Raw genomic sequence first — 72,089 nt, 5'->3', positions numbered from 1 at the left:
ATGTGTGTCATACTCAGATCCTATGTGAAGATTGTGTGACTTGAGTCAGCACATGAGAATTTGGATTGAGTTTACAGTGAAGCAGTGCAAAACAGCATCAGCTGAACCATGGAGCTGACCCACAGTCAAGGACACAGACTGAAGTGGTACATTAGTAGGAACAATGACAAATACTGTATTTGAGGCAAATTCTCTAGGAAGCGGAACTGTCATTATGAATTCTGAAATGACAAAATTTAAAGATGTTGTTGTCATCTTAGGGATTTTTGATACTTTGATCTTTCAGATGGCCATTCCATTCTTTGCAGTGTAGACTGCAAGAAATAAATAACAGCCAAAATTGATAATCCTTGGTATTGATCCCTCCATTGCTTTTGCCCTTCAACCAACTGATTAGTCCTGATGACTTTTGCAGGTATGGAGCACAAAATTTGTGAATTTCCCCTTGGGATTAATAAAGTATCTATCTATCTATCTATCTATCTATCTATCTATCTATCTATCTATCTATCTATCTATCTATCTATCTATCTATCTATCTATCTATCTATCTATCTATCTATCTATCTATCTATCTATCTATCTATCAAAATGTAAAATAACACGATGTAAATTAAAGGAAAGCAATCTTTATATATAATACGCTACCGTGGCTGTCCGTTTGTCTGTCCAGGATTTTAAATCACCTGTTGCTCGCAAACCGTTTGACCTATTGACCAGAAATTCAGTACACATATACTACGTGACGTCTATGATCCACTTTCGGGGTGATGATTGACCTCCAAGGTTATTCCTCTTTTTATTTTTATTTAATTTGATTGTACAATCAACTCTCGGCAGCAGCCAGCAAGGTGGCTGCGTGGTGCATATGTACGGGCGCCATTCTCATTCCCCTACCTCTTCATATCTTAAATCATTCTTGAGGCAGATTGAAGACTTAACTGCCAGCTTAAGTGAAAAATTAAAGAAAACGTACTAAGTAATTGCAACACAAAAACTACCTTAATCAGTATTAGCACGAAAAGAAATGAAAGAAGAGAAGAAGTGGGCCGCTAGGGTGGAGAAAAGTAAAGCTGCTCAGGAAGCAGCAAGAACATCAACCTCTGAGCAAACGAATGATAAACGTACAGAGAAAGAATATGAAAACTATGAAGTCAAGTCAAGTGTATTCACTGCACGTTATCGTGCAGTGCGCCGTTACTGGTTTAAAAATAATAACTGTGGTGATATAACATGAGACATTGTAAATCATTTATCTTAAGTGAAAATAAAGCTATTAGTCATCAATAAGCAAAACTAATTTTACGTCTTTTTAAGTATTGTTAAGCAAGGCACAAAAAAGTAAAATTAAGACTCAAGTCATCTGATATTTCAGTCAAGTCATTTGGAGCAGCTGCCCTAGGTGCATTAGTTCAAGTATGCTGGGGTCTTGTTGATGAGCGAAGAAAGAGATGATCATGGGAATGATCAACAAATCGGTGCACTGACAGCAGTTTTGTGGACATTGTACCAGACTGTAGTGATGATAGTGATGAAGTATGAAATTCCTCTAATGAAGTCTGTCTATATCCAAATCAACAACTTTGGTCAGAACCTCTGAACAGTGACCCAAAGTTTCATGAATTTTAGTTTTGAATTTCTGAATTTATCTTTGAAATGTTTTGCACATTCATTTATTTTTGTATTTATTATACTGTTGTTTTGGTAATACCATTTTGAATTCTGTTATTCAAATAGTCTCTGCTATTTCGGGACCATTTTGTACAGCCACAAGCATATTGTTTATGGTCACTATACATGTTGCCAGTGTCTCACACACACTCACTTGGGAGGCAGTCTAAGGGCTTAACTGAGTGTAAGACACAGAGTCAGGGTTTGCTGAGCTGCACTAATGCCTTGACTTCCTGTTTCACAGACCACCAGAAGGAAAGTCCAACTAAAGCTCCACCCACTTCCACTGCCAGACCACACCCTTGTACTGACCTCCCTTCCACCAAAGACCCACATCTTCCTGCCCACCACCTATAAAGATCCAGTTACTTCACCTTCTGACCCAGTCTTAGTTTGACTCAGTCTCATATGATTACTTGGCAAATTGCTTATCTTCTTGTTGTGTTTCAATGTACAGGGTGGTATCCCTCAAACCTTTTTCTTTTCTGTTTTGTCTCTTTTACACTAGTCACTTAATACTTTGTACCTTCATGTACTGCTTATAAAAGATACCAGTTTTTGGTCCTTTGCTAAACCAAATTTTGTGGAAATGATAATTAGCAAAAAGAAAGCCAAGATAGTGGTAGGACTGAAATATTCTTTGTTTTTGAGTTTGTTCTTTTTTTCCTTGTATTTCGAATCAAATTGCTATAACAGAAAATACTTTAAACCAAAACAAAAGCCAAACCAAGAGAGTTAAAAAGAAACTACAATAATATGTGCCATAAAGTGTATTGATTCAGTTTTGACCCTTCTAGCTTCTCCATTGACTAGGAATTGCCCTGTCATTACTGATGCTTTCTATCTCCCAGTTTTCAGCAAGCTCAAAAAATATTTCTGAAAATCTTCACCTTTCTAGGTGTTCACAACAGAAAGTAGATCACAAGCACAAACAGGCAAAATTATGTTCCACTGTGGAGTTGCTGGGCTTAATCTCTGTTGAGAGAAGCAATTTGAGGTGGTTTGAGCATGTAGATAGGATGACTAAGTGCCTCCACCAGAAGGTGCAACAGGCATTTTCCACTGAGAGAAAACCTACAAGCAGACTCAGAACACACACGAGGGATTATATTTCTCAGCTGGCTTTGGAGCATCTGGGAATTCCCCAGGAGTATCTAGAAGAAGTTGTGGTGCAGGTCTCATCAGCCCATCTTGGGTTATTCTTCACCACAGAATGAAAATGAGTCAGGGGGGCAGTGGTAAAAAAAACTGAGTGCTCAGAACAAATATAATTGAATCAAGAAAGATGTAGATTCCTGGGTGCAAATCTCAGAGATGTGAACAGATTTATTTACTGCTCTGCTATTAGAAGATGTCACACTCTGTTTCTCTCACTCTGTCTACCTCCTGATGTCCACAACAGGCCTGATGTTTGACTGTTCAGAAAACATGACCCACAGAGGTTCTCCTTGGATCAAAGTAAATGGTAGCCTGTGTTTTCCATAAGCTTAAACAAGGATTGGTGACTATAGACAATGTCCATAAGACTGAGAGATTCCCAAATATTTTACTTATCGGAAAATAGACCGCAAAAAACATGTCAAAAGAAAATGAACAAGACTGAAAACATAATATGACACCATGGTCTTCTTATAGGTCAGGTTCCTGACTCATTCTGTGTGTGTGTTTGAACTATTGTGACTACTCTGACTATCCACTGACTTGATGTGAACATCAGTCTTGTCCATTACAGGTAATGTTTGTCTTCCAAGGATGGCTATTTAAATCTTTATTAATCCACACTTCAGTCTGCTTTCATCATTCATTGTGTGTGGCAGAAGGCCAGATGAGCACTACTGTTTGTCTAATCAAAGGTATGTGGTGGGCACTTTGGTAAACCCCCATACTGTCTTGTGAACTGCACGAATATGGCTTTCACAGTCATTAGAGCCTGTGTGATTTGAGTAAATTCTGAACCATTTTATTATGTCTTTACTGATGACAAAGTAAAAAGTAAGGCAAAAGACTTGAGTTGGAAAGCCTGATGGTCTTTGATTTCCCCAAATGGTAATGTTGTCAGTGAGCAGCAGAAAAAAAAATGCATGCATGCTTGCATATTTCTTATCATTGTTGGTAAAATGTATTTTGCGATTTTGCCCATTTATCTATGCTTTAAAAAGTATTCTAAAGAAATGCTGAAACCAGAGTTCACAACCACAGACGTCAGCTATTTAAAATTTACTGAAAATGCATCAAGCTAAAGGGTCCCAAATGGTAATTTTACATCAATAACACAGGGCTGTTTATACAGTGCTATAATTCATTTTATGTCACTTTTAACTAAAACAAATGATTTACCTCTTAAATGATCTACAAAAAAGATTCTTGGTGTGTGTTGCCCTACGCTAGTAATTAACGCTACTCACATTTAGGGTCCTTTATTTCTTCTTCTTATACACTATGGAATAAACATTTAGAGAGGGAGACGTTTGCAGGACTTTCTTTGTCTTTATTAAATTCCAAAAGGAGCCAAAACACAACCAGGCATCCTTGCACGGAATGCCACCGCTCACTCACTCTCTCTGCATCCCTGACCTTTCTGAATGTGACAAAAAGTGGTGGTTGTTTACCCAGAAAGATATTTGAATAATTATACTTTGCAAACCCATATTGAGACATTTAACCGTACATTGCAATTCCTCAGCTAATTTAAATTGACTTTACTCAAAATGAAAAGGCTTTAAGGCTTTACATATCCATTTCTAGTGCAGCTGACTCACATTAAGAAGTATGATAAACATACAAACAATATGAATGGATTTAACCATTTTAATTAAGAACACCATTTACAGAGATCATTTAGGGTACAGTATATTGTCATTACCAAATTCTCTTAGGCTGACTTTACTCAAAATTAATATGTTTGTAAGGTTTAAAAAGTTTTTTTTTTAATAAAAAAATGCGTCACTGTGCATCTACTTTAAGCTGATTGAAATGAAAATGAGTGTGCTTGTAGAGATTACATAGCTATTTGTAGTACAACTGATATCATTTGTTTGATAATCATAAGAACGCGATTAATTTATGTTTATAAAAACCAAATAAATGTATTTAGCAATCATGTTAGTATGTAGTGTTGTCAAATCAGGTAATTCTCTTTTGCTACTTTTTCCAGTAGGTGAAAAAGAGGATTTCACATAGAGCTATTTTTGAGAAGTTTCCAGAAAATGTTTGAGCAGTTTTGGGTTATTTTTGGTAAAAAAAAGCCTTATTAGCATAAGCTGAGTTAATTTTCATTGAGTGGCCATCCTTTTTGTAAATATAGTGCAGAGTTTTAACAGCCTTCACACATCTGTCTAATGCGAGAGAAAGGTGACGACTGGACATAACAGTTATTTAACTCTTTGAGGGCTGAATATTTTTTTCCAAAAAACTCAGTTTTCTGAAAAGCACACAATGCACTGGTTTCATACATAAATCAACATGAAATGTCTGTCGCTATGTGCTGTGGCTGCTGTTGGCACCTGTTCGGCATCTCTGACAGCAGTGGCTGTGCAGGGGCAGCTCGATGGCTACCTCTTTGTCTTCGCACAGCAGGTGTGCGATGGTGAAACTGCAGTGTGACGCAATATGGTTTGTACCTCTTGTCATCGTAAGTGGTGGTCCGCCTAGGCAAACGCTGCTGTAGGTGTATAAGCTACACGAACGTGTTCCGCACCACGATCAGCTGGGGACTGATAGGCTGATGCTGGCATCTCACTTTCATTTTCGATAACCATCTCCAGATCACTTGCATCAAACTCAGAGTCCAAACAGTAACAGTCCAATTCAGCGATAATACGTAAAACGTCCATGGAGTATTTTGCTTTGCATGTTTGCTTTAGTCTCACCAGATGTCGATGCCATTTTAGAGGCTGTTTGCTCTTCACTACTCATGCATGAGCAGGGAATCAAGGTCAAATCAACAAAGCAACTTAACTTTCCTTCAACCAAAGAGAGTCGAACTAAAAGTAAGGGCAAGTTTTTTTGCAGTTTACAGCCGATTACCATCCTCTACCCCTAAATTTTGACAAAAGTCAACATCAGCCCTGAAAGAGTTAAGTGCCAAAGATTTGTGTGGTTATAAAGGTGGCTTTGAGCGCATTTTATCTTCGACAGTCTGGCAAATCGATTGCACACACTACAACACATGAACAGGGTTTTCTCGTTGTGGCAACAGAAGGAGATTTAATATGATAATTATCTAGGTATCATTGGCTACTTGACAATGCCACTTAGCAATGATGTGGTTGTGGTTAGTGATTAGTGACTTTCCAGTTTAATTAAAACCTAAAAATAAAACTTAAAAAAAATTACTATTAAATTACTAATTAATTGATTGGAAATTATGATGTTAAGAATGAGTTTGAAACCATCATATTTAAATTTTGTTAACATTCATTAATTTGATTTAACAAAACTGTTTTACATCCAATGCTGTCAGTTTAGATAGATAGATAGATAGATAGATAGATAGATAGATAGATAGATAGATAGATAGATAGATAGATAGATAGATAGATAGATAGATAGATAGATAGATAGATAGATAGATAGATAGATACTTTATTAATCCCAATGGGAAATTCACATAATAAGTTGGAGTAACTCAAATAAGTTATTAGAACATTAGAACAATCTAGACGACAACAGGCCATTCAGCCCAAAAAGGCTAGCCAGTCCTATCCACCTAATTCTTCTAAAAAAATAAGTCTAGTTTTGAAAATCCCGAAAGTCTTCCTGTCTATCATGCTACTTGCAAGCTAATTCCAAGTGTCTATGACTCTCTGTGTGAAGAAAAACTTCCTAATGTTTGTACGAAATTTACTCTTAACAAGTTTCTAACTATGTCCCTGTGTTCTTGATGAACATATTTTAAAATAACAGTCTCAATCCATTGTACTAATTTCCTTAATAATTTTAAACCCTTCAGTTATGTCTCCTCTTAATCTTCTTTTGTTTAAACTGAAAAGGCTCACATCTTTTAATCTTTCCTTATAATTCATCCCCTGTAGTACTGGAATCAGCCTAGTCACTCTTCTCTGGACCTTTTCTGGTGCTGCTATGTTCTTTTTGTAGCTTGGAGACCAAAACTGTACACAGTACCCCAGATGAGGCCTCACCAGTGCATTATAAAGCTTTAGCAGAACCCCCTTTGACTTATTCTCTCCACATTGTGCTATATAAACTAACATTCTGTTATCCTTCTTAATGGCTTCTGAACACTATCTGGAAGTTGATAGCGCAGAGTCCACTATGACTCCTAAATCTTTCTCATAAGATATACTTTTGATTTTCAGACCTCCCATTGTGTATTCAAACTTACCATTTTTACTTCCTAGGTGTAATACTTTACATTTACTGATTACTGACATTAAATTTAACTTGCCACAAATATACCCAAGCCTGTTTGCTGTCCAAGTCTCTCTGTAATGATTCAATGTTTTCCAGATTATCTGCCAATCCACCTATCTTGGTATCACCTGCAAACTCAACCAACTTGTTATTTATATTACTATCCAAATCATTTATGCATACTGTATATTAAAAATAGCCCTAGCACTGATCCTTGTGGAACACCACTGTTAACATGTGGTGCAGTGGTAGTGCTGCTGCTTTGCAGTAAGGAGACTGTGGAAGATTGTGGGTTCGCTTCCCGGTTCCTCCCTGTGTGGATAGCACTTTGAGTACTGAGAAAAACGCTATATAAATGTAATGAATTATTATTATTTAACATCAGGCATTTCTGATAAGGTTCCTTGCACCATCACCTTCTGCTTCCTGTGTCTGAGACAGTTTTGCATCCATCTACAATCATCACACTGAACTCAACTTTCTTTTGTTTGATGCCCAGCCTCTCATGTGGCACCTTAATGCTTTCTGAAAGTCAAGATAAATAATATATGCTCCACTTTGATCTTATCCTTTTTTTGCTTCCTCATAGAATTCCAGAATGTTAGTCAAACATGACTTCCCTTTTCTCAACCCATGCTGACTGTTCAGTAAAACTCCTGTACTTGCCAGGTGTTGCTTAATCTTATCCTTAATAATTCCTTCTATTAATTTACCTGTGATGCATGTTAAGCTTACTGGCCTATAGTCGCTTGGATCTGCCAGTCACCCTTTTTATATAACGCAATAATATTTGCTATTTTCCAGTCCTTCGGAATTTCCCCAGTGCACAGTGACATCCTAAAACTATGCATCAAGGATTTATATATGTACTTGGTAACCTCCTTAAGAGCTTGAGGGTAAATATTATTGGGTCCTGGTGATTTGTTTGATTTTAGGCTATTTAATCTAAGCAGCACTTCTCCCTCTATAATTTCTAAATCGCTCAGTACCTCCTTAGTAGTCCTTTTTACCAGTGGGAGGTCATCTACTTCCTTACTTGTGAAGACCTCAGAAAAATGTGAGTTTAGAGCATCCGCTCTTTCACTGTCTGTATTTTTTAATTCCACTTTACTATTCCTGTTGCACTTCACCTGCTCGTTGACTATTCTTTTACTACTAAAATACTGAAAGAATCTCTTTGGGTCGTCTTTCACCTTATCGGCTACATCCCTTATGAACTCTCTTTTAGCCTCCCTAATATCCTTCTTAATGGTTGCCCCCATGTTCTAATAATATTCCCCACAATTCACATTGGAGTTATCAGTCTTATACTCTGTTTTTTCTTTTGCAGCTTCTTTTTTAGCCCTTTAGTAACCCATTGCAGAGTTTTTTTTTTATTTCCTAATACCAAATTTAGGTATGTACCTTCCCTGCATTATATGTAAAGTGTTTTTAAACCTGTTCCACTGCTCCTCAACTGTCTCCACACTCCTTGCTAAGGTATGGCACCCACCGTGGCTGACGTATTTGCTTTGCTCTCCCGACTTCAGCGTGTTTTTGTTTTTGTGATATCGTGCCTTTTAAACTTACAACTAGCTTGTGCAGTATTGCGATACAATCGTGAGGAACTTTTGGACATTCACAGAGCCCACATTGTGCCAAAAATCAGCTTGCTGGATTTAGATTCCTTCCCACAGCTGGACTTAACTAACATCAGCCAGGAAGAGACAGTAGCCTCGACCTTGCATAAGCGGCATAGCCAACACTCGGTACGCCGAAGCAGAGGCGAGGAAAGAGAGGTGGGCTACACACCAGGCTAAAGGCAAGGGCTACAAAACCACCGCTGCCTAGACTGTTACTAGCTAATGTCCGCTCGCTTGTAAGCAAGATGGATGAGCTGAGAACCAGAGTAACCACCCACCGTGAGATAAGGGATTGTTGTGCTGTTATGTTCATGGAAACCTGACTCTCGGACTGTACACCGGACTCGGCACTGCAGCTGCACACATATTCCTTGCACTGCAGAGACCGTAAATCAGACTCGGGGAAGAACAGAGGAGGAGGAGGTGTTTGCTTGTTCGTGAACAGCAGATGGTGTGTGAATGTACAGGTATTCTAAAAATTATGTTTCGCCGATATTGAACTGTTAATGGCGAAATGCAGACCTTTATACCTACCGAGGAAGTTCAATGCTGTGTATTTGCTGTCTGTTTACATTTCACTGCTGGTGGACTGCGTAACTGCACTTGAGACGCTGCATGATGTCATCAGCAGACATGAGTCGCTCCACCCTGATGCTGTTTTCATTGTGGCCGATGATTTCAATCACTGCAACCTGAGGAACATCCTACCCAAATATCACCAGTATGTATCTTTTCCAACAAGGGAGCGTAACATTCTTGACCAAGTTTACAGCAACGTGAAGGATGCCTACAGAGCAGTGCCACGGCCCCATTTCGGTCAGTCAGACCATCTGTCAGTGTTCCTGTATCCAGCCTACAGAAAACTCCTTAAGAGAGCTCCACCAGCAAATAAAACAATCAGGATATGGAATGAAGATATTGAGCAAACTCTTCAGGACTGCTTTGAGAGTACTAACTGGGATGTTTTTAGAACTGCCTCTCTAAGGGGAGACTCCACAGTTGACCTGGAGGAGTATGCTGGTGCTGTAACTGGGTGTATCAGCAAATGTATTGACATCATCGTTCCCACAAAACGCTGCAGGCTCTATCCTAATAATAAGCCGTGGATTAATGGGGAGGTGCGGTCTATGCTGCGTGCCCGCTCTGCTGCATTTGCCTCTGGTAATGAAGATAACTTTAAAAGGACCAGATATGACTTGAATAAATCTATCAAACAAGCCAAGAGACAGTACAGACTGAAGCTGGAGGATTATTACATCACCTCGGATTCCCGGCACATGTGGCAAGGATTGCAGAATATTACTGACTATAAACAGAGGACACTGCGGGCTATAGAAAGCCAGGCCACACTGCCAGATGAGCTTAACGAGTTCTATGCTCATTTCGAGGAGCTTAACACCCATTGCCATGGGGGGCCGCTAGTCACTGGAGGCACGTATGATGCACCGTTGTTAGTAACACCAGCAGAGGTGCGTCAGACCCTGAGTCGAATCAACCCCCATACACTCAGGGCCTGCTCATCGGAGTTGACCGGGGTCCTCACTGACATATTCAGTCTGTCCCTGGCACAGGCATCCGTGCCCTCCTGCTTCAAGACCACTACCATCGTGCCCCTTCCAAAGAAATCCCGGGTGAGCTGTCTAAATGACTATCGTCCCATTGCACTCACCCCTATTGTGATGAAATGCTTTGAGAGACTAGTCATGGCACATATTCAGAAGTCAATTCCAGCAACCCTCGACCCCCTACAGTATGCTTACCACTGATGATGCAGTCAATGCTGCCACCCACACAATCCTCACACACCTGGAGAAAGGGACACATATGTACGAATGCTGTTTATTGACTATAGCTCAGCGTTCAATACAGCTGTCCCATGGAAACTGTGCATTTAACTGACATCATCCCTCTGCAGCTGGGAGATGAATTCCCTTACAGACAGACCCCAGTCAGTCAGAGTGGGAAACCAAACATCAGGTATAAGAACAATCAGCACCAGCTGCCCCCAAGGCTGTGTGCTAAGTCTGCTGCTCTACACCCTGTTTACCTATGACTGTGTGGCCTCTCAGAACAACACCAGCATCATTAAATTTGCTGATGACACTACAGTCATAGGGTTGATAACTGGGGGGGGTGAAGGCAGAATATAGGACAGAGGTGGCAGGACTCGTGACCTGGTGTCAGGAAAACAACCTCTCCCTGAATACAGATAAAACCAAGGAGATGATTATTGACCCAAGGAAGAGGAAGCTGCAGCACACTCCCATTTACATCGCTGAGGCTGAGGTGGAGAAGTGAAAATCTTCAAATTCCTTGGAACCCACATAAGCGAGGACCTGACTTGGTTTTACAATACACAACAACTCATTAACCGAGCACACAAAAGACTGTTCTTTCTGAGGAAGTTGAAGAAATTTGGCATGCCAACCAAAATTCTCACCAATTTCTACAGGGGTACAATAGAGAGTGTTATCACCTGCTCTGTTATTGTATGGCATGGTAACTGCTCCTTGCAGGAAAAGGCGGCACTCCAGCGTGTAATTAAAACTGCACAGCACATCTCTCGAGCAACCTTCTCCTTCCTACAGGACATCTACACTAGTAGGGTCATCAGGAGGGCGTGCAACATAATTAAAGACAATACTCATCCTCAACACACACTTTTCACGCTGCTTCCTGCAGTGAGGCATTACAGGAGTGTGAAATCACGCACCACAAGACTTTCACTTAGTTTTTTTCCACAAGCAATCAGACTCCTCAACAATGTTAAAAGTTAAAGTCAATCCAAACCACAACTCATAGCCTCATAAATGGTACTGACTGCTGTGGTATGTCATCAGGCACTGTGCACCTTATTTTGTAATTTTATAATTGTAATTGCTATTTGTTTTTATACTTCTTTTGTCTTTCTGTCTTTGTATATGAAGGTGAACAAGCAAAGTAAGAATTTCATTACATGGTTTTAACATGTGTTTTTACTGTTATATGACAATAAAATTCTTGTATCTTGTATCTTAAAAACTTATCCCAGACTATACTCCATAGATTTTGCCACATCTGCTGAAAATTTGCCCTGTCAAAGTTCAATTCAACAGTTTTTGTCTTAGCATCTGCACTCTTCCAAAACACTAAGAATGGTCACCTGACCCAAGTGGTTCAATCACCTCTACACCCTCAATTCTAGCATGATATTCGTTACTTAAAAGCTCTCCACTTGCACCATTTGTACTCCTTCGTATTAATGAATCCTTATGCTGTCACCCTCTTTTCTACTTTGCTGACCGCTAAGAATTGTTCAATCTTCAAAAACTCACTTAATGCTTGTGAATTTCGTACTGTCTTGTCTGCTCCACTTAGCCACAAAACGTTTGCACCACTGAGCCCTACTCTTTACTTTTCTCAGCTGCTGCCTTTCTTTTTTCCCCATTAAGTAATTGTTGTTTCCGTTACTTATAGCTATTCGTTCGCTACGCTATTTACTTGTAGTGATGCTGGTGTCAGCTAATGCTACTTACTGCCTTGCCTTGAAAACACTAGTCTGAATACACATAACACGAAGTAAGTACATGCATCAAGTAACTTTTCCAAATGCAACTCCAAACACCCAGTTGCTTTTGTTCTTATGTGGGCAAGAAAAAGCAAAAAAATTCCCGCAGGTCTTCTTAGCAGCAACCAAAATGCAAGTTTTTAGGAGCAAATGTATTTTTTAAATTAACTCTCATACTAGAGAAAATAACAACTCTCAGCCGCTTCTCTCTCGTTTGCGAAGATGATGTCAGCAAGTCGGTATGTCTCCTTAGCACCTCCAAAAAACTCCAAATTATGTTCATCTAATTCCTTTCACTCTGATTGGAGTAACTAAACTGAGTTTAAAAAGCTTAATACTTATACATGGAAAATGTACACACAAAATAATTACATCAGTTATCACTATTTTTAGTGGTTTGACTGAAAAAAAGTCCTAGAGCATATTGCAATGTTCTTATCCAACTGCACAGTCTTGTCGTAATACGAAAGACTGTTGTCAACGGATTACCAGTGTAACAAGAACAATAGGGGCCTCATGCATAAACAGTGCATACATACAAAAATGTTACGTACACCCATTTCCACGCTTACTTTGAGATGTATAAAAACTAAACTTGCCGTAAAGTCACACACATTTTCATAGCAGCCTCACACCATATGTACGCAGTTTTCTACTTGGCTCAAAGCAGTGCTACTTTTTCTGTGCGGTTTTTCTTTCTTTTTTAGATTCACATCCATGACACGGGCTTTATCAAATACACCACAATAAATTGCATATCATTTACAGATTTAAGGCGCTTGATTGTCATCATTCTGTAAAAATACAATGGTGCACAGAATAGCCAAACTATTCCAACTACCATAGCTGCTTTAGCGCTGTTAGAAGACTTCGCAAATAGAAGAATTACAAGAAAGTGCATATTTACAGATGATGATTGGCTTCTAATTCAATTTCGATTTTTCTTGAGCTATCCTCTTGGAGCTGTGCGCTGGACTGGTGCTAGCTTTACAAAGGCAGACTTTAAGGAATTGCGCTCTACCTGTTCCTTTGCAAGGTACCCCACCTGGGAAAAATAGCATAAAGGATGGATCACCTGAGACTGTAAAAAAAAGCTCATCCTTTTGGATTTCAAGGGTGCATAGAGACAGGGAGAACATGCAAACTCCACATATAGAAGAACCCAGGACACAAAAAAACCCTGGTCTCCTTACTGCACCACCCTGCAACAACTTGTTGAAAGTATTACTTTTTTATTGAACTAGTGTGACGCTTTTTTACTTTTAGAGAAGGGTGTGTGTTTATAAGGGTTTTATATCCAAACTTATTCATTTATAATGTGCCTCTATTGTCCTATTTTAATGAATACTGCATTTCAATAAACCTGTTTGTCGGCACACGTAATAATGTAATACAGGGTGCGCCCTGATTATGGAAGGACTGGGGGAGAGAGTATTTTCAAGACCGTTTCTCCCTCAGACTGAAAGAGGGCAGCCCACTTGGTTTTCAGTGGGGCCATGGGTCGTTAGCATAGAAGGTCAACACTGTTGGGTCCTGTGACCACCTCTAGGGGGTGCATGGACATTTTCAGGGCCCTATTTGCCAGTACTTCTTCCAAAATTAAAAAGTGCTGCTGGAAGAAGCTTGTTGGGAACCTGGAGCCCTTCCGGGGCAACAGTTAATAAACCGTGCGCTGCCTGCCTGTCTGTACTGGGGTTAGGGTGGTTGTACGCGCCTGAGCTTCTATCTATCTATCTATCTATCTCAAATCTAAAAAGACAGAATTCTAAATACAAAAACAAAAAACAAGTAATTTGGAATTGTGCTTGCTATAGACATATGTGATACAAAATAAAAGCTGTTTCATTTGTGACTGTTGCCAAATGTCTTAGTTACACACATAGCATCTGAGGAATGACATGAAAGGTACACCAGGAAAAAAATTTTAGTGTCATGTGGTCACTCACCTGTTTCTCTTCCTTCTAACAGTTCACACATCCAGGAGACAGAAAGGAAGGACCCCAGCCCACCCCTTCAGGGCGAGCTACTATAAATGTGGAGTTGACCAGAACTAAGCAACCTGATCTGATGGAGAAAACACGAGAGTGGAAGAGAAGAGGGAGTCTTGAGAGACTGCTCTAATTAATTATTCTGTTGTTGCAAAATAAAAAGGGGGTGAGGTGAAACAGAAAAAGCCTCGATAATTGTTAACTGACTCACGCTGTCTAGTGTCTCGCACGTGCGAGTAGGAGGATGTTGTATGGACCAAGTGAAGGTAATCCCATGCCAGGCCAGGGGATGGTGGGGTGCACTAAACCTTCTCCTGTTGTCTCTACAGACCAGCCGCGGGAAAACCTATCTGACTCAACATTGAAGACATCACCAGAAAGATGTCACCTCCAGTCCCAGCACCCAGAAAGACATCACTTCCGGTTCTGGCCCCTAAGATGACGTCAGAAGAAGGTCACTTCTGGTCCCCATACATCACTTCTGGGTTAATCATTTAAAACCGCCATCTTTCCAAACCTTAGTCAGTTCATGTCTAGACTCCAAACTAACCTAACCCATTGCAGCCAGGGATATTATACGGGTGGCTGTGGCTTTTTAAGTGTGTCGGGTCTGATCTTTTTACACTAGCAACTAATGTTCTGACAGGCTGGCAAGAATAATACAGGATAGAAGAAAGAGAGGTGCCCACAATGACCAGGAGAAAGCATGTTGGCCCTTCATGTGTATAAATTGTAGCCTAGGTGCAAACGAGCAATAATTGTCCACTCTGCTGGGCCAAAGGCCACAAAACAGGTGTTATAGATGACAAATTCTCCCCAAACAGAAAGCAGTTGAAAGTACAGTAGATGGCACACAATCCCAGGTAAGGACAAAGTAAAAAAATTGCCTTTTTAAAGATATAGAAAACTCTGGACTGTTGGGTGGTGACACATGTCTCCTAGTTGGAGTGGGTGGGAGTAAGGCTCACATTTATGTTGCATTGCAGGGGAGAAGGCAGAGAAGACGCTTTTACTTTTTGGATGGATTACATTTAACAGCTTGAAACAATAAGTGAGAAAAGAAGGCCATAAATATAAGAATGAGAACAGAAAATGATCAAAATGTACATTGAAGGATTAATAAATATTTATTTGTACAAACGATGCCATTGTGGAGCACAGTTATGGTCAGTGTCATATCAGGACATTATGTTGCCTCAGAAATTATTTTAGTTTCTCTGTTCTATAGCAGTTCACCCTTATCATGGTTGAGTCACAAATTTTATTTCTCAGCTATGAAGTATATTCTAAACTAAATATATTCTATTTTACATGCACAATGTGAATTGTATAAGATATGTGAAGATGCAAAATCAAACATGAAGATTACATAAGTGTAATTAGCAAAGAAGGAAGTCTGCTTAGGCCTGATGCTTATTACTCCACCGATCAGATGGTATCTTTGAAAGCTTACTGTGTTTATATCAATCAAACTTGACGTCTCTTCAACTAAATGGCTTATCACTGAGCACATCTTTTTTGCCAGAGTATAAAATAGTGATGCTGACACATCATAGTGCACATCAGACCTGAATCATGATGCTCCTGACCTTAATCACCATTTCTGCTCTTCCTCTCCTCTTACTCAGTCGTGGAGGTAAGTAGCACTTAAGTAGGCTATTTTTGTAGAATTCAAATTTTAAAAATGTGTGTTTGCAGTAAAAAAAAAATCTTTTTTTTTTTTTTTTACTTTTTTGCTTAGGGATGTGTGAGGAGATAATTGGAGGTAGAGAGGTTGCTCCACATTCAAGGCCTTATATGGTCTATCTTAGTGCCGACTGTGGAGGAGCTCTTATTAAGGAGAATTGGGTCCTGACAGCAGCACATTGTCACAGGTATCACTTATAATTAAGTAATGGCTTTCATATAGTATGATCGTTGAATGTTTGATATGAGTGAGCCTATGCATTCTTTCCTGGTGAGACTGTAGTTTTTCTTAACTAGAAAAATATAGTTTTAAATTAGAGGGAAGAAACATTAATGCAGTATGAATTTATGTGAATTTCCCCTTGGGATTAATAAAGTATCTATCTATCTATCTATCTAGTGAGGGTGCACTGAAAAATAAGAAATATATATATAAATTTGTAGTACCTTTCATTTTTTGTAATAGTACTCCTGAGAATGCATCAATGGTGATTCTACATGTTAATTAAGAACTAATGGATAATAAATATCCATCCAACCATTTTCCAGTTTAGGATTTCACGAGAACAAAGCTCAGAAGCAATTCATGAACAGACACTAGTCCACTGTAGAAAACGCTCATCTACTCTTACTTTTATTATCACCAGTCCAGTTTTAGTGCTGCACGGCTGTGAAAATGAAGGAGGAAACTCAAGCCTCCTTAGAAAACACAAGTCCATCATAAGGCTCACTAACACCCCTCACTCACACAAGTCAATGCAGAGTTTTTAATTAATCCAGCATGCATGTCTTCAGGAAGTGGAAGGAAAATTGCAGTCAGAGAAAACCCACATCGACTCAGGGAGACTGTGCAAATTGCACACAAACACGGCACAAACAGTTGTAAAATGTGCATTAAAACAATTTTATTGTGAATAAACCATTCTAGCAAATACCCTATTTGTCTAATTTCTCTAAATTAACATCAAGTTAAGTCTTCAAAGTCCCCAAATGATGTCTTCTGTCTACTACATACTAGGATACTTATTCCATGAATCTATGATTGTTCATATGAAGAAAAACTGTTTTAATGTTAGTACAGAATTTACTCTTAAGTTTCCATCTGTGTCCTCATGTTCCCGTAAAGAAGTCATGTATGTAAAGGTTGGCATCCACTGCATTAATTCTGTTATATCACCTCTTGTTCTCTATTTGTTTAAACTTAAAAAGTTCAACTCATTATATTATATTATATTATATTATATTATATTATATTATATTATATTATATTATATTATATTATATTATATTATATTATTAGGGGTGCACGGTGGTGCTTCACAATATGGAGACCAGGGTTTGAGTCCCAGGTTCTCCTTGAATGGAGTTTGCATGGCTTCAATGTGTCTGTGTGAGCTTTCTCCCACTGTCCAAAGAAAAAAAGGTTAGGTGAATTGGTGACGCTAAACTGGCTCTAGTGTGTTTGGCATGTGTGTGTGATTGAGCAATGGAATGGCGCCCTGTCCAGGGTTTGTTTCTGCCTTGCACCCTGGGATAGGCTCCAGCACCCCTTGTGACCTTTGTCTGGATTGAGTGGGTTAGAAAATGACATGACATAATATAATATAGGGGTTCTTGAAGTTATCATGGTGGCCTCACATCTCCAAGACCCTCAATGTAACTGCTGGCCTGACTTGCACATTCCCTCTGTGTCTGTGTGGGCGTTCTATAGTGGCTCCAGTTTCCTTTCACATCTTAGAAGCATGCATGTTAGGTTAATGGTCAGTTCTTTCTAGGCATGATGTGAGCGAGTGTGCCAGTGTGGGGTGTTTGCCTACCTTGCACTCTGTGTTGTCAAACAGATTCATGGCATGCAGACTATATATCACCTAAGGTGATTTTCTCCTGTTTCCTCCTTTTGCATAGACATGTGTGTTTGCGTAACTAACAGCACTTGAAGAGTAGATGTTTAAATGTGGCCTTGATAAAGAAGTGCTGCAATGACTGAAGGTTTTGTTACAACTGGTTTATTAATTAAAATCCAACTTTTATTGTTTAAAGAACTGTGTCATGTAAATGGTCACACATTTCCGATGTTCTGCCAAGAGACGTTCCTAGCTGTGCGTAATCACACATTCTTAAAATATTTACCTCTCAAACATTTAATTTTGTTTTGTTATTTAAACAAAACTGCAGATAAAAATAGAAACTGGTTAACTGGTTAGTTAAGTCAGTGTTTGAGATGTATTTTAGTAATGAAAAAAGAACAGTCTCACATTTTTGGTTTTGAATTATCAAGTATCTGAACAGTACCCAATTATTCATCATTCCTTTCTGTTATGATAACCACAGAAACCTTTAATCATCCTTCTGTGATTATTGCTGATTTAATTTAAAGTGACCAGGGTGGTCAATCCAGTTTACTTTGTGCAAAGAAAATAAGACAGAATAACCTAAGAGCACATTTAATAAATTGTCAAGTTCCAGGTTATGTCACTGAAACAATGCTAAACACTGCTGTATATGCAAACAACTAGCAATTATAGGAACAGTGCTTATATACATCTTTCTTTCTTCTGCTTGCCATTGTGATGGCTAAAATTGTAATCCTAAAATGTATCTCTTCTTTCTGATTAATATTAATTACAACAGAAAAAGTCCATTCACGTTTTAAGTAAAACAAGGCCAGTTGAAAGTAGAAAAAAAAAAACCAAAAAAAACAAAAAAACAAAATAAAAATCTCCAGTCAACAGAATTCTTATAGATAATAAATCTCTGGAAGTCCACCTCTTAACAGACAAAGTCAAACCTCTGGATACCAAATGGCAGTTCACAACTCTACAAGGCACTGTACATACAAGTACATTCTATATGAAGGCTCACATGAAGATTAAATACTTGAATCATTGAATTTCAGAGCTCCTGTTGTCTCTGTGTTGTTTTGCATGGATAGGAATAGTATTATGGCAGGTAGAAGACAAATAGAATAAAGGAGGGTCAGTAAAAGGTCAGAATTAATGTTACAATTTTATTTGTGTTCAAAAGACTAATAAAAAGGGATGCAATATGAACAGCTAGTCCACAGCTCTAGTCAGGGTATACTAGACCAAAGTAGCAAGTCTTTAGTCTGGATTTAAATGTTCACACTGGTGGGACTTCCCTTACAGAAGCAGGCAGACTATTCTACACCTTTGGGACCTGTAGCTACTCCCAAAGGTATTTTATTAACCCTTTGAATATATAGTAAATGATCTTCTTGAGATTATAACATATGCTCTAGAATGCATGTATTGATAAGTAAGCCTAGGCAATGTAAAGAGTTATATATAAGAACACATCACATTTCACCACTTGCATATTCCACTCATCTATACCAAGCTGGAGAAGTTGCTAATGAAAACTGACTTACCGACTTAGAGATGTATCTACTGTTGACTACAATGTTTAAAAAGATTTTTGTTTTGCTTCTTATTTTTGGTGTTTTGCATACAGAAATGGGTTTGTGCAGGCAATACTTGGAGCTCATTCCATTAATGGAAATGAAAAGGAACAGCAAATAATCGAAGTAGAAGAGCAAGTGGTCCATAAACACTATGACAACTCAAACTATGCTAATGACATCATGCTGGTAAAGGTAAGTTGTTCCTTACATTTATACTTTCCACCCAATGTTTATATAAGGGATATTCAATTCTCCATTATCGAAACCTGTTTGTTTCATTGGAGGGTTGCTGGAAGGTAGGATTTATCCAGGCACCATCAAAGTACCACCTCTGCTTTGGATGGTACTCCACTGGATGGCACACACTCACACCAGACCAGTTCATAGACACCAAAAACATAACTCACATCTTCAGGATGATACATACCTGGCAGTCGACAGAAACCCTACATGGATGTGATGAAAATCTGCAAAATCCATGTAAACTGCAACAGAACCAGGAATTTATCATAAGATAGCAGCATTATCTATAATTTTAACATGTCACTAATAATAATAATATTACTTAAAAATACTGAATGTTAAAGCAGATGGCAGCAATTATGCTTTTCTCATTTTGTAAGTTACAAACAGTATATTGTGTAAAAATAAAACAGGTGAATTACACCTTCAGTTCTGTTAGGGTTACAGCTCTGGTTTTCTTTTCATTTTTTCACCCTAGCCCCTCAAGTCATACCTTTATCTGCATTTTTTTCTTTGCACTTTTCCCTGTGTCAACAGGGTCAGGGCCTTATAGTGACTCTTAGGTGCTGCAGTCATTAAGGTCACAGTTACCTGAAAGGACTATTTAAGACACCCACCTGCTACCTTCTCTTCACTGTGGCATTAGCTTGCTTAGGAAGCTCTGTTTTACAGGCCCTCCTTGAGCACTATATGAGGGGGGACCCAAAAATAATGAGAATTGTTTTTCAAAAAATTGTATATTTCTCAGAACATTTCCAAAATTTAATCACCCTCAAAATACTCTCCTTGAGACGCAATACATGTGTCCCACCGCTTTTCCATTATTCAAAACTGTTCTGAAACTCTTGCAAAGTGATAGCCTTCAGTGCCTCCGTCATTTGCTTCTTGACCTCCTCTATAGCCTGAAAACGCTTTCCTTTAAGGTCCCTCTTCATTCTTGAAAATAAGAAAATGTTGCAGGGTGCAAGGTCCAGGGAGTAGGGTGGGGGGAGGGACCACTGTCATCCTGTTTTTCGTGAGAAACTGCCACCCGCTCAGTGCTATGTGAGCGGGAGGGTTGTCGTGATCGCCAGTATTCAAGTCACTTTCTCTGTACTGCATCACGCAATCGCTTGAGCACTTCAAGGACGCTGCTTGGCCAAATGATGCAGACGGCAGTCTAGCACACGCACCTAGTACCAAACGTTGGAACTAACACCCCACCAGCCTCCAGAAAAAAATCCTCATTATTTTTGGGTCCCCCCTTGTATTTTCCATTTAAACATTAAGCATGCATCTTTGAGACATTTATTTAGGATATTTTTAACTTGTTTTTGATATTTTTTTACCCTCCAGGATTGACATTTTGTTTTTTGGTAACTGTTGGCATTACTGTTACTAGTTCTTTTCTTATTTGTTTAAGTATTGATCTTTTTATGATTACTTTCTTGCTTGTTGTATTATTTAAATTACTGATTTATTTCTTTACTCCCATTATGCTATTTTTTGTTTAAGCAAGTTGCTACTATCTGGTTCTTAATTATTAATTTTTTTAAATTTATTTAATTATTAAATGAATTACCTTAATTATGTGTTGCATTTTCTATGAAATTTTAATATTTTCCTATTTGAGAAAAATCATAACAAGTTTATGCTTAACATTTACTTTACTGAGTTATTATACTGGGAAGATGCTCAATACCTCAAGTTTCCTGGTACTGGACCATCCTGTTTTTTTGGAGTCATGCAGTTCTCCTGATATTTTTATGTTCTTGCATGCGCTCTCATTTTCTTCCATAATGTACATTAGTGATGAGTGAACCCTGCAGAATTCGTTTGGCTGTGAGTTTGGCAAAATCACAAAAATGTGTGGGGACTTCAACAAACTATGCAAAATACACTGAAGTTAATAAAGAAGGAGAAACTAAACTAGTTTGGGTCATAATGGTGCAATGGTCTTTTAAATGTTCCTAAGGACTAAGAAGACATCTGCCAACTGTGCTTGACTGATTATTGTGGCCAAAAATGTGATCTGTGATTTGAGGCAGCTATGCTAACCACTGTACCTCCATGCCTCACAAACAAAAGACAGAAAAAACAAATACCACAAACAAAATACAACAAATGGTCACAAACTAGCAGAAAATAAATAAAATATAGATCACTGCACTCACAAAGTTCCAAACTTGGATCACACATTGCCATGTTTTCCATGTAATTGTGCAGATGCTTAACACCTTTTTCTTCCTTCAAGGAAAAAGAAACACATTTGAAATAGTAATACATTTTTAGTTATTATTATTTCAAAGGGCTCATTCTGACTAAGGAGGGAGAGGGCTCCTGTATGTTTTGAGCTGCACATGGCTAATTATGCATGCAAATTAGCCACGCTGTTAAATATCAAGACAGTATTCATGATATTCTCATTATGGTTGGCTAATATAACCTTCAAATTATTTTTTAAAGCATTGTGGCCAATACCCACAAAATAATATGCTTCAGAAAATTGTGGTGTATTGACATATTAATAAAAAATTGCATAAAATCAATCAGGACACTGACCAGCTACCATGATTTTGTCAGGTGTACTGCCACAAAATACTGACAGTGATTTTATTTATTAAGGACCACATGAAGAAACCTGAGCCAAAAAACAAGCAAAGATTTATTATTGGAAAGTCAAATACACACTGACATCAAATCAAAAATCAAACATAAAATCATTGTTGAATTTTGGTGCACAACAATAATTTTGTGCAAATAAATCTTTGTTCATTTCTCCATAAGCTCAGAGGATCACTAACTTAAATTGTTTTGTTAATTTTGTTTTTTGAAAGTGAGATTAATACTTTTATTTGTGCAATTACCTTCTATTAAGTTTTCTAGTTTTGAGGTACCTGTTCATAATAGTAGAACATTAGAATTTTTTTTTTCCAAGAACAGGCCATATACCAGAACAACGCTCCCCAGTGCTACACAATTAATTCCTCCAAAACAATATCAAGTCAAGTCAAAGGTCCCTAAAGTCCCACTGTCTACTACACTACTTATTAACTTATTCCTTGTGTCTAAGTCTGAAGAAAAACTTTGTAACATTTTTGCAAAATTTACAATTAACAAGTCTTCAACTTTTCTTGTTGAACTCATTTTAAAGTAACAGTCCCAATCAACCTGTGCTAATTCCCTTCATAATTTAAACATTTCAATAATGTCTCCTCTTAATCACATTTTAATCTATTTTTATCATTCTTCATAACTCATCCCTTGCCATTCTGGAATCAGCCTTGTTTCTCTTCTCTGGACTTTCTCCAACACGGTAGACCAACTGTAGACCATAACTGCATGCAGAATTCCATATGAAGTCTTACTAGTGTGCTATTAAATTTAACCATAATCTTCTTATATTTATACTCTACACATTGTGCTAAATAACGTAACATTCTGTGAGCCTTCTTAATGGATTCTGAACGCTGTCTGGATGTTGATAGTGATGAGTCTACAATGACTTCTAAATCCTTCTCATAAGGAGTACATTCAAGTTTCAGACCTCCCATTGTGTATTCAGATAATATTTTTACTTCTTACATGTCATGCTTTACATTTACTTACATTAAATTTCATCTGCCACAATATCTTATATGCTGTTCAAATACCTCTGTAATGACTGAACAAGTTCAAGATTATCTGTCAATCCACCTATCTTAGTATCATCTGCAGACGTAACCACCTTGTTGTTTATATTCTTATCCTCATGATTTATATATATTAACAACAGCAGCACTCCCAGCACTGGCCCCTGAGGGACGTCACTCTTGACATCACACACATCTAATAAGGTTCCTCACACCATAACATGTCTGCTTCCTGTGTTTTATCCAATTCTGCACTCATCTACATGCCACGCCTTGAATTATCACTTCTTTTAGATTGATGGCAACCCTGGTAATTTGTTAGATTTCGGCCATTTTAATCTAAGCAGTACTTCTCCCTCTACAATATTCAAACCACTAAGCAACTTCTTAGTAGTCATTGTTACTGCTGGAAGGTTATCCACTTTTCTTAGCTGCCATAAATATCCTTTTTTCTTGTATTTTTCATTTTATATTCCTTTTTGTGTTGGGGAGGGCAGGATCCCCGGATGCTGCAAGTTAGCAGTACGTGGCGGCTACTGGAACCATTATTTAAGGGCATAACAGCTCCCAAGCAAGCTGAGGAATTTGTTGTACCATGCTTTTGCTTTATGGCTTCTTTTATATGTTCTTCTGTTTCATAAGATTTTTGGGTTTCTGACCATTTGTGTGTGCTTTTCTGGTTTTGAGTTTTGGATTTGTTTCTCTGTTTTGATTTTTGGCACTTGGATTTTGGCGTTGCAATAACTGTGTAATGTAGCTTAATTATTCATCACCTCTTGTTCTTTCCATACATCTGGAATTTTCATACTTCCACATTTTATGATTTTGAATTAATATTCTTGAAATTCTAGCCATTATTTAAATTTCACAGCTTTTGAATCATTTAGTTATAATTTATTTAATTTATGAAGCTTTAATTCCCTTAATAAAATTTTAGGCTTTATATATTTGAAGTATTCAGGCCCGTTTTAAAGCATTCAGTCAGCATTGAGAGCATCTGCATCTCCATGGGGAGCTCAGCTCACCCATACATGTGAACACCGGCATCCAGGTAAAGAAGTCAGGAGATGAATAAAACAAAATAAAACAAATCAGAAAAAGAAAAATTAGAGGATAACACGCCAGAAAAGATATTAAGTAAGGAAACGCGATCATAGAACAGTAGCTGCTAGGATATACTAACACATAAAAACAAAATTGAAACATAAATTAACAAGACAAGCAGAAGGCCAGCCACACCAGTCAGCACCATCTTGATGATCAGGGATTTGAAAGTGTTTGCATCTAATGAACAATTATGCTTCAAATTTAACTGATCAGCACCACAATTTTTCCACTATTTTCAAATTAGAAGTTTTGTTGAAAGAAACCTACCCAATTTTCCACACTTCCCATCTATCTCTATTCCAGAGGAAATACTGATCAGTCTTGAAAACTCATCTCAACAACATATAAAACATCTCAAAAAATCTTCCTTTCAGTGATCCTAGGGTACAGTGGGAAAAGGACCTTTCAATTAACATCTCAGAAAAGGAGTGGAAGTCAGCCATGCATTGCTCTATATATGCAAAGCACTCAATAATTCAACTTAAAATCTTAAATTGATCACATATATCTTGCATGAAATTGTTCAAATTGTATTGAAGGCAACATCTAACTTGCAAGCTGTGCAGTCCAGCTCTAGCTAAATGTTTTGATAGTGCACCAAATTTACATCATTTTGGACAAGAATATTTTAATGTTTATCACACAGCATTGGTGTCACAATCACTCCTAACCCATTAACAGCTGTGTTTGGTAAACTCCCAGATAGGCCTAAAATGGAGAAAGACAAACGTATTGTAATTTCCTACTACACTACTAGCACATTGATTTATCTGCCTTAACTGGGACAATCCCATTCCACCTCTTATAACTCAATGGGTGACTGATGTTTTACAGCATATAATGTGAAAACTGGAAGAAATCAAATTCTCACTTAGATGATCTGTCCAAAACTTTTTTTTTTAAATAAATGGCAGGACTTAATAAAAAAAGTTAGAATAAACATTAATTTACAGGGGAAAAGAGGTTTTCCCTTTTTGCATTATTTTTTTCCTTTGCTCTTGGCTGTCCAATCTGTCTCTGAGGTATGGTTTGAATTCTTGCTTTGTTACGGTTTGAAATTATGTTTTATGAGTTCTGCAAATTTTATTTGCTTGATTGCATACCAAGTTACTTTCATGGAAAATAAAATTATTAAAAACAAAAAAGAAATCACTGATGAAATTTATTGTACACATCGCATGCATGCAGACATCATATAAATCAAATATGTCCACTAAATTGAACCAATATTATGTTTGCATTGCTTTGAATTTATTATTTCCTTCTGTTCCTCTTTCTAAAAGCTGAGCAAGAAAGCCACCATCAATCAGTACGTACAGATGCTTCCACTGCCTACCAGTGAGGTGGACCCCCCAGCAGGTACCACCTGCAGCATCGCAGGATGGGGGAGAACTGAATATCATGGGAAACCAGCCGATGCACTTCAAGAAGTTACTGTCAAGGTTATAAGTAGACAAGAATGTAATAGAAGAGATTCTTACAATGGGAAAGTAACACCAAGCATGATGTGTGCAGGAGAACGCAATGGAAGAAAGGATGTCTGTACTGTAAGTTTTGCTATCTATCCTGAGTTGATAACAACAGCCTCACAAATACTAATTCATAAAAAAAAAGTTTTTTGGGGGAAAAGAAGACTTTTTGGTTATTTTTTTAAATATTAAAGACAAGACCTTTTATTTGACTTATATTTGTCTTTTATTTGAAATGTTTGCTATAGCTAGAGCTCTGTCAAAAAAGTTGTAAATGTGACAGAACTCCATAATAGTTACTAAACAGTTGTCTTTTTTTTTTTTTTTTCTTTTTTTTTAATGAGAACCATCTTAGGTCCACAGGACTGATTTGACCTTACTAGATAAGTAAAATCCTTAAATGTTTATGTCAGAGTTAGCAGCCTGGATCACAAGTATGCAAAGGAGAGAAGGTAAAACTAGGCCCCATCCACACCAGTGCGATTCCATTTAAAAACGCAGATATTTTCTCCATTGTCACGTTTCATTCACCACCCTTAACTGATTAAAATGAATACTTCTGAAAATGCTCTCCAGAGCCTTGGAGGTGCTTCAGTGTGGATGGTTGTCAATGAAGATTTTTGAAAATGCTGACTCCATCGCACTCTGGTTGGTTTGCGTGTATTATGTAGACCTTCCCTGATGGAATTCTGTTCATTGCAACATCTCATTCCCTGACTGGCCTCACTTCACTGAAGAAAATCATATAGTAAATTTGCTTACCATGATGCTTGTTGAGTTGCTTACCAGTATGCACCAAAATTCAATTTTCTAGTTGAGATGACAGATAATTTGCTGCTCGCTACACTTTGTGCCATTGGCGTCATTGTCGTAAAGATTTCAGAACTCTTTAAAAATCACATTGTAAATAACTTGGTTATCAATGTCAATTACTTAAACTTGATCCATTCAATAAGGAGGTGCACTTTTGGCAGCAAAATTAAAAACAAGGTGCTGAATGAAGTGGATTGGTATACAATGCAGTCAAGCTCACAAGACATACAGGTCAGAGATACACAATGCAGTAAAGTGAAGATAGAGAAACACATGCACATTTAGTTTCTTGTTTACTATTGGGCTAGTTTTACAAATTTGTTACAAAATGCGCTCCAATCACTGTGGACTGCTAATCTTCTCATGAATGAACATAGAGCTGATCAGTTTTTTTAAGTGTCACTTTAACATTTGCATTGTTCTGCTTTAATGACAAGACTGCCGTCTCCAGTTCTGAAGACAATTACTTTCAACTGTGATCAGTGCATTAACGTGACACGGGGGTAATGCACTGCCGCTCATTAAACAATTTCTTTTTCTACACTGTACAAAAAAAAAAAAAAAACACCTTTGTAAATGTTGTGAAAACATTAGTGTGAACATAGATCATTGACATTTAAAAACACCATTTGTAAATTAAAACGTAGTAGTGTGGATGTAGCCTAAATCAAGTATCCACAAAGGAATTAGATTAGATAACAAGATAATTAGGCAATTAGATAACCCATACAAGTATTCACAATGGCATCTGTTCATTGGTACTACAGGTTAGGAACAATCAATATTATAGGAAAAATCACCACAAAGGGGTTTTCAGAATCATGTTAAACAGGACTTAGAAGGCATAACATTGAGTTATCGCTTGAAGACATTGTGAAGGTTAAACATCTTGACGATATTAGCTACTGTTATTGTGTGTTGTTACTACCTGCCACAACCCACTTTTTTTCTAAATTGAAAACTAATCCATCCATCCATCCATCCCAAGATGCCAAAACGTAAGTGTAAATTTCGTGATGAATATTCCAGCGAATGGACATTTATCAAACGAGTGTACACAATAACATGACGCTCTTTGGAGATGGTCTTGTAGCTTTTACCTTGACTTTGCTTGACTATTACCTTCTTCCTTTCCTCCTCGGAACAACACTCTGCTTTTCTTCTCAGGTCCATGTTCAATGTGATGCACACAATGACACAACACACCTTAGTGATGGAGTTTACTCCATTCAAATAGACAGCGACTGATTATTGAAGACACCTGTGATACCAATCAGTGTAATTAGTCTACTGGAGATGTCACCACAATCCAGTTTTGTCTTTTAACTTCGAAGGGATCCTGATAATTTTCACCATGTTATTTTAATTTGTTTTGTTTTCTGAAAATAAATCAAAAGTAAAGTGTTTGCTCCATGGAATCTTGAAAAAAGAGATTCCAGTTTTAACTTTTTTTATGGAAAATTGAGATATTTTCTGAATAGTGGAAGGGTATCAATAGTTTCAGACACATCTGTACATGACACATAACACATAAGAGGTGCTGGTACATGAGATGTAACCTGTTAAACCAGTGTGGCACACTTGCTCTAACTTACAATCATCAACTAATCAGCAGCACCTCCCTGCACTTCATTGAATGAGTGTGTCCATGTACTTGGTTCCTGCCGTGTGCTCAGTTTTACCATAACTTTGTTCCCTGATGTCCTGAAACTGGATGAAGTATATTTTGTAAACAGGTGAACAGACACATTTCAGGAATAAGTGTGTCAAAGCCTTAAACACCATGGTCAGTTTTAGTGTGCTCTCAGTTCGGGGTGATCCCATGCTGATCTGCTCTTAGTACATATTTATGGTTATATGACTAACTTATGAGTTTAGTGCTATTGTAGTGTGCTTCAGAGCTGCAGAGTAGCAGCGAGCCAAGACTAAGACTAAACACAGTTGCAGTGTGCTTCTTGGAGTCAGAGAAGGGGAAAAAAGTTGTGTACTAACTTATGAGCAGGTTCAACAGACTTAGTATGGTGGGTAATGTTACAGAATTAATTCTGATGGGTGTTCTTCATATCTAATATAAGATCGCTCACAATATGTATTATGTAGAAGTTGTACTCTGCTGTGAAGTTTGTACTACGATGATGCATTCTTTATGAATATTGTCCAACATCTGCCTAGGATTTTTTTACTAGTGTTGTGCAAAACAATTCTTTTTAGTGATTTGATGCATTGCATTCAGTTCACCAAAATGATTCAAGTCTTTGAATCACTGATTCATTAACTTCAAAAACAACAACAAGCTATATTCTAGTTTAAAATCTAGAACAGCATCATAACTGTATAACAACATTAACTGCCAAACAATGCAAAAAATAAAAAGCAAGCAACAATATAAGTAATTCACACATAATATTAATAATAATAATAATAATAATAATCCTCTTTATTGAATTTTGACAATAAGTCAAATTTCAACAATAAATAGAAAAAAAAACAATCATACAAATAGAACCTTAGAATAGTGCACACATCACGATAAAGCTGTGATAACACTGACATATGACTAAATAAAATTATTTTCAGTTTTGGATTAATCTCCTGCAATTTCCTTCTTTCATTTCTGATCCAATCTACCTTATCTATATCATCAGTGAATGGAACACTGTACTGTGAATCTCCTGTCTACAGTTTGTGAACGAACTTGCAATGGTTCTCCAGATCAGCAGAGGGCATTCTGGTTCAGTCAATCAGGCCGTTCACTGAGACGGTCATAGTCTAGAGTTGCCAGAATAGAAAATTAGAAATATGGGACACTCTTAAAATCTCTCTCTATATTGCTATATATATAAATTTATACATGCCCCCTACACACCCAGACCAATATATTATATAAAAGTAGAGACATAAGTTAAAAATATAAAGCAAGGATTTCAATGGGTTATGAGGAAAACAAAAGTAAAATCATTTGAAAATTGTTTACTGAAAGTGCAATTACATACACCACAGTTTGCTGCAAAACAGCTTTTTTGATAAATGTCCATTCGCTGGAATATTCATCACGAAATTTACACTTACGTTTTGGCATCTTGGGATGGATGGATGGATTAGTTTTTAAGTTAGAAAAAAAGTGGGTTCTGGCAAGTAGTAACAACACACTTTGTTGACGCTGTATGTTGCAATGCTGATACAGAACTGTACAGCAGCGCAGCTGGAGAGCAAAACGGTAAGAGTGTCACTGTCCTCAGCCAACCATAGGAACTGAACAAGTTGCAAACAGGCAGGAAACACTCGTTTCCTCGTTACATTTGGGTTATTTTCATCAAGAGAATCTGAGAAAAGAAAGTATAATTACTTATAAAGTTACAGCTAAGTATCGTAAGAAGGTAGTAAAAATATATTTTTATTACAAAATTTGAAAATGAACTAAATACGGGACATTTGGGTGTCTCTGAAAGGTCAGTATGGGACAGGGGACAAAATTATAAAATATGGGACATGTCCCGTATATAAGGGATGTCTGGCAACCCTATCATAGTCACTCATAGTGAACTGATCAGTGGGAGGTGCTTGGTGTTATCTACCAAGTCAGTCATTGGCTAGTTGTCGCCATGACCGTTTTGCTGAAACAGTTTACTGTTTTACTGTTTACTGTTTTCCTGAAGATAGCAGTCATTTAAGTGACGTTAAGATGATAGCTCCAGACTGTCACAGAATGTAATATAAAACATAGCAAGCACTGCACGTGCCTCAGAAAGATTAGTTCTTTAATGTAAGAGAACCAGTACATTCATTCAGAGACCAAGACAAGTACAAAATAACTAGTTTGTTCGGTCACTGCACATCACTGTTTTTTACGGTTTTAGTGACTGTTGGACTAACTCGGTTTCTAGGAAAAGCTAGGCACATAATGCAAGTACCATCTGTATTGTCTACGTGAATGGGAAATGAGTTACAGAGAGGCACTTATGCTTCAGATATAATTTTACTAACAGGTATTTCTCATTGTCATTACTTTCCGTATAAGAATTTGAGAGCCTTTTCATATGTTCAAAGTGAATAATGTTTGTAATAATGACAGCAACACTTATTTTGATCTAATACAGCTTAACAATTGCAATTTTTATCAGGTTTACTCAAATAAACCTTTCTAGGAGATTTGTATCTTAATTGAGAGAGGGTGAGACATTAATTGCTGGCATGCCTCATGAACAAACCAAGGAGAGACACAAGGCCTAGTTAAATGTGGCACCGATCTTATTCCACTATTTGCTAAGACAGCACTTAGACCTAAGGATCAACAACTCTTAGTACTGTACTATGTAGCCTGGTCTGGATCTGATGCTGGTACGGCACTATCTCAGTTTCACTGCAACTGACTCTATTTAACCAACCTTTAAAAGTAACACAAAATGACCAAAGTTGATAAATTACTCAGTACACATTTTGATGTTTTATGGCTAACTTTTTATATTTTCTTTACTTTTAGGGTGATTCAGGAGGTCCGCTAATATGTAATGAGATTTACACAGGCATCGTTTCCTTTGGTGTTGAATGCGGGAAGAAAAACTTTCCAGGAGTCTATACTCGCCTCACTGATGACTATCTACACTGGATCAAGAGAGTAACACAATACTGAAAGATTTTGTTGTTTTTGTTTTACAATTGCAAGAAGTGCTATTTTTTTCTTTTAGTTTATGCAACAGATTTCAGAGTCACAAATAAATTTATTTGAATATATGTAAACAGTATTTTACACTGCTGCATGATATACTTCAGTGAATTCATCCGTCTTGATTCACATCTACACAAAGGCTGTATTTATACTGCGACATAGTGCTTAAGTGGACATTCTCTGTAAGCTACAGGTCATAATGCCTAAGAATTAAGACCAGAACAAATTCATTTAGAAAAAAAAAACTCAATAAAATTTGAAAGATATTAAAATGTTTTATAAAGGATACTGAAAAATGTCCAACTACTGTTAAAATAAAACTAAAAATTAGACATGAGACCATACATATATCTCACAATACAACTCATAATGTGATTGAGGCTTCACAATTACAGAACTGTTTGTGAAAAAATAAAATGTAATTTATTTATTTGATAACTTCCATTTTATTTATTTCATTTTGACACAAATGGTACTCCATACAATGAAGTTCCCCTTGGGATTAATAAAGTATCTATCTATCTATCTATCTATCTATCTATCTATCTATCTATCTATCTATCTATCTATCTATCTATCTATCTATCTATCTATCTATCTATCTATACACAATACAGTATTCCCCCGATCTGAAGTTGTCATAAAAGAAATGCATGTTTAGTGTTACTTATTATCAGACATTCATAAACCAAAACACTGCAAAGTATATTAAAATTTGTACAGAAATGCACACGCTTTAATAAAAATTTTTGCAAGCTTTTTCTTTTTATCAAAATAAAATAATCTTAAATATTTACATAAAATATTTGAAGCACAATAACATAATATGTATTGCACGTTAATTGGCACATTCAAGTAAGAATTTCACTGTACACTGTAGTTGAGACAATAATGGCCATATTTATTCAAATTTAAATATATCGTTTTGATTTCTGGGTAACATCAAACATTGCTCAAACAATGGCTGTCCTTTTATTTCCCTCTTGAATGTCTTACTGACCCTGTTAGCTGTGGTCCTGACTAGATCAATGAAAAACGTTTAATGTTATCTTTTCTTTCAAGATTGTCATCTCTCTGCATGAAGCTGAGAACTCCCCTCAGTATCTCCTGGAGCTGAACACACTCACTCACTGGCTACAGACATAGCAAAGTCCGACATGTGATATGAGCATAATAGCAAGCTTTGGGAATTCGGCTGCTTTCTCTCTCAATGCTAGAGGACTGTTTGGAGCAATGCTGTATAGTTCCTCCTTGCTGTAATCTACCCCTACTCTGAATTTGTATTGATGTTTTGAGCACTCGTTCTCATATCTGTGGCTTGTGAGAGTTGCCATTTGAGTGTATCTCCTAAGAACTGCTCCAGTACTATGATAAGTTTATGCTTTGGCAGTCCCAGTAGAGTTCAGTTTGAAAACAATCCTGTGGATGCAGTGGTACACTGATGGAGCAATGTTGCGATTCAATGTACTTGTCCAAGGATGTGATTCAAACTGCGGTCCCAGCCGAATTTCATATACAGTGACACCTCTGTTGTTCATTCACCACCATCCAGACGCTGACTAACGGTTCTGCCAAAGTGCAGTCCGTTTGGCTTCAAACATTATTTCTTGTTTTTCAATTACATTTTTAAATTCCCTGTTTTTGACAGAAGACATTTTAGTTTGCCTTTGTGTTACAATTCAGTTATGTGGTATGTCCTAAACACACGATACAAGACCATAATTCATATTGGCAGCATTTTGTATCTCATATTCTATACAACAAAATGTTGTTGTGTCATGCTTACTGAAATTAGATCATCTGACCACTTTATTAAATGTATGTGAGGTTTGTATCAAATGTAATCTGCTGATTAATTTTAGAGTTTAGTAAAGATATGATTAGAAAATCAGTTCTATCAACCTTTACACACCTTAATCAAACATTTTCCCCCCAGTTGTAGATGTCCAAAGTTCTCCTTGAGGTTGAACTCTAATCATGCTTTGCCTGAACAGCCTATTTTCTCTGGTTGACATGCATCAGTTCTCAATGATTGTTACTTTGTTGATCTTCAATGAGCTTCTTTATGGGAGACCACCATGTTTAAAATGCTTTACCTATCATCTAGCACAGTTAAAACCTATCCAGACAACTTAGTATGAACGAATGACAATTAAGACGATTCCCTTCTTCACAAGAAACCTGACGACACACATTGTTGAAACAACATATCTTTGTTAGTCTTTTTCTCTCATTGAACAATGATTAGCTGACTGTTGATGTGCTCATTACGTCTGGTATGATGGCTGTAGGACTAAGGCAAGCTAAAGACCGGCATTATAAGCGATGGACCAAAAGAGAGTGACTGTAGCAAGAGGAGCAGAGCTGCAATACTGACCCTGAGGTATAAGCAACTCATTAACCCATGTTCATTTTGATGATGGAATATTTAGAAGTGATCCAACTTCCAACACCATCAAACTTTATAGGGAAGAATATTGATGGGGTCACTTATGGTGTAGGGGGGTGCTAGATATGACTTTCCATAGCAGCTTTTTCAAGGGAGCAATTATGCATCTTAAAAAATGTTTATATATTACACCCCAGGACTAAGAATTGTTTAACTGAGTATCTTTTTGTTTGTGCTTTAATTCACTGAGCATTTAATGCTAATGATTTCTGCAACATTTATTGCATTTTTAAAGCAACAATTGTGTAAGACTGTAAGCACAATATGTATTCTATATTGGCTTTAATTGTTTTAATAAAATCATTCAGAATGACTTATTTTTTCAGCTGTGTCAATTTCTGATCCCTGAAAATGTTACATTTGGGAAACAGTTTACTCAGAGTCCAAGAAGTTCAACTTATATTGTGCTGGTGAGAAGGTGAAATAAATGTCTGGGCTTCATGGTTAAAGTAAGCATAACTGCATTAACTGTTTTTGCATAAAAATGTATATTAAATATTAATGACATTTACAAGTTTTTGTATTATGTAATTGATAATATTAATTGAATGCAGAAGGGTGGTGCAGTGGTTATAGTCATACTGCCTTACAGCCCCATGGAATCAATTTTATTAATGATATTCCAGCAGATTGCACAAAACTTCACAGTTAACCTACACCTACTCTCAGAATATTTACATTTTTTTTTAAACTTTACAGTCTCTTCTCAATCTATTTCACATTCAGTATGGTTTTGTATATTTTTTATCTTATAACAATGGACTATTTTTTAGCATTGACTCAACCGAAACAGGGGCGTAGTCAAAAATATGTACAAAGTTTCACAGCCAGGAAGTCAAGCTGATTTTTTATCAAGGCCTAATGCACTAACCAACAAATGAAGGTCTTATTTCAGAAAAAGAGGTCTGAGAAACAGCAAAGTTTACATTAAAGAACTGTTTGCTATCATTGTAAATATCAAAATCTCTGCTAATTCGTATATGATCGCACAAATGAAGTCACAAGATGGCCATTGCAGAGGATTTGGGGAAAGATTGCCCACCAACCAATAAAGTGAACTTCAAAAAATGGAACTACTCTTCACTCATCTTTGAACATCTGCGAACAAACATGACGCCATGAACAACTAAAAAATCAAATAGTTCTATACTTTGTAAAAAATAAATTTACACAACAAATTAAAGAAAAACTCCATTCATGCCAATCTTTAACATTATCTGCCACCATTTTGTTTTCCATACGTTTAAATGGTTGCAGCCATATTGTTCTTTTCAAGCACTACACTGCTGTTATGTGATTACAGTGCCATGTGACATTACTACAATGATGTTGTTTAAATTAAAAATATGTCAGAATCTTTGGATTTACTGTCATAAAAATGGTGAACTCTTCCTATTTTGTTAGGGAAAGAACTGTAGACGAAGACTGGGATCTTTGCTTTGTTAATGTTGTGTAATAAATGTGCATTGCTCTTTAGCACACAATTTTTTTTTCTTTTGGTTTATGACTAGAACCTGTTTGCAGCCACGATTTTTGATTAGCCCCTTAAAGAAATCCCTAATTTGATGATTTTAATTATTCTAGTCTTGCCCGTGTGGCTAGCCTCTTTCTCCAGGTATCACCACCTCTTGGTAGTCCATTTTCAGTTCAGTTTGCACTTCTGGTTGAGGTCTAGTAGGGCTGACATTGAACTGTCCTGGAGGAGATAGGAGAGTAAGCTGTATGAACATTCACAATTCTTAAAATCTCTGTTATAACCTCTGCCCAGTGCTCTTCAGTGACCCAGTCCTGCCTTAAGCTCTGTCCCAGAAATACATGAAATTGCACCCCCTGGATAAGGTATTTTCATTCCCATATCAAGAAGGCTAGCTTTTTAGCATGTAATCTAATGGCATATCACTACAATCAGGTGATCACAAACAATCTGTCTGCTTCATTCCATTTTACTACAAATTCTTCCACATCAGTTGCAGAAATCCTTCTTCCAGCAGCTAAAGTTAAAGTCCATTCTAAATCGTAATGTAACTTGATGGCCTCAGTGAAAATTGTTTTCCATCCAGTCACTGTCTAAAGAAAGGTCGAATGTGCAAACTCAGGTATTCTCAACAGAGGAGTTGAGCAAAAGACCAAATCCCTTTGCATTTGTTAATTTCAATGTAAGCTTCTTAATGGAAAAAAACTAACTTTTCTGAGGAATAATGATATTATTATATATATATATTATTATATATTATTATATACTTATATCCTCTTTAATAAAACCCCTGTGTGCGTCCAGTGTCCGTGTGTGTGTGTCTTCTGGTGAAGTGCGCATGCGCGGGGCACGGTGCGACGCTTCAAAACAGATGCTTCAAAGGCCGCCTGATGCGTCACACAAGACAGAGAGGGTGGGACCTATAAAATATCGCGTGGCCAATCCAATCGGATTTCGGTAAATGAGGTAAGACCTAAAACATAAAACACAAAAAATCCAATCGGGTACTGAGACGCGGAGACCAGCTTCCCCATTGTTGTGCAAGTGTTCACTCTGAGGATGTCAGATTTGCGATTAAGAAGCTTGGCCCGGTAAAGTGTAAAGTGTCAGTCGTTGAAGGGGTTTTCCTAAATATACGAATTTTCATGATATTACAATACAATGACTTTTAAAAGTCTTTTCGCGCACATTAAATCAGTTGCTGGGGAGAATCTACTGATTGCCCACTGTTGTGACAGAAAATTAAACGCATATTACGGACAGCAAAGCCAGTATTACTCTCAGAGAAAATTACAGGCATTTTATGGAAAAAATTAATGAGGTAAAAGGTCCCTTGCCATTTAATATAGACTGTTACTACTAATGTTTATGGACTACTGTTCTAGCACCCGTTATTGTAACGGGCTTAATGTCTAGTTATTATATACGTCCTTAGAAGACTGGTGTCCTTCCGCATCTGCAATAAGATGCTGCAGATGTTCAATCAGACGGTTGTGGCGAGTGCCTTCTTCTACGCAGTGGTGTGCTGGGGAGGCAGCATAAAGAAGAAGGATGCTTCACGCCTGGACAAACTGGTGAGGAAGGCAGGCTCTATTGTAGGCATGAAGCTGGACAGTTTAACATCCGTGGCAGAGCGATGGGCGCTCAGCAGGCTCCTATCAATTATGGAGAATCCACTGCATCCACTAAACAGTATCATCTCCAGACAGAGGAGCAGCATCAGCGAAAGACTGCTGTCACCGTCCTGCTCCACTGACAGACTGAGGAGATCGTCAACCCCCCAAACTATGCAACTCTTCAATTCCACCCGGGAGGGTAAATGTTAACATTATTCAAAGTTATTGTCTGTTTTTACCTACATTTTTATTACTCTTTAAGTTAATATTATTTTTTTTGTATCGGTATGCTGCTGCTGGAGTATATGAATTTCCCCTTGGGATTAAAAAAGTATCTATTGTTCCTGCAGTTTTAAGAACAAGAGTTTTGACAACACTTATTGGTTAACTAATTGCTAATAACAAATAGGTCCCTTCTTTAGCAGTTTGTTCCACATTCTCATGAGTCTCTTTAGTCAGTCTTGATAGCGGGTACAATGAATTAGTCTGTGAATTAGTCTTGTGAATTTCCCCTTGGGATTAATAAAGTATCTATCTATCTATCTATCTATCTATCTATCTATCTATCTATCTATCTATCTATCTATCTATCTATCTATCTATCTATCTATCTATCTATCTATCTATCTATCTATCTATCTATCTATCTATCTATCTATCTATCTATCTATCTATCTATCTATTACAATACTGGATTATTTCATTACTCATTAAAGGCTGTGTATTGTGGATCTATATCATGGCATTTTTCTTCAGTAATTCAGTGACATTTAAGTAAAAAATTCAAGTAACTCACATTAAACATATCTAAGTGGCCATTATCAAAGTATGTAACTCAAGAGAGCGCCAATGGCATCTAATTTTGTCATCATCCTCTTCTACACAACAGCTTCCAGAGTGACCAGCATTTGCCCTGTGATGGAGGAGGCTTTCCTGATAAGTTTGTACACACATTGTGCTTCTTTTGAGCTCATGTTGGTTCCACAGGAGTCCACAGCATAGAACACCACCACACTACTTATGGACATTTCCGGCAGCTTGCTACATACATCAGAAGACCTCAGTAAAGTCTTATTCAGGAAGTACAGTCTGCTATGGCCCTGTGGTGGGCAGTTTTGACAATCCTCCATACTGTATGGTAAACTGCACAAATCTGACTTTACAATCATTAGAGTCTGTGTGAATAGAGATGTTTTCATTTTTTTTAATTTTTAACTAAAAAAGTACTTCCAAACCATTTTATTATGTCTTTACTGATGACAAAGCAAATAAATTTAAATGTAAGCTAAACACTGTGTCACATTACACAACTTTTCTGTCAACTTTCAGTCGTAGCCTTCATTTACATAATCTTAGCCAGTCAGTTGCACAGTTCCATGAAGCCAATCATCTAATGTGACATTCTTCACGACTGTGTCACAGTGAAAAACCCCCCTGATAAATTAGCAGTCAATGAACCAGGCAGGAGGAAGCTTGTTTTGACATATTTATTTTCTTTTTATGAAAAAGGACATGCTGTAGTAAGCAGAAGAAAGGGTAGTCAGCGAGCAAAGGCACGCGCACTTATTTATACTCTGCCTATTTACATAGCATTCTCCTTCCAGAACCTTCATAACACATATTACATTTACATTGATTGGTTCTTTAATAGAGGGTGACACGGTGGGGCAGTGGGTAGCACTGCTGCCTTGCAGTTAGGAGACCCGGGTTTGCTTCCTGGGTCCTCCCTGTGAGGAGTTTGCATGTTCTCCCCGTGTCTGCATGGGTTTCCTCAAGGTGCTCTGGTTTACTCCCACAGTCCAAAGACATGCAGGTTAGGTGCATTGGTGATTCTAAATTGTCCCTAGTGTGTGGGTGGGTGTATGTGTGTGTGCGCCCTGCGGTGGGCTGGCGCCCTGCCTAGGATTTGTTTCCTGCCTTGCGCCCTGTGTTAGCTGAGTTTGGCTCCAGCAGACCCCCGTGACCCTGTAGTTAGGATATAGCGGGTTTGATAATGGATGGATGGATAGGTTCTTTAATAGGACATTGCACCTATTTTTAGCTAATACTTATTGTTCGGATGGAATGGAACAGTGTAAGGTTTTTTACGGTGGCTGGAGTACTAATTTTGCCACCAACCACCAAGTTTTTTCCTTCAGGTTGGAGGGCCTACACGCAGGGCTGGATGCAGATTAACGTCATACCCAGGACGGAGTTTATGGATTAGTTACATTCGTAGAATTTTCTAGAACCCAGACATTTCTGCTTCTTCTTTGATAGGTTTAAGACATTCCATTACATATACAGATAGTTTGGTGTGGGCTGTCAGCTAGAACCTTCTATGCACTTGCACCTTTCATAACTAGAGCATTCAGTAAAATTCTCTGTTATACAACCACCGTTGGCACACCTGCTTAGAGCTTTGAGCAGTATTTTTGTAGCCGCACATGAGAGCTGCACGCACTTCTGCATTCTTTAGCTTATTACCTCCTGCCTATGTTGCTGCCTAAACCTGTGAGAGATAACATGAAATGAAAGCGGTGATCCTGTTGCCCTAGCGGATCATAATGGAGAAGCATTTGGGTAAGTAAAGAGGAGAACAGAGTGGACATCATATTGGAAAAAAATGAGCAGAGAGGAGGTATGCAGGAACAAAAGATAATAAGGACAACAAGGACTACAAGAACTATTTGGAAGTGGTAGGCACCCCAGTTGCCGGACCAATTTTCGAACCATTTGGTCCATATCCAGGTACTTGTGCCAGAATTCTGTTTTCTTGTAGCCGCACCCAAGAGCTGCACACACTTCTGCATTCTTTAACTTAGTACTTGCTGTATTCACACCTAGGGCAATACACCCTTGTAATATTTTGTAATTCGTGTGTGTACTTGTTGTTGTTTGTTGTAATATATCCACCTTGGGTCAAATAAAAATCTATCTATCTATCTATCTATCTATCTATCTATCTATCTATCTATCTATCTATCTATCTATCTATCTATCTATCTATCTATCTATCTATCTATCTATCTACTATATCTCAAATCTAAATAGATAGATGCAAAGAAGTCTAAAGGTTTATTAATAAAAATATGAAGTTAATATAAAATGTTGCTTAAATAATTCTTAAAAATTGATAAGCTGCATTTTAAAGTAATTTGGGATTGTGTTAGAAAGATACAGTATAATACAAAATGAAAGTTGTTTTGTTTGTGACTGTTGCCAAATGTGTGGGTTAAGCTCATACTATCTGAGGAATGACATGAACGGTACACCAGGGAAAGATTTTAGAGTAACGTGGTCACTCACCTCTTTCTCTTTCTCCTAACAGAAAGGGAGAAGCTCAGCCCACCCCTGGCCCATCCGTTCAGGGCCTGCTACTATAAATGTGGAACTGACCAGAACAAAGTTGTCAGTAACCTGATCTGACAGAGAAGACACGAGAGTAGAGGAGAAGAATTAGATCTTTCCTGAGAGGAAGCTAAAATTATACTTTGTGGCAGAAAAATTATTATGTGCTTGCCTAAATTTATTAATTATTCTGTTGTTGCAAAATAAAAGAGAAGTTGGATGAAGCCCCTGTAGCTGTGTTTTCCCAAAATTACCAAAGTTCAGCAGCTCTAGCATAAAAAACGGAATTCAACAAAAGCCTGACACGTTGAAATAATTCCACAGACTAAATATCTTTGTTTTTAAAAGTTTTAGTTAAAATTCAAAGCAAAACAGTTCACACAAAAAAGAGAAAACTGAAATAGCAAAAATTAGAAAAGTTCTTGTTTAAGAGAAGTTCTGTTCAAAGCTTATAAATCTTGTTACATTTCTAATCGTTACAAAATTACTTCTAAACGATTCTGAACCATTTCAAAACGGTCTGAAAACTGTACAGTATGCCTATTCCATTTCTATGTTGAAAATGGGTCTTTTAAGCCCCTGTGTACTGTGACCTATTCAAAACAACAACTGACTCAAATATCACATTATCTTAATTTTAGCAAGAAAGTTCGATCTGAGGAAAAGACTATACCATTGTCTATGATTATGAAAGAAATTTATATTCTATTCAAATTAAGCAAACACTAATATGGATTTAACTCTAAGCTTAATGTTGTGCCAGGCTGGCAGGAATTTCCTAAGGTAAAAGTACCACTAATGTGGTACAGGACAGAAGAAAGAGAGGTGCCCAGACTGACTAGGAGAAAGCATCTCGGCCCTTTATGTGTATTAGTTGTAGCCTGGGTGCAAACAGGCAATAATTCTCAACTCAGCAGGAGGACAGGCCACAAAACAGATACGATGGAAGATGAATTCTCCCCAAAGAGAAGGCAGTTGAAAGTAGATGGCACACAGTCCCAGGTAAGGAGAAAGGAGAAAAATTGCCATTTTTAAAGGTATAGAAACCTTTAGACTGTTGGTTAGTGACACAAGGTCCCTAGTTAGAGTGGGTGGGAGCAAGTGTCCCTTTTACAAACGTAGGTGGCCAAGAAGCTATGTGTATCTGAGATGCATGCCTTCATGAGGCCTGCTGAAAACTCTGCATCATTAGAGCTAAATGTGGAGTCACCTCTGAGCCAAAGACACTTGGGCTTGACCAGACGTTTGACCAGAAGGGAGTTTGAAGCAATCCCATGGAAAGCACACATTTACAGGTTGGCAGGAGAGTTTATGGAGAGGTTGCATGGTGGAATGACCAGATCAGTATGAAACAAAAGAAACAAATGAGAGGTAAGAAAGGAAGTACCAGGCGGGATGGCAAGTATTCAGGATACAGACTGGGGTTCAAACACCATTTAGAAAAATCTAGAGTGGCAGGACAGCATTGTTGTGTATTCTGTTTTACACTTTGATTTTTATTTTCCTTTTTCTGCTTTATTTTCAAAGAGCAGACCATTTTTAATATCTTTGACCAGCTGGGTGTTCTTCTTGATGTGATGGCTGACCGCAACCAGGGCCGACTTAATGCATGGGCACATAGGAGCCCCACGAGCATTGGGGCCCCATGCTAGTCTATGTATGGTGTAACTTGCAGAGAGGTTGTGTAAGTAGGGGCTCCAGTGCACTGCTTTGACCAGGGGTCTATAACGCTGTTAAGATGACCCTAACAGCAAGGACACCCCTTTACTGTTTGTGGGGCTCACACTTATGTTGCAATGCAGGGGAGAAGTCTGAGAAGAAGCTTTTACTTTTTGGAGGATTTATATTTAACAGCTTGAAACAATAACTGAGAAAAGAAGGCCAAAAACAGAAGAATGAGAAGAAAAAATGAAAAATATGGACATTTAAGAGTTAAGAAATATTTATTTGTACAAAGTATGCCTTTGTAGAGTACAATTAGTCGGTGTAATGCAGGGCTTAAGGTTTTATTATTTAATACATCTAAAAATAATGTAAAAAAAGGGCGAGAGATCTCGTGAAAGTTTATTTAAATAAAGATTGAGCACGAAGGGAGGGAGGCTGCTTGTGGAGTTTGGGGGCGGTGCGCCGACCTAAACACCAAAGAGGTGCAGCTGAGATAAAAAGGCACGGAGAAGACGATCGCGAAAGAAAAGCGTCCCGGAGGAATCGGGAAGCGCGCTGTCTTAGTTGATTTTGGAGGAGTCATCGGTATGTTGAAAACTTCCCTTTTTAATTTGGAACGTTTTTTTGACTAGTATTGGCAGCTATTTATGTAAAAAGTTCAGTAAATAAAGTTTATGCACGATATCGCGTTAACATGGCTATTTTAAAAAACTAGCGCCTGTTCGAAAAATGAAGGAGTGTATATGGATACCAAAATGATTGTTGTATGAATGAAAATTGTTTTCTAGTATTTTGTTCGCACATTTAAAGTTATCAAGCTACTTTTGTTACCCTTGCAACCTGCTCATTAAAAATCATGCGTCCTCTTTAATCAGTTTAAATGGCTTTTTCAGGTTCGGGCAGACATTGATGCAACAAACCCAAATAACATGACAGTGCCATATCAGGACATTATGTTGCCTCCGAACTTATTTTAGTTTTTCTGTTCAAAAACAGTTCACTCTCATCGTTGTCATGTTTCATATTTTATTTTTCAGTTATGAAGTGTGATCCGAACCAAACATTCATTTTTACATGCAATTGTATAAGATATTTGAAGTTGCAAAGTCAAATATGAAGTGTAATTAGCACAGAAAGAAGTCTGTTTAGATGCCTGATGCTTATTTTTCCACTGATCAGATGGTATCTTTGGAAGCTTACAGTATTTATAACAATCAAACTGGACGTCTCTTCAGCTAAATGGCTTATCACAGAGCAAATCTTTTTTTTTTTTTTGCCATAGTATAAAAACCAATGCTGAAGCAAAATACTGCACCTCAGATCTGAATCATGAAGCTCCTAACAGTAATCACCATTTGTGCTCTTCCTCTCCTCTTACTCAGTCCTGGAGGTAAGTAACACTAGGGTACGCATTTTTGAAGAGTTTATCTTCTTCTTCTTCTTTTTTTTTTTTAATATTTTATTAATCTTATTGTAATTATTCTGTACAAATAGATCAATTTTTACAAAAAACAGGATTGAAAACAAATCAAACCCCACCCTGATAGTTATAATTATAAGGATTAAAAGGATAGGTCAGGGGTAGGCAACGTCGGTCCTGGAGTGCCACAGTATGTGCAGGTTTTTGTTCCAACCCAGTTCCTTAACGAGAACTCAATTATTGCTGATGAAGCACATATTGCTTAAGTGACATTTTAATGCTTCATTTTAGTGGTCTCGCTTGTTAAGGTTCTCCAACCTTAATTGCTTATTTCAATCTTAAACTGCTGCATTCAGTGTTTTAATTGCTCCTTATTAGCAATAAGATGTAAAACAGGGGTAGGCAATGTCGGTCCTGGTGAGCCGCAGTGGCTACAGGTTTTCATTCAACCCAATTGCTTAATTAGAAACCAATCATTGCCAATCTCAGACCTTATTTAATTTTATGGCTTGTTAGTCTGTGCAATGTAAGGCTCTTATATCGTAGATTTTTTTCCTTTACAAGGATATCATCCAAATGATATGAAGCCTAAAACAGATCATTTTCAGTCTGTCACATTTTTCTATTAAATGTTTTATTAAATCAAACAGTGCATGATGAACACACACAGATGTAATTGGGAAAAAAGCTAGCTGGAGAACTGCTGGCTGCTTTGTCTTTTACATCTTATTGCTAATAAGGAGCAATTAAAACACTGAATGCAGCAGTTTAAGATTGAAATAAGCAATTAAGGTTGGAGAACCTTAACAAGCGAGACCACTAAAATGAAGCATTAAAATGTCACTTAAGCAATATGTGCTTCATCAGCAATAATTGAGTTCTCGTTAAGGAACTGGGTTGGAACAAAAACCTGCACATACTGTGGCACTCCAGGACCGACGTTGCCTACCCCTGGGTTAGATATAGCCTGCTCTCTTTCTTTCTTTAACCTCTAAGAATGCGCATGTATGGAGTAAAGTGTTTTTATTTTTTTTTGCTTAGGGATGTGTATTATTGAAGGAACAGAGGTTGATCCACATTCGAGGCCTTACATGGTCTATCTTAGTGCCAACTGTGGAGGCGCTCTGATTAAGGAGAACTGGGTCCTGACAGCAGCACACTGTTACAGGTAAAATTTACTGCTCAAAAAAATGAAAGGAACACTTTTTAATCAGAGTATAGCATCAAGTCAATGAAACTTCTGGGCTGTTAATCAGTTTTGCTTATTTGGTGTTAATGAAATTAACAATGGGTGCACTAGAGGGACAACAATGAGACAACCCCCAGAACAGGAATGGTTTAACAGGTGGAGGCCACTGACATTTTTCCCTCATCATCTGCTTTTTTCACTAGTTTTCCATTTGGCTACGGTCAGTGTCACTACTGGTAGCATGAGGCGATACCTGGACCCTACAGAGGTTGCACAGGTAGTCCAACTTCTCCAGGATGGCACATCAAACCTTTGAATTAAGTATTATGTAAAGGCTCATGCTAGTTAAATATATTAAAAGTATAAGAAATAAAACTCATATGTAAACTGCTATCAGAGAACCAAAGACAAAGTTAAATATTGTATCTGATCTCATTTTCTAATATAAAGTGCACTGGTATGAATGAAATCAGGATGTCCTTAGCTCAATAGGCAGACACTTTCAAGCACTTTTGTTTTCCCTTACAAATATAATCTACTATATAATAAAACACTAAGGTCTGTGTTTCCAGTCCCTCAGAGTAATATAATTGGTGATGTGACACGTGTGAAATGCACAAGGAGTAAAGGAACACACTGAGAAAGTCACCTTCAAAGACTGAAAGTATAAAAGCAAAGAGGAGGCAAGAAAGCCGCCAGAAAATGATGACAATCTTAGATGGAGGCTTTACAAGAATCTCGGTGACAGAGGGAGCACCGTTTAAGAGCGGTTCAAGCACATACCAAAGAAAAGCGCCGAAGGTACACATAGGGCAAGAGATAGCACATGCTTTTAAACTATTTTATTACTACCCTGTATATTCTGTAATGCAATATGGTGGTGAAGTGGTAACCTGGCAGTATTGAGACCAGTGTTCGATTGCAGAGTCTGCAGGTTCACCCAATGTCCATGTGAATTTCCACAGGGTGTTATGGTTTCCTCCCACCTTTCAAAGAGATGAAAGTTAGGTGGATTGACGATGCTAAATTGGGCCATGTATGTTTGTGTGTGTGTGTAGGGTATTTCAGCATATCTGTGTGTTCTCCCTGTGGTGGGCTGGCACCCTGGATGGGGTTTGTTCCTGCCCCATGCTTGCTGGGATTAGCTGTACCTTACCTGTGCCCCTTCTTAAGATGAAGTGGGTTTAGAAAATGCATAGATAGATGGATGGATAATATAATACAGCACAGTGCTGCAGTGGTAGTGCTGCTGCCTTGCAATACAGAAACTGGGGTTCATGTCCTGAGTGCTCCCTGCATGAAGTTTGGATGTTGTTCATGTGGGTTTCCCCGGGATGCTCCAGTTTCGTTCCACAGTCCAAAGGTATGTAGATTAGGTGAACTGGTTACATTGACAGTTGTGGGTTCGTGAGTGAGTGCACTTTGCAATAGTCTGCCGCCTGGTCTGGATGTTGTTACTATCTTGTGCTCGATGATTGCTGGGAAAGGCAGCTATCAGTGAACAGGAGCCTTTTAAAGGGCCAGTCCATCTCAAAGATCTAGAGTCAACAACATCAATAAATCTGTGGAAGTTCACAGTCACCCCTAAACAGACAAAGTCAAAGTTGTGGATAACAAATGGCCATCTACAATTCTACTGGGCACGGTACATAAAAGAACGTGCTATAGGCAGGCACATATTACATCCTTGAATCACTGAATTTCAGAGCTCCCGCTGTCTCTGTATTGTTTTGCATGGATAGGAATAACATCTTGGCAAGAAGAAAAGATAAAGAATACAGGGGGCGTCAGTAAAAGTTCAGAATAATGGTGTTCCAAAAACTAACAAACAGAGATGCAATATGAACAGCTAGTCCACAGCTCTAGTTGGGGTATACCAGACTAAAGTAGTAAGTCTTCACTCTGGATTTAAATGTTCACATAGGTGGGTTTTCCCTTACAGAAATGGGTAGACTATTCTACAGATTTGGGGCCTGTAGCTACTCTCACAGTTTGTTTACTAAAAGTTCAAAGGTTTAATAAAACATCTTGTTGAGACTGTAGTACATGCTCTGTTTTACATGCATTGATAAGTAAGCCTAGGCAATGTAAATCTTTTATTTTTGTAGTTAGGATATAGCGGTACATACATACATTATCCAACCCGCTACATCCTAACACAGGGTCACGGGGATCTGCTGGAGCCAATCCCAGATAACACAGGGCGCAAGGCAGGAAATAAACCCCGGGCAGGGCGCCAGCCCACCACAGGGCGCGCACACACACACACACGCACCCACACATCAAGCACACACTAGGGACAATTTAGAATCGCCAATGCACCTAACCTGCATGTCTTTGGAGTGTGGGAGGAAACCGGTGCGCCCAGAGGAAACCCACGCAGACACGGGGAGAACATGCAAACTCCACGCAGGGAGGACCCGGGAAGTGAACCCGGGTCTCCTAACTGCAACAGGTCCCTGCCTTGAACCAGACAGAGAGTCCCATGTAAAAGATCGCCCCAGACACAGACAGACACAGACTCCAGATATCTAAATGCACGCTCGTTTATTTTACACGACACAGTGCACAAAACCCCCAATATTGTTCACGGTCCTTTTTGCCTTTCTTTCCTTTTGCCGCCTCTACTCCTCCCGTCGCAAGCTCTGTTCTCTTCCACCCGACACTGGCTCTCCAAATGGAGTGAGGCGGACCCTTTTATATCGCACCCAGATGTGCTCCAGGTGCTTCCTGATAGTCTGACGGCACTTCCACGGGCCTCAACAGGGATGAGCTTCCCAGCTCTGTTCCTGTGGCCCCCATGCAGACCAGGGCAGCTGCCCTCTTGTGGCCCAGGGGAGGTATTGTCCCTCTCATGGTCCTTCCAGGTGTCCCAGCTTGATGGGATCCGCAGTCGTCTGTCACTAATTTAATTTTATATAATATGAACACATCACATCTCTCCAGTTGCATATTCTACTCATCTATAGTAAATTGGGAAAGTTTGCTAATAAAAGCTCACTTACTGACTTGCAGATGAATCTGTTTGACTATAATGTTTAAAAAGATTTTTGTTTGTTTTCTTGGTATACAGAAATGGATTTGTGTATGCAGTACTTGGAACTCATGCTATTAATAAAAATGAGAATGAACAGCAAATAATCGAAATAGAAGAGCAAATGGTCCATAGAGACTATAACAGCGTAAGCTATGCTAATAACCTCATGCTGGTAAAGGTAAGCTCTGCTTTAAAGTTCTACTTTTCAGCCCACCTTTTATATAATGGATATTTATAGTTCCATTATCCAAATCTGTTTCTTGGGAGGGTTGCTGGAAGGTAGCATTTGTCCAGACAGCATTTGTCCAAAATGGGATGCTAGTCCACTGGATGGCACACACTCACATCAGTCCAGTTCATAGACCCCAAAAACCTAATCCTGACATCTTCAGGATGATACATTGCAATCGGAAGAAAACCCAAATGGATGTGGTGAAAATCTGCCACTCCATATAAGCTGCAACAGAACCAGAAATTCACCACAAGACAGCAGAATTTACCAACAATATTAACGTGTCACCAATTATAATATTATTTAAAAATTATTCAATGCAAAAAAAATGTTGGCAACAATTATTCTTTTTCTTTTTTTCTAGGTTACATGCAGTATACTGTGTAAAAGGGAAAAAAAAACTGGTGATCTCCAGAATGACATCTTCAGTTTTGCTAGGATTACAACTCTGGTTTTCTTCCTCATTTTTTTCAACCAGCCCCCTCAATTTATACCTATATTTGCATTTTTTTCCTTGCTCTTTTTCCCAGTGCCCTTTTCTCAAATGTTTTTGTCTACTCAGGGCCAGGGCCTTATAGTAACTCTTTGGGTGGTGCTCCAGTCATTAAGGTCACAGTTACCTGCTACGTGTTCTTCATTGTGGCATTAGCTTGCTTGGGCAGCTGTGTTGTTTGGGCCCTCCTTGTGCACTTTTCCAAAGATAGAATGTGCATCATTGAGACATTTTGTTAGGATGTTTTTGGTTTGTCTTTCATTTTTTTTTTTTTTCAAGGATTGTCATTACTGTTACTATTTCTGTTCTTATTTGTTTAAGTATTGAGCTTTTTATGATTGCTTGTTTGTTGTAGTATTTGTTTTTTGCATCAATTTGAGGTTTCAGGTTTCAGAATATTTTCTCTTTAGGCTGGCATATCGTGCATGTTTAGGATTTTTCCTTCTGGCTTAAGGAAAATGCTTATGGATATACAGGTAGCACATTCATCAGTTTTCTAATCCACTGTTATAATCTTTGGATACAGGAACTCATTCTAGTGGCATAATAAAAAACACATTTGACTTAATGTGTGAGGTGCATAAAAGCACCTCCAAGCTGAATCTGCCTTTCAGTTCCAACACTCAAGTTACATTGCTGGTGTTACGCTGCTCTTTATATACTTATGTTTATTATGACCATTTATTATCCCTTTTCATGATACACATGAACCATATCTGTGATCCAGCACTGTAAGATGTGATTAGTTCCTTTTCTAGTTATTCTAATATAGTGTGTTTTTCTGATAATGGGCCACGAGAAGTTGCCCAAATTTACAATAGTAAATAGAGACAGAAAAGTTCAATATTTAAATGCATAAGCACAGACATCTTTATATGATAGCAGTGCTATGATGTATGGCTTGTGCTTATGAAGAATGAAAAGGAGTGGCTATATTCCAAAGAGTATTGCTTCACCTTATAGCTCTTGTCTGTTCTTGTTTGATTTATTTACTCCGCTTTCCTGTTGTTACCTTTTTTAACACTTTATAGTAAATTAGGTGTATTTGTTAATTTTATTTTTCAAAAGATTAATGCTGCATGTGTCATATAAACACATTTTCTCTATCTTAAAAGATTTTCATTTTTTCTTAGCATAGAGTTATGCACAAATGTTTAAGCAAACTGCTACTATCTGATTCCTAATTATTGATTTTTTTTTTTTTTTACAATTTAATTATTAAATGAATTATCTTAATTATGTGTTCCTCTTTCTCTGTTTTGTCTTTCCTATCTGAAAAAAAACATAAGTTTGTGCTTAACAGGTACTTTACCAAGTTATTACACCGGGAAGATGCTCGATGTGTCGGGTTTCCCAGTACTTGTCCATTCTGCTCTATTTGGAGTCTGCATGTTCTCCTGACATTTTTGTGTGCTTTCATGCTCTCTCATTTCCTTCCACAATTCACATTAGTGATGAGAGAATCATTCCACATCCCAAGAGCCAGCTTCTGTAGCCGAGGATCGGACCGCCAAGGTCCCACCTTCGGCCAACTCACACTGCACCCGACCTCCTTGGCCCTCCCATAGGTGGTGAGCCCATGGGAAGGGGGACCCACATTGCCTCTTCGGCGCTTTGCCCGGCCGAGCCCCATGGGTGCAGGCCCGGCCACCAGGTGCTCGCCATCGAGCCCCACCTCCAGGCCTGGCTCCAGAGGGGGGCCCCGGTGACCTGCGTCCGGGCAAGAGAAAATGCCGTCCAAAGTTTTTATTCATCATAGAAGGTTTATTTAACTGCTCTTTGTCTCATCCCTCACCTAGGACCAGTTTGCCTTGGGTGGCCCTACCAGGGGCATAAAGCCCCAGACAACAGAACTCCTAGGATAAGGTGGCAGTTAAAGGAGGGGTTGAAATGAGTTTCCTCCGTAGGGTGTCTGGGCTTTCCCTTAAAGATAGGGTGAGAAGCTCGGTCATCTGGGAGGGGCTCAGAGTAGAGCCGCTGCCCCTCCACATCGAGAGGAGTCAGATGAGGTGGCTCGGGCATCTGATCAGGATGCCTCCTGGACGCCTCCCTGGTGAGGTGTTCCAGGCACATCTAACCGGGAGGAGGCCCAGGGGAAGACCCAGGACACGTTGGAGGGACTATGTCTCTCGGCTGGCCTGGGAACGCCTCGGGATTCCCCCGGAAGAGCTAGAAGTAGTGGCCGGGGAGAGGGAAGTCTGGGCATCTCTGCTCAAGCTGCTGCCCCCGCGACCCAATCTCGGATAAGCGGAAGAGAATGGATGGATGGATGGATGGATGGATGAGAGAATCCTGCAGAGTTTGCTTCGCAGTGAGTTTGGCAAAATCACAAAAATGTGTGGGGACTTTGACAAACTCCACAAAATGCATTGAAGTGAATAAGCAAGGAGAAACTGAACAAGTTTTGAGTGGATCATAATGGTGCAATGGCCTTTTAAGTGTCCCTAAGGGATAGCAAAATGGTAATACGTAAGTTGCAGCTGGAAAATCATTTTTGTTTTCCATGTATGTGTGCAGATGCATCACAACTTTTTCTTCCATTAAGATAAAAGACATTTTTGAAACCACAATAAATTTTACATTATTATTTTTTTGCAGTTGTCATTTTGAGAGAGGTGGAGGGCTCTCATATGCTTCATGAAGTAGTGGTGCATTGGTATATTAATTAACACTTATCAATGATATTGGTTTTGTGAGATATCCTGCCAAAAAATGATTTTATTTATTAAGGACCGTATAAAGAATCTTGATCTAAAAAAACAAGGAAAAATTCGTTATCGGGAAGTCAAATACATTCTGTCATCAAATCAAAAATCATTCTTTCAATCAAAATCATTGTTGAAATTTGGTGGCACACAAATAATTTTGTGCAATCACTCTATGTTCATTTTCTCCATAGTAAGTTGACTAAGTCAGATGTTCACTAACCTTTGTTTTGTTTTTAATTGTTTTGGTTTTTTTTTGTAAATTATTTTGTTTTTGAAACTGAGATTAATACTTTTATTTTTGCAGTTGCTTTTTAATATATTTTCTAGTTTTGGGGTATCTGTTTGTAATTGTAGAACATCGCAAACTTTTTGACAAGAACAGGCCATTCACCCAACTTAGATTAAAATGAGTTCAACAAGAGCCTAGGAACACAGTCTCAATTCACTGTACTAATTCCCTTCATAATTTTTAAACACTTCAATCATATCTCCTCTTATTATACCTTTTGTTGAAATGGAAGAGGTTCAATTCTTTTAATCTTTCCTCATAATTCATAGCCTGCAGTCCTGGAATCAGCCTTGTCTCTGTTCTTTGGACTTTTTCTAGCACTACTACAGTATGTCTTTTTTGTAGGTCAGAGACTGTGCGCAGCCTTACTAGTGTGTTATTAAATGTAAAAATAATCTCTTTAGAGTTGTGCTATACACATCATTCTGTTGGCCTTCTTAATGGCTTTTGAACAATGTCTAGATATTGATAGTGACATGTCTGCTATGACTCCTAAATCTTTCTCTTAAGATGTACTTTCAAGTTTCAAACCTCTCATTGTGTATTCATTTTTACTTCCTGCATGTAATGCTTTACATTTACTTACATTAAATTTTATCTGCTACCATAGCCTGTATACTGTCCAAGTCCCTCTGAAATGATTGAACGGATTCAAAATCATGTGCCATTTAATCCACCTGGCTTGGTATCATCTGCAGTCTTAACCAGCTGGTTGTGTATATTCTTATCCAGATAATTATATATATATATATATATATATATATATATATATATATATATATTAACAATGGCAGCGGTCCCAGCCCTGGCCCCTGAGGGACGCTACACTTAACATTACCCAATTCTGATAAGGTTCCTTACACCATAACACTCTGTTTTCATGTGTTTTAGCCAATTCTCCACCCATCTACATACCACAACTTGAACATCCTCTTCTTTTAGCTTGAAGGCCAACCTCATCAAGTGTTTTCTGAAAGTCAATATAAATAATATCACATGCAACATTTTGATCATATCCTTTTGTTGCTTCCTCATAGAATTTCAGCAAGTTAATAAAACAAAACCTGCCTAATCTGAACCCATGCTGACTTTTCAATAAAACTCCTCTTCTTGCCAGAAGCTGCTCAATCCTTTCCTTAATAATTCATTCCCTTAATTACCCTTAATACAAGTTAAACTTACTGGCCTATAGTTACTTGGATCAGCCCGATCATTTGTTCATATAAAGGAACAATGTTTGCTGTTTTCCAGTCCTTAGGAATTTCCACAAAGACTTTCTAAAAATATGCTCCAAGGGTTTATATATGCCCTCCTTAAGCACCTGAGGATAAATGTTATCTGGCCCTGGTGATTTGTTAGATATCAGCCCTTTTAATCTAAGCAGTACTTCTCCCTCTACAATATTCAAATCACTAAGCACCTTCTTAGTAGTCATTGTTACTGCTGGAAGGCTATCCGTTTTTCTTGGCTGCCATAAATGTCTTTTTTTCTTGTACAATGCATCCGGAAAGTATTCACATCGCATCACTTTTTCCACATTTTGTTATGTTACAGCCTTATTCCAAAATGGATTAAATTCATTTTTTTCTTCAGAATTCTACACACAACACCCCATAATGGCAACGTGAAAAAAGTTTACTTGAGGTTTTTGCAAATTTATTAAAAATGGAGAAATCCCATGTACATAAGTATTCACAGCCTTTGCTCAATACTTTGTCGATGCACCTTTGGCAGCAATTACAGCCTCAAGTCTTTTTGAATATGATGCCACAAGCTTGGCACACCTATCCTTGGCCAGTTTCGCCCATTCCTCTTTGCAGCACCTCTCAAGCTCCATCAGGTTGAATGGGAAGCGTCGGTGCACAGCCATTTTAAGATCTCTCCAGAGATGTTCAATCAGATTCAAGTCTGCGCTCTGGCTGGGCCACTCAAGGATATTCACAGAGTTGTCCTGAAGCCACTCCTTTGATATCTTGGCTGTGTGCTTAGGGTCGTTGTCCTACTGAAAGATAAACCGTCGCCCCAGTCTGAGGTCAAGAGCGCTCTGGAGCAGGTTTTCATCCAGGATGTCTCTATACATTGCTGCAGTCATCGTTCACTTTATCCTGACTAGTCTCCCAGTTCCTGCCACTGAAAAACATCCCCACAGCATGATGCTGCCACCACCATGCTTCACTGTAGGGATGGTATTGGCCTGGTGATGAGCGGTGCCTTGTTTCCTCCAAATGTGACGCCTGGCATTCACACCAAAGAGTTCAATCTTTGTCTCATCAAACCAGAGAATTTTCTTTCTCATGGTCTGAGAGTCCTTTTAGGTGCCTTTTGGCAAACTCCAGGCGGGCTGCCATGTGCCTTTTACTAAGGAGTGGCTTCCGTCTGGCCACTCTACCATACAGGCCTGATTGGTGGATTGCTGCAGAGATGGTTGTCCTTCTGGAAGGTTCTCCTCTCTCCACAGAGGACCTCTGGAGCTGTGACAGAGTGACCATTGGGTTCTTGGTCACCTCCCTGACTAAGGCCCTTCTCCCCCGATCGCTCAGTTTAGATGGCCGGCCAGCTCTAGGAAGAGTCCTGGTGGTTTTGAACTTCTTCCACTTACGGATGATGGAGGCCACTGTGTTCATTGGGACCTTCAAAGCAGCAGAAATTTTTCTGTAACCTTCCCCAGATTTGTGCCTCAAGACAATCCTGTCTCGGAGGTCTACAGACAATTCCTTTGACTTCATGCTTGGTTTGTGCTCTGACATGAACTGTCAACTGTGGGACCTTATATAGACAGGTGTGTGCCTTTCCAAATCATGTCCAACCAACTGAATTTACCACAGGTGGACTCCAATTAAGCTGCAGAAACATCTCAAGGATGATCAGGGGAAACAGGATGCACCTCAGCTCAATTTTGAGCTTCATGGCAAATGCTGTGAATACTTATGTACATGTGATTTCTCAGTTTTTTAATTTTTAATAAATTTGAAAAACCTCAAACTTTTTTTACGTTGTCATTATGGAGTGTTGTGTGTAGAATTCTGAGGAAATAAATGAATTTAATCGATTTTGGAATAAGGCTGTAACATAACAAAATGTGGAAAAAGTGATGCGCTGTGAATACTTTCCGGATGCACTGTATTTTTCCATTTGTTGTTCCTTTTTGTGTTGAACCTGGGGAGGACAGGATCCCCTGATGCTACAAGTTAGCAGTACGTGGCTGCTACTGGAGCCATTATTTAAGGGGATAATGGCTCCGAAAAGCAAGCTGATGAAGCATTAGCGATTCCATACTTTTGTTTTATGGCTTCTTTTTCATATTTTCCTGTTTCATCATTTTTTGCGTCTATGACCACTTTTGTTTGCTTTTCTGGTTGTGACTTTTGCATTTCTTTCTTTGTTTTGATTTTTGGCAATTGGTTTTTGCCTTTGCAATACCTGCGTCGAGTAGCTTAATTATTTATTAGCTCTTGTTCCTTCTCTAAATATGAAATTTTAACTTTTTGACATTTTATGGTTTTGAATTTGGAGATTTTTTTTTTAACTCTCCATCCATTCATCCATCCATTATCCAACCCGCTATATCCTAACTACAGGGTCATGAGGGTCTGCTGGAGCCAATCCCAGCCAACACAGGGCGCAAGGGAAGAAACAAACCCCGGGCAGGGCACCAGCCTACCGCAGTTTTTTAACTTTTTTTGATATTTGCCATTCTGTTGATTTCGCAGCTTTTGAATTTTTTGATTATAATTTTTTTTGTTCATTTGGACCTTTAATTTTAATAGTTCCCCTTTCTTTTAATAAAATTTTATGTCTTAAACCTTTGAAGTATTCAGGACTTTTTTGAAGTATTTCTGATGTTCTGATTCATAACATTAACCAAATTATTTATTGCTTTTATACATATTAATTTCTTGAAATAAAATTAATAAAAACAAAACAGAAATCACCGATGAAGTTTATTGTACATATCAAATGCATGCAGACATTGTATAAATCAGATAATTCCAATAAATTGGACCAATATTATGCTGAACTGCTTTGAATTTGTTTTCTTCTTTCTCTCCCTCTTTTTAAAAGTTGAGCGAGAAAGCCACCATCAATCAGTATGTACAGATGCTTCCACTACCTACAAGTGAGGTAGACTCCCCAGCAGATACCAGCTGTAGGATTGCAGGATGGGGGAAAACTGAATATAATGGGAACCCGGCTGAAGCACTTCAAGAAGTTAATGTCAAGGTTATAAGCAACGAAGAATGTAATGGAACAGATTCTTACAATGGAATATTAACACCAAGCATGATGTGTGCTGGAGAACAGAACGGAGGAAAGGATGTCTGTCAGGTAAGTTTTGCTGTGTACCCTAAGTTGATAACAACAGATCCACAAATATTTATTAATGGAGATGGTCATCAAAAACCTGATTTTAAATTGGTAACAGTTCTGGAGTGTTCGGCACCAAAATATCAATAAGCATCTGGAAAAACAGTGTCACTATCAATATTTTTGTAACTTTAATTCTAACATTAGCAGTGTTTTTAAATTCCTAACCGTCCCCTAATGATGATGACACTGCAGGAGTCAGGCGATCACGTTTTAGTCACGTAGCTGCATGTGTGGCAAAGTGTGATCTGTGTGTTATATATATATATATATATATATATATATATATATATATATATATATATATATATATATATATATATAATATATATATATATATATAATATATATTTAGTTTTAGTTATGACCTTCTCAAAATCAACTGTTTTTGTATATAGTTAGTAGCATACCGATTGTATGTTCTAGTATGGGTTATACTTAATGTTACACCCCACAGACCACATACATTGGGTTTTTCTGTTAAGCCTCCAGAGGGCTACGTCTTCTCCAAGCCCTTTCTAATTTTATTTTATTTAATATGTATATTATTTGGAGACGCTTGAGTGTGTATTAAGTCATGTGTTTTTTTCCAAAGTTCATCCTTGTAATTTTTGTATGTTTACAAAAATAAGAAAAAGTTTTCATTTATTCTTGTAGCATGGTGACACAGCATTTTGAACATTTTTGTATATTTTGAGTTTAATTTTTATTTTAAATCTTATTTCATTTATTTTGTATTAATAGTCTGGTTTATATTCATTTGTAATTGATTTGACTCATTATTTAATAAGGATAGGGAGAAGCTGTTTGCATGACACCGTCCTTTTTTTTTTTTATTCTACCCCTTTTTTTGTTAACAACAACAACAACATTTATTTATGTAGCATGTTTTCATACAAATGATGTAGCTCAAAGTGCTTTACTGGATGAAGAAATAAAAAAAAGAAAAAAATATAAAAATTTAAATTAGGCAGTACTAATTAACATAAAATTAAAGTAAGGTCCGATGGCCAGGACAGGAAAAAAAAATTCCACATGGCTGGAGAAAAAAGGGTTCTGAGGCCACAAGACCACCCAGCCCCCTCTAGGCAGTCTACCTAACTTAAATGATCTCAGTCAGTCCTCACGGTTTTCAGGCTTGTAAACTTTGAAGTTGCAGATGAATCAAAGAAATGTTTTTTAACAACATACTTCTCATAAATTGTTCCTGTCATTATTTCTATATTAAATAGTAAGAGAAAATGATCTGGTAAACAAATATCAACAATCTGTCTCACATCAACTTGTAGTCCTTAAGTAATCACTAAATCCAACATGTGCCTGTGACGATGCTGGTTCTGCTCCATACTCCATTCTTCTGTTCGGGAGCCCTTAAACCCAACACCGTCAGTAATGTTACCAATGAGCTAAACAGTGAGGCAACAACACAGCAAGGGGATGATGAAAATGTGCAAAGTGCTTTTATTTAAAACAATCAACAAAGTGTCCACAAAGTGTAGAGTCCAAATTTCAATAAATAAATAATCCATAAAAGAAAGGTTTAAAACCATTAGAAAAAAAAAACAATTACAAAAAAAAAACAATCCTTTAAAACGAGGTTAAAATGTTGCTGGAAGCAGTCTTAAAACAATAAGTCCGTTGCTTCTTTTACATTAGCGTCTCACCTGCTTCTCCCATTAGGGCCCTGCAACAGGCGAGACACTCTCTCTGCAGCTGACCTTCTCAGTGTGCTTCCGCTGCCAGTCTCCATCCCGATCCTTGGCTCCGGTCGGCCCCCACCTGACAGTGACATGGGATTCTCCAACGACCAAGGCTCTCATGTTAGGGACACCACGTCCCAACTCCCGCTGCCTTCCGCGGCCTCACATGGAGAGTCTTCCACCTTCCGGTGACTTCCGCCTTTCAAAAGTAAACTCTACGGTAGTGACCACATCTACTACTCCCCCTGGGTGTCGGCCAAACACCCAGGCTGTCTGCTCAGCTGCTGTGAGCCTGCTCTCGCTCGCTTGTTCTCCCACACCGACTTTCTCTCTCTCTCTCCTTGCTCACCTCCTGCTTCCTTCCTCCTGCAACCTCCATTTCCTTCTCTTTTCTTTTTCATTCTTGTTCCTTTCTCTTCTAGCAGACTCATGCTTATATATATATATATATATATATAGTGAGAGGACACAGCAACTGCAGCACATTAGCAGCCCCAGGAACAATCACGGGTGTGGGCAGTCTCTCACCTGTGCACTTAGGTGAGAAACGCCCACACCGCAGATCGTCCTGAGACCCGCTTTAGCCACAACTACCACGCCCCCTCGCTAAGCCGCGAGTGCAGTGATTATTTATTTAAACGGGCCTTTTGAACGGGAGCTGTGGACCCGCTATACCACAGTGCCCTCGTTTGTGTGTTGGCTGACTAGCGTGCTGGCTCTAATCAAGAGTCCAGGAGGTTCATGAATATATAAGATTTTAAAGTCATGGTATTTTAATTTTAGTTTAATTTCCTGATAAAATGTGAATAATATATCGTAAATAGTTCTTTACATAATATGTTTTAACACTAGCATCCACATGAACCACTTACAAGTACAACATTATATAAATGTGAAGAAGAGTAGCGTATTTGACTGCTTGAAAACAGTAGCTACTGAATTGTACTCACTGCTGTCTCCCAGCTCCGATGCTGTTAGAATTAGACAAACTGAACATGTGACTGTCTCGACATCGTCAAGTCAAGGTAACACTCGTTATTATGTAAGTAGGTCTGTAGTTATTCACTCAGGACATATGAGCATTGTTTTTTTTTTTTTTTTTGTGTTCAGACAGTGTTGGTCAAGCGACAGCTGCAACTTTGTCAATATATAGCAGAATTCAGATACCCAAGTACACACTGGTCTCCATCACTTGACATGGATAAATGACAAAGGAAAAACCAGCACAATGTCACAGGGCTGTTTCAAAGTTTATTGTGAAAGATTTACAGCCCTTCACTACAGTGGAGTCGAGTTGGTTTAGGTATGCATAGCATAGCATAAATCGTTAACTGCTAGGTGGTTACCTTAAGTCTGAACTGAGCTGTCCTGACAACCAGGGATGAGTTAATTTACAACCATAATAAGTAATGCAAAAACAAACAAAATTAGGTATCTCAGTTGTGAAAATGTTTTAATTTTTTTCAACTGTAGGGAGATAACAACAGCCTTTAACCCCAGTTACCACCCCTCTTCAAGAGACATGTCATCTAACATCCTCATACCTGCTTGGTCCTCGGTGAGCTTGCCAGAGTGTCAAAAGTAGCCATAAACACTCATGGGTGGACAAGTATCACATCAAACTATTGTATCACAGTCACTCTCCGCTATGTAAATGAAGGACAACTGGGACAGAAAGTTCTAAAGACCCAGGCCGTGTACAAATCTCGGAGTGCTCCTATTGTGACAGGAGATAGAAGAAGTCCTTGTAGAATTTGGTGTAAGAGAGAAGGTTGTAACCATAACAGTAGGTAATGCTGCAAATATGGACCTGGCTGAGCTCCAAATCATAAAACTTGGATGCTTTGCGCATACTCTCAGCCTTGAAGCACAAAAGGACTATATCCTTTTCCATCCAAACCATCTCCGAGTCGGCAGCAAGGATCTGGGATGTCATTGTGTGGATCAAGAGATCAACCATTATGAATTCCTTGTTCCCGGAGAAGCAACATATCCTGGGTAAGAAACTAAACTTCATTGTTTCATTATCCTTCAGGCAGGAATTTGTTTGAATTGACTTGTTTGACAATGAGGTTCTTTTTGTGTTTCAGGGCTGACTGACCATTCTATTGGCCTGGATGTGAGGACAAGCAGGAAGTCTCAAGCTGGAAGTCTCCAAAAGGACACCAGAAAAGGAAACAGAAGAGGGAGTAGGGGTTAGTACAGATTTTAGAGCCACCATGAATAGTTATTATAATGAATTGGATATACAGAGTATCAGGATTTAAATTAAAGTGAAGTTATGAGAAGGCCATGTTAAAATAATGTGTTTTCAGCAGTTTTTTTAAAGTGCTCCACTGTATTAGCCTGGCGAATTCCTATTGGCAGGCTATTCCAGATTTTAGGTGGAAAACCGCAGAAGGCCGCCTCACCACCACAGGAAACAAACCTGTTATTTTTGCAAAAAAAGTTATATTAAAGGAACTGTTGAATCTCCTCACATCGTGTCTTGTTTTTATTTTTTGCACCACATTATGGACAGTAGCATCGATAAGAGTATCAATATCGATATCGGTATTGATAAAATTCTAATGATACCCATTACTACTTATTAATTAAAAATGTATTAAATAATTACTTTATAAGGTTAAAAGGATGCTTTTTAATTATTTTATTAAATATTAAACATAGAAATTGCTTTAACAATACACCTTTTTTTTCCTAATTTTGTATTTTATTTGAAACATTTGCCATAGCTAGAGCCAAATCAATTTCAAAAAAGTTTCAAACAAAACAGAATAGTGACTAAAATAAGCATTTGTCTTTTTTTTTTTTTTAATGAGATCTGTAACGGGTCCACACGATTGATTTGACCTCACTAAATAAGTATAATCCTGGAATGTTTATGTCAGCATTGTCTGCCTGGATCACAAGTATGCAAATGAGAGAAGGTTAAACAGCCCTTCTAATGAAGGCCCCATCCACATAAGTACGATTCTATTTAAAAATGCAGACATTTGTCTCCATTGTCACGTTTCATTCACACTAATTTGACGTTTTCAACAGATGAAAACAAATACTTCTAAAAATGCTCTCCAGAGCCGAGGCAGTGCTCCAGTGTGGTGGGTTGACAATGAAGATTTTTGAAAATGCTGACTCCATCATGCTCTGGTTGGTTTGTGCTTATTATGTAGGTCTTTCCTCATTGAATTCTGCTCATTACAACATCTCACTCCCTGACTGGTCAACCTTCACAGAAGAGAAACATATTCCAAAATAGTTACCATATAGAAAAGTTACTTTCCATGGTGCTTGTTTTGTTGCTTCCCTGTATGAATCTAAATTACGTTTTGTACAGTTTGAAATAATCAAACAATTTACTAGTCAAATTTGCTATTCGCTACACTTATGTGATAAATCCTGTTGCCGGTGGCGTTACCATTGTAGTAAAACTTTCAGAACCCTTTGAAAATCAGATTTTAAATATGTCAGTTGTCAATATTAATTACTTAAACCTGATCCATTCAAGAAGGAGGTGCACTTTTTTCAGCAAAATTAAAAACAAGATGCAGACAGGTCACAGATACAAAAGCACAATGCAATAAAGCAAAGAATGAACATAGAGCTGATGACTTTATTTTTTTAAGTGTCGCTTTAACATTTGCATTGTTCTTATTTAATAACAAGACTGTTGCCACCAGTTCTGAAGACTGTTACTTTCAACTGTAATCAGTGCATTAACGTGACATGGGGGTAATGCACTGCGGCTCCTTAAACAATTTATTTTTCTACACTGTGAATGCGCTGTCGGCGTCCTGCGCAAACAGATACGTTTGAGAATGCATAAAGCACACAGGATTGTCACAGAGCTCTGAATTTTTCCACTACATGTGGTCCCTGCAAGGAGTTTTCTGCTAGTGCGTACATGCCCAGTGTAGGTCATGCGTTTTCAGGAGTTTCATTGTGCAAAAATACACTTTTGTAAATGATGTGAAAACTCTAGTGTGGACACAGATCATAAATAAAAATGTAGTAGCCAAAATCAAATATCCCCAAGGGAAGAAACACTTGAATCTCTCTTAAATATTTGTTGAAAACCCAAAAATCAGCACAAATAGGAATATCCTCTGAACAGTGGAGTTGATTGAGAAAATGTTGCAATTAAAGAGGTTAGAAATCAATGGTTATGAGTGTGGGCTTTCAACAAAAATAAATGTTTTGTGTCAGTGTCCTGCTGGAGGACCCCTAACCTGTACCTGAGACAGAGCTTTCTTATAATGGTCAGTATGTTGTGGTCCTGAATACCTTGATAGTCTTCTGATTTCAGTATGCCCTCCACTGATTCAAGTCACCCAGTGCCAAAGGCAGCACAGCAGCCTCATAACATTATTGAGCTTCCTCCTTGTTTTAAAGTAGAGATTGTGTATTTTTTTAATTTGTTGTCTTCTGTGAACAAAGTGCTGCACCTTAACATAAAGCTCCAATTTAGTTTTATCTGTTCAGAGGACATTGTCCCAGAAAATCTGTGACTTGTCAAGATGCATTTTAGAAAATTCCAGTCTGGCTTTTTTGTGTCTGTCTTTCAGAAGTGGGGTCTTCCTGATTTTCTATCATGGAGCCCACTTTCATTCAGATAGTGACGACTGAGCAACTTGAAAGTGGTGTGCTTTAAAGATGGAAGTCAGCCTGACCCTGTCTTGATGTTTTCCTTGATTCATTCTTACACATTTGAACTGTCCTTCTGTTCAGCATGGGGTCAGTTCTCCTCTTATGGCCTCATCCAGGGAGTTTGGCTACAGTCCCATGGACCTTAGCCCTCAAAACGTATTGGAGTTCAATTTCTCGTATTTTTGTGTTTGAAATCAACACAATCACCCTGCATTGTGTCAGTTTAGGATGAAACCTTGTTACTTTTCCTTTTTTCACATAAATTAAGGAAAAGTTAAACAAGTTAAGACACCCATAATACCAATTAGTGTAATCAGTCGGCTTGAGATGTCACTACAATCCAATTACCGTATATGCTCACGTATAAGTCGGGTCTTGAAACCCGAAAAATCAATCATAAAATCAGACCCGACTTATAAGCCTTTTTCAAAAATGCAACCCTTAATTTTTTTTTTTTTATATATATCTTCTTGCCTCCTCCAGTCTCGCATCAGTTTCTCAGACACATCGAATTTTGTTGCAGCAGCGCAGTTACCAATTTCTTTCGCTACTTCAATGACCTTCAATTTAAAACCAGTATTCGTATTTTCTTCTGATTGAACGCTCCATCGTAGATTAGGGATGCTCTTACAATAAAGGTGTATGAGGGTGTGAGATACCAAAAAACACAAAACAGAGCAAACATCGCTTCGGAATAGTTTGGATATTACCGTGTGGTCACGTAGGCACAATACATAGAAAAAAAGTCCTAAATCAAATTTCAAATAAAGAATGGTGGGTGCCAATTATTTTCGTAAGTTTCAAGTTATTCTATAGAAAATTGTGAATCTTTTTTAAATGCTAGAAGGACATCAATAGTTTTATGTGCATCTTTAGAGGACACATACCACAAAAGAGATGGTAATTGAGATGTAACCTGTTAAACCAGTGTGGTCTACTGGTTCTAACTGTACCAACATCAGCTAATCAACAGCACCTCCCTGCACTCCATTGAACGAGTGTGTCCATGGACTTGGTTCCTGCCTTGTGCTCAATTTTACCAAAACTTGGTTCCCTGAAGTCCTGAAACTGGACAAAGTATATTTTAGATAGATAGATTATTAATCCCAAGGGGAAATTCACATACTCCAGCAGCAGCATACTGATAAAGAAACAATATTAAATTAAAGAGTGATAACAATGCAGGTATACAGACAGACAATAACTTTGAATAATGTTAATGTTTTAGGGGTGGAACTAAAGAGTCGCATAGTGTGGGGGAGGAATGAACTACTCAGACTGTCAATGGAGCAGGACATTGATATCAGTTTGTCTCCGAAGCTGCTCCTCTGTCTGGAGATGATACTGTTCAGTGGATGCAGTGGATTCTCTATAATTGACAGGAGTCTGCTCAACGCCCATCGCTCTGCCACAGATGTCAAACTGTCCAGCTCCATGCCTACAATAGAGCCTCACCAGTTATGCTGCCTCCTCAGCACACCACCGCGTAGAAGAGGGCGCTCGCCACAACCGTCTGGTAGAACATCTGCAGCATCTTATTGCAGATATTGAAGGACGCCAGCCTTCTAAGGAAGTATAGTCAGCAATGTCCTTTCTTACACAGAGCATCAGTATTGGCAGTCCAGTCCAATTTATCATCCAGCTGCACTCCCAGGTATTTATAGGTCTGTACCCTCTGCACACAGTCACCTCTAATGATCACAGGGTCCATGATGGGCCTGGACCTCCTAAAATCCACCACCAGCTCCCTGGTTTTGCTGGTGTTCAGTTGTAGGTGGTTTGAGTCGCACCATTTAACAAAGTCCTTGATGAGGTTCCTATACTCCTCCTCCTGCCCAGTCCTGATGCAGCCCACGATAGCAGTGTCGTCAGCGAACATTTGCACGTGGCAGGACTCCGTGTTGTATTGGAAGTTCGATGTATATAGGCTGAACAGGACCGGAGAAAGTACAGTCCCCTGCGGCGCTCCTGTGTTGCTGACCACAATGTCAGACGTGCAGTTCCTGAGATGCACATACTGATGCTTTTTTTAAGCATTTTGTAAACAGATGACTAGACACATTTCAGGAATAAGTGTGTTAAAGCCTTAAACACCATGGGTCAGTTGCAGAGTGCTCTCAGCTCAGGATGATCCCATGCTGATCTGCTCTTATTATGTATTTACGGTGATATGACTAACTTTCGAGTTTAGTACTGTTGCAGTGTACTTCAGAGCTGCAGCAGACCAAGACTAAGACTAAATGCAGTTGCATTGAATGTCTTGGAATCAGTGAAGGGGAAAAAAGTTGCATACTAACTTATGAGCAGGTTCAACAGACTAAGTATGGCTGGTAATGTTATAGAATTAATTCCTCACATATCATACAGACTGTTTTGAACATGAAAAAGCAGTAATATGCCACTGAGAAAATATGGAAATCATATTTTGCATTAATATTTTGATTGAAGTATATTGTGATACTGATTCAAATATATTTACTAACTCAAAGTCATAGAAAAAGGCAAGCGATGTATGTAAAAACTTACATTGTGTAGTATAAGAAACAGAAAAATACAGATCAGCATACTTTTAGCCATTAGTCTTTTGTAAAAAGATGTGGAGTTTGCATCCATCCATCCATCATCCAACACGCTATATCCTAACTACAGGGTCACGGGGGTCTGCCGGAGCCAATCCCAGGCAACACAGGGCGCAAAGCAAGAAACAAACCCCAGGCAGGGTGCCAGCCTACCACAGGGCACACACACACTAGGGACAATTTAGAATCACCAATGCACCTAACCTGCATGTCTTTGGACTGTGGGAGGAAACCGGAGTACCCATACGGGGAGAACATGCAAACTCCATGCAAGGTGGACCCGGGAAGCGAGCCCGGGTTTCCTAACTGTGAGGCAGCAGCGCTAATCACTGCGCCACCGTGCCGCCCGAGTTTGCATCCTTAATTAAAAAATCTCTTGGCTGCTGGTACAGAAAGCGTGCCAGTTTTTTTCCATGCTGTATTCCTTTGGAGTGTAGTGGAGCCTTCTTTGTCGGTGTTCTTCAGATCAGATATACAATCTTTCACACTATGCATTACATAGAGCTTGTGCTCTGCCGTGAAGTTTATACTGCGATGAGACAGCCTCCAGCCTGTGACTAGGTATTTTATATGCTTTGGTGACTGTTGGACTAATTTGGTTATTAGGAAAAGCTGGGCACATAATGCATTACAAGTACCACCATTACAAGTATTATCTACGTACAGTAAATGTAAAATTAGTTACAGAGAGGCAATTATTCTTCAGATACGATTTCGATTTTACTAATGGTATCTCTCATTGTCATTACTTTGCATATAAGGATTTTAGAACCTTTTCATATGCTCAAAGTGAATAACGTTTGTAATTATGACAGAAACACTCATTTCGATCTAATGTAGCTTAACAATTGTAATTATTTTTTATCTTGTTTACATGAAAACATTTTTTTCCTGAGCTCTATACCTTTAACTCATATTAATTAAGAGTAGGTGAGACCTACATTTCCAGTGTGCCGCTGTTAATGTCAATCAGTTGGCCAACTGAGCAAACTAATGCCAAAACAAGACTAGCTGCAGACTAATTAAACCTGAGATTGATCTTATTCCACTATTCACTGAGACAGCATTTAGACCTGAGGATCTTCTCCTCTTAGTACCATACTACTTAGCCTTTACGTTAGGTAGAATTCCAAGAGGGGGCTTGGTGGTCTCGTGGCCTTGGACCCACCTGCAGATTTGATTTTTTTGTCCAGCCATCTGGAGTTCTTTTGTTTTTTCAGTCCTCCCTGGCCTTTTACTTCATGTTAATTAGTATTCCCAAATTCTATTTTCTTATTTATTTTGTCTTTTTTCTCTTTCTTCATTATGTAAAGCACTTTGAGCTACATCATTTGTATGAAAATGTGCTATAGAAATAAATGTTGTTGCTGTAGCCTACTCTGGATCCATTTTCAGTATGGTATGATCTCTGTTTCACTGCAACTGACTCCATTTGGCCAGCCTTTAATAGAAACACAAAATGACCAAAGTTGAATAAATTACCCAGCAGACATCTTGTTTTGTTTTTGTTTTTGGCTAACTATTTGTACTTTCTTTTCTTTTAGGGTGATGGTGGTGGTCCACTAATATGTAATGAGATTTACACAGGCATTGCTTCATTTGGTGTTGAATGCGGGAAGAAGAACTTTCCAGGAGTCTACACTCGTCTCACTGATGATTATCTAGATTGGATCAAGGGAGTAACACAATACTGAATGATTTTGCTGTTGTTCTGTTTCAATCGCAGGGAGTGATTTTTATTTGTTTATGCAACAGATTTCAGAGTTGCAAAATAATTTTCATTAAACATAATTGAACGTATTTCACACTGCTGCACTCATGCTCTTCAGTAACATGATCTATCTTGCTTCACATTGACACACAGACTGTCATATAGAGCTTAAATGGACATCATTCTCTATAAGCTGCAGATCTAAGAAATAAGTCAAGTATATCTTCATTTAGGCAAAAAAATAACTAAATAAAGATTTGAAAGGTATTAAAATGTTTTTAAAGGACAGTGAAAAATTAAAATAAAACTAAAAATTAGGCATTAGACCATACACATATTTCAAGATTTAATTTATAATGTGATTGAAGCTTCACAATTATGTAATACCATTTGTGCCACAATAAACTGACAATTAGGACAGCACGGTGGCGCAGTGATAGCGCTGCTGCCTCGCAGTTAGGAGACCCGGTTTCGCTTCCCGGGTCCTCCCTGCGTGGAGTTTGCATGTTCTCCCCGTGTCTGCGTGGGTTTCCTCCGGGCGCTCCGGTTTCCTCCCACAGTCCAAAGACATGCAGGTTAGGTGGATTGGCGATTCTAAATTGGCCCTAGTGTGTGCTTGGTGTGTTTGTGTGTGTCCTGCGGTGGGTTGGCACCCTGCCCGGGATTGATTCCTGCCTTGTGCCCTGTGTTGGCTGGGATTGGCTCCAGCAGACCCCCGTGACCCTGTGTTCGGATTCAGCAGGTTGGTAAATGGATGGATGGATAGATAGATAAACTGACAATTATGAAATAAATAATTGCATGCAAAAGTACAGCTATATTCATATGTATTTGTAAATGATCCACAAAATTGTGAAAAAATCTAAAGTAAATAACAGTCATCTAATAATTATGAAAAGTCATCTGATTATTATGTAAAACAATGTCATTATTTTATTATTATTACAGGTTTTATTTCACAATGGCCTTATTTTTAAAGACATTTTTAATTCCACAATGAGACTTTTCTAAATGGCACATTTCCGAATGGCTCTATTAAAGCCAGCGCTATTTATTTCACAATTCCACGTTTCATGATGATTTCATCACTTGTCAATCAAGACCAGTGGGCTGAACCTTTTCCTATTGGCTAATCCTCTGCTGTCCATTACTTTTGTTTGGTATAGCTGGTAGTCTACCAAAGATCTTTTAGTGCTACTTGTACCTTTCTCACAGTAAATGTTTTGCTAGTTAGTTTTACATTCAAAATTAACCAAAGCAGGTTAACATATTGTACCTACTAAGCCATGGGTGCGTTTATTAAAATGATAAATAACTGAAGATTATAAGTCTAATGACTTCACGGTTTTCACTGCTAAAATATATGGGTACATGCCTGGTAAATGAAGACCAACTGGTAATCACATGCTGTTCCCCATCCTTAATGTAATACTGTGTGGTGTAGCTGTGATCACTCTTTCACTGTCATTCTGTCTCTCCCCCTCTTTCACTCTCCCCGTTTCAGTAAGAACAACCCACTATTTTCTCTTAAAATCTCTACCTATCATCTTGAATTTTCTCTAGGCTTGTGGGATGCAGGGGCTCCCTCTCTGTTCCCACTTATGGGTTACTGTCAGTCAAGCATCTAGCCGTATGGAGAGCTGCCTCCAATCTGAAGAGCATTCTGTCATCCACAACATGATGCAATTTTAAGACAAACTGATGAAAAATATTCATGTTGATGAATGGATTTTGGGTAGTTTAGGATCAATTGAGCACCGTGTCTCCACAGAAGGTCATCTGGAAATATGTCATGTGGAATTTCCCGCCTTGGACATTTAACATTAATGTGTGCCTATCTATTTGCAGACATAGCGCTCAGTCAACCTTGAACTACTAAAGACTTCTTCAGAAATGTCGACATTTTGAAGAGCACTTTTATGTCTGAGTATTTTCAGTATGTTGCCAATTTGTCTCAAATAGTAGTGACAGTGCTAAAAAAGCTTTGGTAGCCTACTGTCTACAATCAGTGATAAGTAATCAACAGCAAAGGATTAACCAATAGGAACAAGTTACACTTGGTGGTCTTTGACTAGTATGATTGACTAGAAACAGAACCATTAAGAAAAAATAAAAAACACTGGGAAATAAATAAAAGAGCCATTTGGAAATGTGCCATTCGGAAACATCACAATGTGAAATAAAAATGGCCTTTAAAAATAAAGCCATTATGAAATAAATCCTGTAATAATAATAAAATAATGATTTTGTATTTCATAATTGATGACTTTTATTTGATTGTGCATTTTTTCCACAATTTATGTATCTCTGTACATTTGCATGCAATTATCTATTTCATTAAAACATTAGGACATTGCAATAATCTAGATTAGAAGAGGCTATTCAGCCCAAAAGAGCATGACAGTCCTATCCTCTTAATTCTTGCAAGTCCCAGACTTCATAGATTCCTAGATTTCATAATTGCCATTTTATTTATTTCATTTTGGCACAAATGCTATTCCATACACAATACAATATTTCCATTATCTGAAATTACCATAAAAGAAATTTATATGTAGTATTACTTATTATTAGACATTCATACATCACAACACTGCAAAATAATGTAAAATTAGTGCGCTAAAACATAAGCTTTAATGCAGGTTTTTGCAAGCTTTTATTTTTTATTGAAATAATGTTAAATAAGCACCATACAATATTAGAACTGTAGTAATTTGTATTGCATGTTAGTTGGCACATTCAAGTATGCATTTCACTGTACACTGTATATGAGACAAAAATGGCTGTATGTAAAAAAACATATCTTTGTTAGCCATTTTCACTCATTGAATTATGAACAGCTGACTGTTAAAATGCTCATTTTGGTGTGATGGCTGTGGTACCAAGGCAAGCTAATGACAGGTATTGTAAGCGATGGACCAAAAAGAATAATTGTAGCAAGGAGAGGAGAGCTGTGATACTGACCTAAGGTATAGGCAATTTATTAACCCATGTCCATTTTGATGATGTGATCTCACTGCCAACATCATCAAACTTTATAATGAAGAATATTGATGAGGTCACTTATGGTGTAGGGGGGTGCTAGATATGACCTTCCATAGCAGCTTTTACAGGGAGCAATTATGCATCTTAAAAAATGTTTTTATATTACACCCCAATACTAAGAACTGTTTAAGTGAGTATCTTTCTGCTTCTGCTTTAATTCATTGAGCATTTAATGTGAATGATTCCTGCAACATTTATGGGATTTTTAATGAAACAAGTATGTAAGACTTTAAGAATGATATGTATACTGTATCGGCTTTAAGTATTTTTAATAAAATCATTCAGAATGGCTTATTTTTTCGGATGTGTCAATTTCTGATCCCTTCAACAACTTAAATTTGTGAAACAGTTTACTGTGATGGTAATAATGTGAAATAAATGCCTGTGTGTCATTTTTAAAGCAAACGAATCTACATTAGTTACTTCATTATATTTACTAATAACATACGTTGAAAGAACATTTACATTTTTAATTTTTCTTGCATAAAACATGCATATTAATGATTAGTGATATTTATAAATTCTTGTATTATTTATTTGAACTTCTTAATGGAATAGAGCGGGGTGGGGTGGTACAGTGGTTAGTCATAATGCCTGACAGCCCTATGAAATCAATTTTATTTAATTCTTTACATGATATTTCAGCAGACGGCACAAACCTTTTCTGTTCACCTACACCGACTTTGATAACATTTGCATTTTTTTCAGTATCTTCCTGGTCTATTTCACAGTCAGGTATGTGAGGCAGGCTATAGAAATTATTTTTTATGTTATAATAATGCTTTATTTTTTGTACTGACTCAACAGAGACAGGGGGTTAGTTAAAAATATGTACAAAGTTTCACAGCCAGGAAGTCAAGCTGATTTTTCATCAAGGCCTAATACACTAACCAACAAATGAAGGTCTTATTTCAGAAAAAGAGGTCAGAGAAACAGCAAAGTATGCATTAAAGCAGGGGTCGGCAACCTTTCAGCGGTGTCATGCCGAACCTATGTTACAATGTTATTCCATGTGCCCACATAATTCTACCAATTTTGTTATATATAGTATCAAAATTTGTCCAGTTATAATGGACTTCAAAAGTATATGCTACCAATACTTAATAATGATGAGGTAGGTTTGTTTTAACGTACCACGGCCTGCACTGAACACATGCTTTTTATTTACTTGTGAGTCACATACATAAAATGTAAGTGAGGGCACAAATCTGTGCACTGTAATTAAAATATATTTTTTTTACTATATTTCAATTCAATCAGTGTGCCATTGAAAATCGTTCCACATGCCACACTTGGCACACGTGCCGTAGGTTGCCAACCCCTACATTAAATAATTGCTTGCTAACACACCGAATATTAAAATCTCTGCTAATTCGTAAACAAGTGCATCAATCTTTATATGATCGCTCAAATGACGTCGCAAGATGGCCGTCACAGAGGATTTTGCGTAGAGTTGCCCACTAACCAATAATGTGAACTTCAGAAAATGGCACCACTTATCAGTGAACAAACATGATGCCATGGTAAAGCACAAAAATATTTCAACTTTTTAGAAACACCTACAAAAAACAAATAGTCATATGCCATACTGGGTTTCCGCCAGGGGAGCACTGCCGCCTTTCATGCTGGGAGACAAAACATTCACTTGTCCTTTGTCCATCTATTATTTGATCATCCTGACTGGGACAGAAACTGAGAACCATCCCCACTGTGTTGTGTCTCCAATCTTGAGCTTCATCCAATATGGCCTCCCAACCGGGCAGGTCATCATTCCTGGCCCCAGTTGGAATTCCAGTCCACCAATTTGCAACTTACACTATCTATCTATCTAGGAAGCAAAAAGAAAATAAAAAAGCCTTTGCTGCTGAGCCATCCGAATAGCACTTTACACACACTCATATGACACTGAAGCAGCTAAGAAATAAGCTTTGTAAAGAAGTTAGCGCTTGCTCAACCTCAGACTGCATTTTAAACCAGTTATACTGTATAACTCCTCCTCATCTGATAATTTTGCCCATGATAACCAACTGTTAAAATACAATCAAACATCTCATCTTTTATGAAGGTGGAGAGGCTCTAGAAGTCTAGATATTGTTCCTGCAGTTTTAAGAACAAGAGTTTTGACAACACTTATTGGTTAACTAATTGCTAATAACAAATAGGTCCCTTCTTTAGCAGTTTGTTCCACATTCTCATGAGTCTCTTTAGTCAGTCTTGATAGCGGGTACAATGAATTAGTCTGTGAATTAGTCTTGTGAATTTCCCCTTGGGATTAATAAAGTATCTATCTATCTATCTATCTATCTATCTATCTATCTATCTATCTATCTGTCTGTCTGTCTGTCTGTCTGTCTGTCTGTCTGTCTATGAGTTTGACACAGGATATGAAACGACAATCCTTCCGTCCTTTTCCTAACAAGCAGCAGCACTGAGTATGGATGAAAGACCCATGTAGACACAGCAAGAACATATGGAATCCACAGAGGACTCTGGAGAATAAGGCAATAGGTCTAACCACTACATAACCATTCCACCTTGGGCAAAACAGCAGCTTTTAGAAAAGCCAAAACTTCAACAAAATTGATGCAAATTGGATCCATCCTTTTCTCATGACAAGCAAGAGCACATTGTCATAGTTGTCTTGAATGGCTTGAAGCTGAAGCGGTAGGACTGACACATTTTAAAGTAGCCTGCAATTTAGTAAGAAAAAAACATGATGCAAATAATCTGATGGAGAATATGTTATTGGCAGGTCACCTACAATGGCCTGGAAAAAAATCTGTGATAGGGATGATCACAGGTTGTTTTTGCATTAAGATCTGTACAGAAATGAACACTGAAAAGTCAATGCAGAATTGTGGCTTTTCTGAATTTTCAAGGGAGGGTAATCAGATTCAGCTGCCATTCTTTTGTTATACCAAAA

At 38.1% G+C, this 72,089-nt stretch overlaps 1 protein-coding gene across 4 annotated transcripts; it reads left to right on the top strand.

The window, feature by feature from the left end:
- Nucleotides 1–15,712: 15,712 nt before the first annotated feature.
- Nucleotides 15,713–69,451, top strand: LOC114652300 (granzyme A-like). Of its 4 annotated transcripts, none has more exons than XR_007935105.1 (6): nucleotides 15,713–15,837; nucleotides 15,943–16,075; nucleotides 19,359–19,500; nucleotides 25,553–25,816; nucleotides 31,032–33,722; nucleotides 69,196–69,451. XR_007935105.1 is itself a non-coding variant. In XM_051928186.1 (6 exons), the coding sequence occupies exons 1-6, from the start codon at nucleotides 15,777–15,779 to the stop codon at nucleotides 66,102–66,104; spliced, it is 750 nt and encodes a 249-aa protein (XP_051784146.1). In that variant the 5' UTR covers nucleotides 15,736–15,776; the 3' UTR covers nucleotides 66,105–67,495. The 4 variants fall into 4 exon arrangements, 3 of the variants coding, with proteins under 3 accessions (XP_028658452.1, XP_051784146.1, XP_051784145.1); XM_051928186.1 differs by lacking the exons at nucleotides 31,032–33,722; nucleotides 69,196–69,451 and adding exons at nucleotides 55,242–55,445; nucleotides 65,955–67,495 and having other exon boundaries at nucleotides 15,736–15,837; nucleotides 25,553–25,612; XM_051928185.1 differs by lacking the exons at nucleotides 19,359–19,500; nucleotides 25,553–25,816; nucleotides 31,032–33,722; nucleotides 69,196–69,451 and adding exons at nucleotides 44,239–44,339; nucleotides 47,434–47,575; nucleotides 55,182–55,445; nucleotides 65,955–67,495 and having other exon boundaries at nucleotides 15,744–15,837; nucleotides 15,943–15,974.
- The last annotated feature ends 2,638 nt before the right edge of the window (nucleotides 69,452–72,089 follow it).

The sequence above is a fragment of the Erpetoichthys calabaricus genome, chromosome 5, assembly GCF_900747795.2.
Source record: "Erpetoichthys calabaricus chromosome 5, fErpCal1.3, whole genome shotgun sequence".
Lineage (NCBI taxonomy): Eukaryota > Metazoa > Chordata > Cladistia > Polypteriformes > Polypteridae > Erpetoichthys > Erpetoichthys calabaricus.
Note: the sequence above shows the minus strand (reverse complement) of the source record. Positions and strands in the feature narration are given on the sequence as shown.

Bases quoted from the DNA above. Each gene is read 5' to 3' on its own strand.
- LOC114652300 (XM_051928186.1), top strand. From the start codon at position 15,777: ATGATGCTCCTGACCTTAATCACCATTTCTGCTCTTCCTCTCCTCTTA. The intron at 16,076-19,358 runs GTATCACTTATA...TTTTGCATACAG, and splicing joins ACAGCAGCACATTGTCACAG to AAATGGGTTTGTGCAGGCAA. The intron at 25,613-55,241 runs GTGGACCCCCCA...CCTACAAGTGAG, and splicing joins TTCCACTGCCTACCAGTGAG to GTAGACTCCCCAGCAGATAC.